Below are 60948 nucleotides of genomic sequence, written 5' to 3' on the forward strand. Positions count from 1 at the left end.
TAAAATTCTAATGATTTGCATAACTGTACTAAAATTGTGTTTATTTCCCCCAAATAAACGATTATGTGTCAATAACAAAACAATGATGTCACCACTAAAACAGTCACAACCGAAACATGTTCAAGTTTCGTTAGTGACAACTTCAGACACTTTTGAGTCGGTTAAAGCGGATAATCAGCACATGGTTAGCTAGCACAGTCCTGAACAGTTGTGCACAGAAAAAACAAAAACTAAATTTGAATCAAATAACCACCAAAAAAACGATGTCACAACCGAAACTTCACCACATGTTTTTGTCATGACTGAGTGAAATTTTAGATACTTTTGAGCCACTCAAAGATGCTAATGAGCACATGGTTATCTAGCACAGATCTGAACAGTTGTACACATAAAAACTAAATTTTATTGAATAACAGCCAAAACAGTTTGCTTAATTGCAGAAAAAAATTACATTCCTTAAAGTTGCACACAGATTTTCAGACTTTTGAACACATTTAACTCAGAATGATGATCTATCTGCTGTGAAAGAGAGGCTGTGAGAGGAGGAACACAGGAATATTTCCTGATCAGAAATGTAGAAGTGTGTTAAAATCAGTCTCAGACAATGACTCAAACACACACTGTTTCGGTAGTGACATGAAAATGCGGGACACATTTTACAAATGACTTGATTTACAAAAAAAAAAAAAAATTTTTTTACTTGTTTTAAAAAAACAAAGATATTAAAAAAACAACAAAGGAACATTTTTTTAAAAAATATTTCAATATAATTTTCACAAGTTGAAATTTAAGGGGTTAGGGTTCGGGACAGCCACCTCCCAATTGAAAGGACCCAATAAATGATGATTTTATATATATTAAGCTTTTTAAATATTGTGGGATTCAATAATAGAAGGATCTTAGTAAACATCTAAAATTTGAATGCTTAAATGCTTTAAATGTGTTTTATGGTTGTTGGACAGCAGTTTGCACCACTTCTGTAGAACGGCCCATATATATGCATACATATATTACATGCATATACACACACACACACACACACATACATACATACATACATACATACATACATACATATATATATATATATTAGTGCAAAGAAACCGTTTTAGTCAATGGTTCAGTTACAGTTTTGGTCATTTGAACTTCAGTATTTTTAAACTTGCAAAAATGTCCTTGTTTCTATAAATCACATGTCTGTATATAATAAATCTATAAATAAGTTTGTTTAGATCTCTATCTGTAAGTGTTCTCGTTAATCTCAGTGACAGTTTCTCAGCTAATGACCCTGCTGAAGTACATGACCTGTTCTTTGCTTCACTTAGTTTCACCCAAAAATGAAAATTCTGTCATCATTTACTCAAAGTTAAGTTGTTCCAAACCTGTATGAATTTCTTTGTTCTGCTGAACACAAAAGAAAATATTAGTAACCAAGCAGATCTTGCCCCCAATTGACTACCAGAGTATTTTTGTCCTACTATGGTAGTCAATGTGGTGCGAGATCTGTTTACTTCCAAACATTCTTCCAAATATCTTGTCATAAATGACTCTAGTTACCAGCAAGGACTCGCCAACCTATGCTAACTAGCCGAACCTGACACCAAACACTTCAGAAAACAGTCATCATTTGTGGAGTTCTGTTTGGTGACGCTAGAAATGACGCAGATTACCTTAAAGAAATGCTGCAAAAGACGACGGGATGGAGAATTAAGTCCTTTCTCAGACAGTCAATAGACTTAAAATCTCTAATATTCTGCCTGAAGTATTACACCACATGTGCGTAATACAGCATTAAACCAACACTCTGCCGTTACAGAAGGATCATGGGGCTTCGCTGAAGAGAGCCGGTGTGAGCGACAGTATCTAGCAGAGGTTTTCTTCATTACAACAGGAACATGTTTCCTGGACGTGTGATTGAGAACAGACTCGCAGAGACATTCGGTCCAGTCCAAACCAAATCCAGCTCCATCTGGACTAAACATCAGTGCGCTCAGGCCTGGAACTCATTCAGCTCAAGCAAACATTCATCATGCTGATAAACAATGTGACAGAAGAGGGAAAAAAAGAAACACCAGTCCGGCTCGACCGGACCATCTTGAAAACACAATCCAACAGAAACGGCGCACAACATCCGACTGAAGGAGGACGAACAGACCCCTCGACGCACGTGCTTTCAAGGTTACAGGATTTTAATACTAACAGAAAACTTTGAAATGCAACGAGGAACGTCTTAAACAAATAAATGCCAGTTAAAACAATATTTGGAGAGAATAAATTCATAAACACGTGTGCAAGAGAAACTGGTGCGAGTAATTCTGTTCAGATAGTTTGTGGTGAAAGAGTTTATTGTTCAGAGTCATTGTAATAACGTGTTCTAACCAGATGCGAAGCCTGTTTGAAAACAGCCATTATTGCAATAGCGCTAGGGTTAAAACACTGTAATACTTTAAAACAATCATGCTATAGAACAGTAATGTGAAAAATGAACCATACTAGAGTCATATGCAGTCATAAATGTAAGATTTTGAATTGTAAATTTCTATGCATTTGGATTACACAGTTTTAACAAACTAATGAACTTAGGGTGATGCATATTTGCCAGTCATATATAATGTACTCAAAAATACAAACCCGATTCCAAAAAAGTACAAATTGTGAATAAAAACAGAATGCAATGATGTGGAAGTTTCAAATTTCAATATTTTATTCAGAATACAACATAGATGACATATCAAATGTTTAAACTGAGAAAATGTATCATTTTAAGGGGAAAAAAAGTTGATTTTAAATTTCATGGCATCAACACATCTCAAAAAAGGCCATGTTTACCACTGTGTGGCATCCCCTCTTCTTTTTATAACAGTCTGCAAACGTCTGGGGACTGAGGAGACAAGTTGCTCAAGTTTAGGAATAGGACAACAAAGAAGACCTAAGACAGTTGAGCTTAGGTCCTCTTTGTCGCATCTTCCTCTTTATGATGCGCCAAATGTTTTCTATGGGTGAAAGATCTGGACTGCAGGCTGGCCATTTCAGTACCCGGATCCTTCTTCTACGCAGCCATGATGTTGTAATTGATGCAGTATGTGGTCTGGCATTGTCATGTTGGAAAATGCAAGGTCTTCCCTGAAAGAGACGACGTCTGGATGGGAGCATATGTTGTTCTAGAACTTGGATATACCTTTCAGCATTGATGGTGCCTTTCCAGATGTGTAAGCTGCCCATGCCACACGCACTCATGCAACCCCATACCATCAGAGACGCAGGCTTCTGAACTGAGCGCTGATAACAACTTGGGTTGTCCTTGTCCTCTTTAGTCTGGATGACATGGTGTCCCAGTTTTCCAAAAAGAACTTCAAATTTTGATTTGTCTGACCACAGAACAGTTTTCCACTTTGCCACAGTCCATTTTAAATGAGCCTTGGCCCAGAGAAAACGCCTGTGCTTCTGGATCATGTTTAGATATGGCTTATTTTTTGACCTATAGAGTTTTAGCCGGCAACGGCGAATTACATGATGGATTGTTTTCATGACAATGTTTTCTGGAAGTATTCCTGAGCCCATGTTGTGATTTCCATTACAGTAGCATTCCTGTATGTGATGCAGTGCCGTTTAAGGGCCCGAAGATCACGGGCATCCAGTATGGTTTTCCGGCCTTGACCCTTACGCACAGAGATTGTTCCAGATTCTCTGAATCTTTGGATGATATTATGCACTGTAGATAATGATAACTTCAAACTCTTTGCAATTTTTCCCTGAGAAACTCCTTTCTGATATTGCTCCACTATTTTTGGCCACAGCATTGGGGGAATTGGTGATCCTCTGCCCATCTTGACTTCTGAAAGACACTGCCACTCTGAGAGGCTCTTTTTATACCCAATCATGTTGCCAATTGACCTAATAAGTTGCAAATTGGTCCTCCAGCTGTTCCTTATAGGTACATTTACCTTTTCCGGCTACCTTTCCCAACTTTTTTGGAATGTGTAGCTCTCATGAAATCCAAAATGAGCCAATATTTGGTATGACATTTCAAAATGTCTCACTTACAACATTTGATATGTTATCTATATTCTATTGTGAATAAAATATAAGTTCATGAGATTTGTAAATTATTGCATTCCTTTTTTATTCACAATTTGTACAGTGTCCCAACTTTATTGGAATCGGGTTTATATATATGGCACAGTTTATTAATTATTTCTACCTATTTGATTTTATTTAAATACTCATATTTTCAAATGTATTTATTCAAATTGCTTCAAATCTGTTTATTGTGAAAACAATCAAATTTAGTTACAAAGTATGAAGAAATATGGCTAGCTGTGGAACAAGCAATATTCAGTTTTAGATTAAGATATTATATTTACTGATGATAAATATATTAAAACACCGAGTTATAACAGTGCTATAACAGAAATCGTACCAGTTTCATTTATGCATGACTGACAAATATGCATCACATTACGTTTTAAAATGGCGTAAAACAAATGGATGGAAATTTTATATGCAATTCAAATATATAAAACTTAAATTTAGGCCTAAATGATCAAATCAAACCAGGCACATTCTCTCCACATCACTAACCAGAGACAAGTTTAATTGAGTTAAATGTATTAAATCACTGAAGCATAAAACATCAAATTCATTATTGCAATGTATACAAAAAAAATAAAATAAAATTGCACTGCATAAAATCCTGCTATTTTCCTAATATTAACTGCTCTTTGCAGTGGATGATGTTTTAAAAATGCCAAAAACACCATTTAAGTATCATAACAGCATCCATACATAGATCCATAATCCTCACTGATTATTATTCACTGATAGTCTTCCTCTCCAGAAGACTTGAAACACAGTGCAACGTTCTTTTTGGAGCTTGATAGTATAAAATCATCCAGTTCGGTGTGAAAAACAGCAGCTCGGACATTCTGCACAACCCAGAGGTGTGATGAATAATGACGATCTGAGTGTGTTATGAGAGCTTTGAGCATTATGAGTGTTATGAGCATGTAATGAGTGTGTAATGAGCACGTCATGAGCATTTTGAGCATTATGACCATGTAACCGTGTAATGAGCACGTTATGAGCACATTATGAGCATGTTATGAGCGTGTAATGAGCGTGTTAGTGTTATAAGCGTGTTATGAGTGTTGAGTGTGTAATTTGCGTGTTAATAGCGTTATTAGTGTGTTATGAGCATGTTATGAGCGTGTTATTAGCGTGTTAGCATTATAAGCGTGCTATGAGCGTTATGAATGTTATGAGTGTGTTATTAGCATTATTAGCGTGTTATGAGTGTCATGAACATGTAATTAGCGTGTAATGAGCACATGTAATGAGCATGTTATGAACGTTATGAGCGTTATGATCGTGCTATGAGCGTTATGAATGTTATGAGTGTGTTATTAGCATTATTAGCGTGTTATGAGTGTCATGAACATGTAATTAGCGTGTAATGAGCACATGTAATGAGCATGTTATGAATGTTATGAGCGTTATGATCGTGTTATGAATGTTATGAGTGTGTTATTAGCATGTTATGAATGTTGTAGGCGCGTTATGAGCGTTATGATCGTGTTATGAGTGTTGTGAGTGCATTATGACCATGTTATGAGCGTGTTATGAGCTTGTTATGAATGTTGTGAGCGCGTTATGAGCGTTATGATCGTGTTATGAGTGTGTTATGAGTGTTGTGATCGTGTTATGAGCTTGTTATGAACATTATGAGCGTATGTTATGAGCTTGTTATGAGTGGGTTATGAGCGTTATGAGTGTGTTATGAGCGTGTGAGCAGGCCCAGGTTGAGCAGGATGGAGCTGAGGTTGATGTTGAGGAAGGCTTGAGAGCGGTCAGCGGTTCTGTGCATCTCCTGCAGCAACAAATGCAGCGACGACACTTCAAACAGACGCTTGTTCTTCCTGCACCCAAAAACACACACAACAGAATCACAGCTGAACCTCCAGATACACACATGACCTACAGCTGATCCCACTTTAACTGGACCGACAGGAAGGTTTTCCAGTGAAGTCACTGCACTCTAGAGATCTTCTGACACTGTTTAGAAAAACCAAACTAAACTAATGAGCCGCTTTTCCCTTGTAGAAACAACCAATATGATGATGGCTGATTGGATCAGGGGTTTCTTGTCGCTGTCACTCTGTTGCACTGTGGAGCTTCTGTCACTAAAACAAATTCCTAGTATGTGTAAACAACATACCTGGCAATAAAGCTTTTTCTGATTCTGATTCAATATTTTTTATTTACTATATATTATTTATATACAGTGGGTACGGAAAGTATTCAGACACCCTTAAATTTTTCACTCTTTGTTATATTGCAGCCATTTGCTAAAATCATTTAAGTTCATTTTTTTCCCTCATTAATGTACACACAGCACCCCATATTAATAGAAAAACAGAATTGTTGACATTTTTGCAGATTTATTAAAAAAGAAAAACTTAAATATCACATGGTCCTAAGTATTCAGACCCTTTGCTGTGACACTCATGTATTTAACTCAGGTGCTGTCCATTTCTTCTGATCATCCTTGAGATGGTTCTACACCTTCATTTGAGTCCAGCTGTGTTTGATTATACTGATTGGACTTGATTAGGAAAGCCACACACCTGTCTATATAAGACCTTACAGCTCACAGTGCATGTCAGAGCAAATGAGAATCATGAGGTCAAAGGAACTGCCTGAAGAGCTCAGAGACAGAATTGTGGCAAGGCACAGATCTGGCCAAGGTTACAAAAAAATTCTGCTGCACTTAAGGTTCCTAAGAGCACAGTGGCCTCCATAATCCTGTAATGGAAGACGTTTGGGACGACCAGAACCCTTCCTAGAGCTGCCCGTCCGACCACACTGAGCTATCGGGGGAGAAGAGCCTTGGTGAGAGAGATAAAGAAGAACCCAAAGATCACTGTGGCTGAGCTCCAGAGATGCAGTCGGGAGATGGGAGAAAGTTGTAGAAAGTCACCCATCACTGCAGCCCTCCACCAGTCAGGGCTTTATGGCAGAGTGGCCCGACGGAAGCCTCTCCTCAGTGCAAGACACATGAAAGCCCGCCTGAAGGACTCCATGATGGTGAGAAATAAGATTCTCTGGTCTGATGAGACCAAGATAGAACTTTTTGGCCTTAATTCTAAGCAGTATGTGTGGAGAAAACCAGGCACTGCTCATCACCTGTCCAATACAGTCCCAACAGTGAAGCATGGTGGTGGCAGCATCATGCTGTGGGCGTGTTTTTCAGCTGCAGGGACAGGACGACTGGTTGCAATCGAGGGAAAGATGAATGCGGCCAAGTACAGGGATATCCTGGACGAAAACCTTCTCCAGAGTGCTCAGGACCTCAGACTGGGCCGAAGGTTTGCCTTCCAACAAGACAATGACCCTAAACACACAGCTAAAATAACGAAGGAGTGGCTTCACAACAACTCCGTGACTGTTCTTGAATGGCCCAGCCAGAGCCCTGACTTAAACCCAATTGAGCATCTCTGGAGAGACCTAAAAATGGCTGTCCACCAACGTTTACCATCCAACCTGACAGAACTGGAGAGGATCTGCAAGGAGGAATGGCAGAGGATCCCCAAATCCAGGTGTGAAAAACTTGTTGCATCTTTCCCAAAAAGACTCATGGCTGTATTAGATCAAAAGGGTGCTTCTACTAAATACTGAGCAAAGGGTCTGAATACTTAGAACCATGTGATATTTCAGTTTTTCTTTTTTAATAAATCTGCAAAAATGTCAACAATTCTGTGTTTTTCTGTGTGTACATTAATGAGGAAAAATGATTTTAGCAAATGGCTGCAATATAACAAAGAGTGAAAAATTTAAGGGGGTCTGAATACTTTCCGTACCCACTGTATATATATGTATTTTTTATTTTATTAAAATATACATTTATTAGTTATTTGAATCAAATATGATTTATTTTAATTTTTATCAAACATATAATCAAACATATTTGTTTAGTTAATTGGCTATTTATTTAAATTTATTTGATTCAAATATATTAATTACTTGAATCTAATGTGATTTATTTAAATATTTTAATCAAATTTGTTTATTTATTTAGTCAGGTAATTAGTTATTTGTATTATTTATTTATTGCTATAATATATTTATCGCTATAATTTTTCTCTGAACGTTTGTCCCTTGTGGCCTCCTGCGGGCCCCTGGATCCCCTGAGTTAGATGAGGGAAGTGTGAGAGACTAACCGGACACTGGAGAGCTTCTGCAGGAGCATGAGCATCTTCTCCATCAGCGGCGGCTCCAGACGAGGGTTGCGGAGGAACGTCGAGGCGCAGCGGAAGAAATCTTCAGTGCTGCACTGATCCAGAAAAGCCGACAGCATCCCTGATGGACAGAGGAACAGTCTGTGATTCTCATTGTGGAAAAGTGATTCTCGAGTGGATTTATGGCTTTAAATCGTGTGCGTGAAACGCTGCTGTATAGTTTATATCCAGTATAGGTTAAAAATTGACCAATGCATGAAAATGCAAGACATTTCTTCTGGTCTTCTGGTTATTTCCACAACTTCTGCTGGCTGTTAGTTTCTGTCCAAGCTCCACTTCCGCTGTCTCTTACAGGTCTAACGTGAGTCTGTTAAAGTCTTTTGTCTGAGCTGATTTAGGAGCTGCACATGGACACATGGAGCGCATTAAAGCGGACGGCAGAGCTTCGACCAGACAACCGCAGCTGACCTCAGACGTGACCTCCCGCTCCACCCTTCACACGTTCCCATAATTATCCTCCTGTAAAGCTCCCTAATTGCCAGACCAGCTCACTGTAAAGCGCTTGGCGCTGCGCTGCTCACGTCTGTTCAGTGTCACCGCGCAAGAAAGTGAGCGGCACATTCCTGGCCCGTCTCGTAAACGCGCTCGCTTTAACGACTCACGAGTGTTTCTCACCAACTCACAGTCCAGCGGGGCTGAGAATGTGCAACGCCCCATCAAAATCACATCAGTGACCTGATACGTGTACAGCGCCATTACTGTGATGGGAATTTAATTCAACCCATTATTGAACCACAAAAACCATGATTGAATTAAAGAAAGCATGCGCTGGTTTACTGACCCGCAGGATCACTTGAGGGTCAATGGAGGAGTTTAAGAAATAAGATTAAACTAAAATAAATTTGATTAAATAAAAAAAAAAAAAACTATATAAAAAATGATCAAATATCATTATTTAAATAAATAAAAACATTTTATTAAGATTATTTAAATAATTAAAAAAAAATTGTATAATATATTTTATAAATAATAGATAATAAAAATATAACTAAAAATATACATATAGTTTAATATATATATATATATATATATATATATATATATATATATAAAAACAATAAAAAACAAATAAATAAATAAAATAAATGATAAAAACTACAATCAATAATTTTAAAACAGACTGACACAAATGTATTTGTTTTCAATAAATAATAAATAAATAAACAGTTATTTAAATAAATAAAATACTTAAATGCATAAAAGCATTTTTTAAAAATAAATAAAATAAATATTTAGATTAAACTAAATTTGATTAAATTAAAAAATATTTAAATAAATTAATTGATCAAATAATAAATAAATTAAATATTATAAAGTTAATAAAATTAATATTTTAAATAATTAATTGAAAAATAAACAGACTGAAAGAAATTAACATTTTGTTTTCAATAAATAAATAAATAAACATTTAAATAAATAAAAATACTTAAATATATAAATGGATTTGATTAAAATAAATTAAAATAAATACAATTTGATTTAAATAAGTAATAAATTAACAAATATGATTAAAATAAATAAAATTGAAAATATATAAATAAATTAACTGATAAAATAACAAATAATTAAGTAATTATTTATTATAAAGATAATTAAGAGAAATAATTTCAAAATAAATAGACAAACAAATAAATTATCTTTGTTTTTAATAAATAAAAGAATTATTTAAATAAAAATAAACAAATGGATTTGATTGAAATAAATTAAAATAAATACATTTTATTTAAATAAGTAATAAATCAATAAATTGGATTAAAATAAATTAAAAATATATAAATAAATTAATTGATTTAAAATGAACAATAAAATTAATAAAACAACACATCTAATAGTACAGTACAGTGAGTAAAAACATTATTTTTTCACAGTATTAACTGGGTCTTTATACATACAAATATTTAATTGTGTTTTAAATTTTAGGATGTAGGATTATACCCTCGCTTAAGGATGATGATCATATTTTGGGGTCCGTGGCATGTAAAAGACTGAAAACCCTGTTTCTGGACTAAAGGATCATCGGCAGATTCACATGACACACATCACATGATGCTGAGCAACAAGAAGGGTTCCTCACGTGATTCTGAGCTCATCTGTAGCAGGACGTCTACGGACGGAGCCAGCAGGCCGGGACTGCCACCTCTCAGCAGAGCCAGAACCGCCGGCAGAGCCCGGTACTCCAGGAAGAGCGTCTGTCCTTCATCGGTCCGCACCGCACAGGACACAACCTCCACAGCCTGAGCCAGAACGTCCACTACAGGACGGAGAGAAGAAGAAAAACAACAGTTCAGGACATCGACACCGTTACTGAACCAAACTGAATCAACGCTGAACAGACTCGAGCTGAACAAAACTACTGTCTTCTGTAGAGCGGCTTACAGCTGAATTCAACTCGTTTCTGATGAAGTTTGAATCATTGATTCTGTTATTTTCATGTTTATCACTGTAAAGCTGCTCTGAAACGATCTGTAATGTATAAAGCGCTGTAGAAATAAAGCTGACTTGAAACTATATGCTACATGCAAACAATAAAATACAAATAAACACAGAATAGTTCATATTTGGCACTGCAATTACAAGGAATCTTCATTTACTTTTGTATGATAAACCATATTATACTAAACTGAATCAACACTGAACTGAATTAGGCTGTATAAAGAAACTGGCTTAATAAATACATTTGATTAAATAAAAAATTTAAAAATTAATTAAAAAAAAAAAATTATATATATATATATATATATGATAAAAGTTGATTTAAATAACTATTATTAAATTATTTAAATACATAAAATTAACCAAAAAGTTGTATTTAATTTTTTTAAATAAATTAATTCAATTTGATTTAAATAAACATTTATTTAAAATTATTTAAATAAAAAGGAATACATGTTTTATTTAAATGATTTAAATAAATAAATTCAATTTGATTTAAATACATAACTAAAGACATTTAATTAAAATTATTTAAATAAATAAATAAAATGAATAAATACATGTTTTTATTTAATTTATTTAAATAAATAAATGAAATTTGATTTAAATAACTGAACACATTTAATTAAAATTATTGAAATAAAAATGAATAAATACATGTTTTATTTAAACTAAAAACATTTAATTAAAATTATTAAATAAATAAAATGAATAAATACGTTTATTTAAATTATGTAAATAAATTAAATTAGATTTAAATAAATAACTAAAAACATTTAAAACTATTTAAATAAATAAAAATAAATTCAAGTTATTTAAATTATTTAAATAAATAAATTCATTTTTTTAAATAACTTAACACATTTAAGTAAATTATTTAAATAAACAGAAATGAATATATACAGGTTTTTATTTTAATGATTTAAATAAATTCAGTTTGATTTAAATAACTACATTTAAATAAATAAAAATAAATAAGTTTACTTCAATAAATAGATTCAATTTGATTTAAATAAGTAATACATTTTATTAAAATAAATAGATTGAAACAAATGAACAAAATTGAATTTCAATAAATAAATAACTAAATAATATTTGATTTAAATAAATAAATAAACACTTAAGTTTAAAATTGTCTTTTTAGAGCTGCTGTACAGCAGAATTTGAATTCATCTGTTATTTGATGTAGTTTGCATCATTGATTCTGTTATTTCATGTTTATCACTGTAAAGCTGCTCTGAAACGATCTGTACTGTATAAAGTGCTGTAGAAATAAAGCTGACATGACTTGATTTGACTCGTCGCCACTTGATGTCATCCCAGAAGTCAGTGAAGGAGTGTGTTGATCTCAGTGAGCCGACAGATCTGCTCAGCTTCACTCGCAGCACAACAAACAACGGCTCGAACTCGTCATGGGTGTAAAGAGCAGAGCCGTGAGACACACACTCATCCTCACTCAACACAAACTGCTCCATCACGCACTTCTCCGTCACACTCTGATTCCTGTAGGATTACCGGATTCTTAACTTAATAACTAATAATAGTGGATTAGTGATTCATGTAATACAGGGATTCTGCAACATCCTACATACATTTATTGGAGATGCAAAATGACTTCACCCTGGTGCGGTCTTCCTTTGGGAAGTACACTCAGGGTCTTTGGAGTCTCCAGACAGGCAACAAAATGTAATTTTGTAACAAAATATATTTTTTTTAAACAAATGTAATTTTACTCTGTTTATTAATGTTTTTACTTCACATTTGTGCAGTTTTTTTATGTAAAATTCACTTTATAAAAGACCCACATTTCTGACTTTCATTCATGGGGCTCACATGGATAATTTGACATGGTTTACTGTGAGATTTTTGCCCATCTTTTGGAAAATGCAGTTTTAAAAGTAAAAAAATGATCACTTTATCCAGTAGATGGCAGCAGAGCTCCACTATTTGCTGTTTGACTGACAGAAAGACTCTTTTCACAAGTATTTTCAGCTGGATTCATGTCTAAATATTATGAAATCACAATTATGACAATAAAACCTACTTTTTGTCAAAGTTTAGTATTTTTTTGTACTGAAAAAATATTTATTTAATTTATTCTCAAATTTTTATCTCGACTTTTTTCTCAAAATTTTAAATTTTTCTCATAATTTTACAAATTTGTTCTCGTAATTTAACGACTTTTTTCTCATAATATAATGACTTTATTCTCAACATTTTATCTCGACTTTTTTCTCGAAATGTAAAAACTTTAATCTTGAGATGGTTTTATTTTTTTATTATTGCTTGGCCCTAATCCTCTTCCGTAAAAAGCTGTTTTTGTATAAAAACTTATTTAAAAAAATATTGTTTAATTTATTTATATAGATTTAAAAAAAAAAGATAAATCCTCCAAAAACTCCACAAATGTCGAGTAAAAACATTAATAAACAAAGTAAAATTACATTTGTTTTTTTTAAAAAACAATTATTTTGTTACAAAATTACATTTTGTTGCCTGTCTGGAGACCCCAAAGACCCTGAGTGTGTGTTTTTTTTCTACACTAACATAAAAACAAGATATCACTCCAATTTTTTTTTTTTTTAAATAATTTGTAGATCTAGAAAGTGTTAACCATTGTACAAAGTTTCATGTCATTTGGACAAAGAGAACATTTGTTTTTTATTTCAGCAAACGTCGTTTGCAAGACCCCAAAGACCCTATAAGGGTTAAGAAGACTTAAGATGATGTAAGGTCTTGTTTTCTGAGTTTATTCTTAAAACAAGAACAAATATCTGCCAATGCAGTCTGAAAAATCAACTGGATCCAAAGGGGAAAGTTTTTGTGCCCCACTGACAAATACTTGTTCTTGTTTTAAGACCTTAATTTATGGAATGGTGAATTTAAGACCCACAGAAACGCTGTAATAGAGATCAGATTAATGTTATTGAGATGTTTTAGACATCAGTTTATACTGACTAAAGGAATGTTCATGACTGTTATTGATTTCCATGAAGTATCCTCAGGTTTTCCATGACTTTCTGTGTCAGGAATAAACTATTTATTAATGGGAAACTGACTTTCTGTGGCTTTTTAAGCATATAAAAGCAAAGCAAATAAAGTATGAGACACATGAGATACTCGTGTACAACACTGCCACCTGCCGCAGACACCGTGAAAGGGCAGAAAGTGAATGTGAGCAGACCTCATTTATAGACATGCACAGAAAGATCCTAAATGTGAACCTACAATTCCTGCATGAATCATTTATAAAACGTCCATACACAAAAAAGGCCACTTCATAAATTCTTGTTTGCTTTTTCATGTCAGCTTTTTGTTTTTTATGCATTTGTTCTGCATAGTAAAATAAAACCTGTAGCCTGTAGACTTTTTCTTCACAAATAATTTTGTAGGACAAATACCTTAACCAAGTTTAGTGTTTTGTTATTCTCTCATATGTTAAATATTTAGAAGAAAAATCAAATATTTCTCTCATATTTTGATGGTTTAATTGAACTTGTAGGCTCATTAAAAACAAATATCCCCTCTGGACTTTTGGCCACTACTGTGTGTGTATATATACACATAATAATCACAAATATTAATATTAATGCATATAGTGATTGTCTATTTATCTTAACATTGTAATAAACAATGTTCAATTTTTTAATTACTGGTATATATGAGCACAAAAAGAACTTTTGGTTTTAATAATGCACTACTAAAATGTTGAAAATAACATTAACTAAGATGAATAACTGCTTTAGAAGTATTTTTCATTGTTAGTTCAAGTTAACTAAAGCTAACAAATGAAATCTTACTGTAAAGTGTAAACAGAAAACAGATCTTTTAGCACAATATGAAAACTACAGATACTGCATGATAATTCTGAGTGATTCTTGACCATTAGACTCATTTCAGGACAAAATAACACATTTGCTCAGACATGGATGACCTTGACTGATGGTTTTGATGATGATGAGGCTGCACAGGAAGCGCGTGTGGAGACAGGAGCTCTTAAACAGCGGACAGGCCCGCGGGCGAGCCGGGTCACATGATCCACGAGACACCTCCTCACCTAACCTCCTCAGCGTGGAGGTCAGGACAGAGTGCTGGAAGAGAGAGAGAGAGAGAGATGTGGCATCAAAACACACACTACAGCCCAAATGAAATAAAACAGCTAGCAAATTAGGAAACGTGTCCATTTTTTGTGCAAAACTTCAGACAAAGTTAGTTCTTGGACATGCAGCAGACGAAAAAAATGTAAAACTTGCAATTTAAGCAGCTCCCTTCGAACTAAAGCATATGGAAAAACACTGAACTGTGAGAGATGAAGTGCAGCTAGACACAATTTTTAATGAGATCCCATTAATTTGGCCATTTGTTGATAACGTAAGATGCTATGGTACTGTGATGAGACGCGGGGTGTGTCTGGTACCTGTGAGCTGCGCTCCAGAAGCAGCAGGCAGCAGTAGACGCAGCGGAGCAGAGACAGCAGCAGTGACGGTTCCGTCGCAGGGGTCTGATGAAGATGCTCCACCAGCACAGGCAACACCTGACAACACATGAGAATGATGACAGCCGCTTCAAAATCGCCTGCAAAATAAAAAACTGTGAAATGTGATCTGGACATGTTTTCATGAAGTTTTTTAACAGCAAAGCTCAGTGAAAGTCTGTAATAAAACACGTCAGACGAACCTTGGCACATCTCTCATGCAGTGAAGGGCGCAGTGTGGCGTACGGCTCGCTGCCGGTGAGGTTCGACCCGTCTCTGACCTCTACCAGCTGACCGTCCACAACCCAATCCAACAGAAGCGCCAGCAGCTTCACCGAGGGGCCGTGAACGCCGGCCTGATGTCAGACAAAAACATGATTAAGTTATGGAAATGTTATTCTGAATGTTTTTAAAATGTTTAAGCGAAGGTTATCAAAAACATACGTTTCATTTTATAATTTTACAAACATTATGGGAACATTAGGTTTTGAATATTGTTGATGTCTTGCTCTGTATCTGCCCATGTGACGTCACAGATCCTGCAACCAACCGTTTTTGGAGCTTGATTAAATGAACGCCTTGTTTATAATGAGGACGTTGTTTTAAGCTCTGAAACTTGCAGGATGTTTTAATGGTACTTCTTGAATGTCAAAAGATCAAGGCAAGTTTACGCTGCGTCACACTTTCATTAAATCAAACCCATGACTGTGAACTGAGAACAGAGCTTGTGCTCGATTTACCTTGCCTGCTGCTTTATTTGATGGAGGATTTTCAGGTTTGCAGGCTTTGGGAACTGCAGGTTCTCGGCCCCAGTGTGTCGTGAAGGACTCGTACTTTCTCTGTGAGCACAAAAACACAGATTTATATTAGTGATGCATGAGCTCAAAGCAGAGGAATGTCCCAGAGGTGCTTTCTAGAGTTCAACTGTGCTGAAGTTTGAAATAATTAAGATTTTTACGTTTTTGAAAGAGTCTCTTCTGCTCATCAAGGCTGCATTTATTCATCAAAAATACAGTAAAAATAGTGAAATATTATTCCAATGTAAAACAGCTGTTTTCTATGTGAATATATAGTAAAGTGTAATTTATTCCTGCGATCAAAGCTGAAATTTTCATCAGTCTTCACTGTCACATGGTCCTTCAGAAATCATTCTAATATGATGATTTGCTGCTCAAGAAACATTCATGATTATTATCAATGTTGAAAACAGTTAATTTCTTTGTGGAAATTGTGATAATTTGTTATTTTCAGGATTTTTTGATTAATAGAAAGTTAAATAGAACAGAATTTATTTTAAAGGTGCCCAAGAATACTTTTTCACAAGATGTAATATAAGTCTAAAGTGTCTCCTGAATGTGTCTGTGAAGTGTCAGCTCAAAATACCCCATAGATTTTTTTTAATAAATTTTTTTAACTGCCTATTTTTGGGGCATCATTAACTATACACTGATTTTGGCAGCGCGCCGCCCCTTTAATTCGCCTGCTCCCCGCCCCCGAGCTTTCGACTATAATACAGTGCATTTACAAAGTTCACACAGCTAATATAACCCTCAAATGGATCTTTACAAGATGTTCGTCATGCATACTGCATGCATGCTTCGGATCATGTGAGTATAGTATTTATTTGGATGTTTACATTTGATTCTGAATGAGTTTGATAGTGCTCCTTGGCTAAAGCTAACATTACACACTGTTGGAGAGATTTATAAAGAATTAAGTTGTGTTTATGAATTACACAGACTGCAAGTGTTTAAAAATGAAAATATCGATGACTCTCTTGTCTCTGAATACAGTGAGAAATGATGGTAACTTTAACCACATTTAACAGTACATTAGCAACATGCTAACAAAACATTTAGAAAGACAATTTACAAATATCACTAAAAATATCATGTAATCATGGATCATGTCAGTTATTATTGCTCCATCTGCCATTTTTCGCTATTGTTCTTGCTTGCTTACCTAGTCTGATGATTCAGCTGTGCACAGATCCAGACGTTAATACTGGCTGCCCTTGTCTAATGCCTTGAACATGGGCTGGTTTATATTGGGGGCGTATATATTAATGATCGTGTTATGTTGAGATCCGCGTGTTTTCCAGAAGTCTTTTAAACAAATGAGATTTACACAAGAAGGAGGAAACAATGGAGTTTGAGACTCACTGTATGTCATTTCCATGTATTGAACTCTTGTTATTCAACTATGCCGAGGTAAATTCAATTTTTGATTCTAGGGCACCTTTAAGTCCTCCTGCAGTCAATAATTGTATCCATTAAAACTCATGTTTGATCACCAAGATGAGATATTTAAACGTTTTTTTCCAGTGAAAAAAAGTTCTTCATGCCTTAAAATAGTAACTCTACATTTAATATATGCGGATCTATGAATATGCTAATTAGCCCCACCTCCACTCACTCTCACAAGCTCAGACGAGATCCACTCGGTCAACTTACTGAGGTAAACACTTCACGATGGTATCGCTTTTTACAATATTGGACACATAACGGTAATTAATATGATTAGTCTTTTGCTTGACTATGTTATATATACAGCTAATAATGCGTCATAGTTAATGATATGCTAAAGCCCGCCGGCATGTAGATTTAATTGGTTACAAGGTAGTTTGTGACATAAGAAACACTAACGATTACAGGTTTGAGTCTTTGGTTTACAGCAGTTTTAAAGTGTTGACTTATTAATTTGCACATGGTTTGTCTTAAAGCATATTAAAAACACCACATAGACATATAAACAACATTAAAAACTTGATTTTCACCACAGGGGAACTTTAAAACAGAAATCTTTTGTAACATGATAAATGTTTTACTGTCATTTTTGATCAATTTTATGTGCCCTTGGTGAATAAAAATATGAATTTCTCTTTTTTTATATCTTATTTACCCTAAACTTTTGAATGGTAATGTATCATAGTTTGAAGCAGCAAAAACTGCATTAATAATCATAAAAACGTGCAAGTGCTTGTCACGTACCTGCAGGTTCTCCAGCCGAGCTTGAACTTTCCGAGACTGACATTCCAACTTCCTGTTCTGCTCACTGACCTCATTAAGCTGCACAAACACACTCTTGTTACTCATCAGGAGAGACAGAAACAAACACATGTGCAGCAATGCAACTGAGCGAAATATACAGTGTGATGACGACTGACACCAGATTTATCTCATACTACAAAAGATTTATAATGTTACAAAAGATATATATATATATATATATTTATCACACACCTGTTTCTTCATAGAATCATTTAATTCCTTCATGGAATCAAAACTGGACTTCATCCTCTTGTTCTCTTTGGTCTTCTGCTTCAGAGCAGCTTCCAGCTCATTTGTCTCTTGCTGATATTGCTGTAGAAAAAAGCATATTTGCGATTAGCCTCATATTTGATGAAGTTTGCTGTTATTTGTTGTGGAATGTTACTGTGAAGCTGCACTGACACGATCTGTATTGTATAAAGCGCTATAGAAATAAATGTTGCTTGGCTTGACTGTGATGCGAGACCTGCTGCAGCGACTGGACGCGTCTGAGCACTTCCTCCTCCACTGCTTTGAGTCTGTGAACGCTGCGCTGGTGCTGCAGTAGTGTGTTCTCTCTCTGCTGGAGCTCACGCTCGCGCTCACACAGTTCTGCCGCCCACACCTGCTGACTGAGCCGCTCCGCCTCCACACACACACACACACACACACACACACACACACACACACACACACACACACACACACACACACACACACACACACACAATAACCATTAACAATATGATAACTAGAGGCTGATAAACAAGTGATATTTTTAACCGATATGCAGACTTTTTTACTGTATCTTTAATATCTGGACCACTGATAAATGTCATTTTTTAAGAGTATTAAGAGTCATTTTTTTATTATAGCTGAAGTTTCAGCATTTTGTTGTGTTTTTGTCATTTTTATTATTATTATGTTAAATATGTCTATATATTTGATATTTTTAAATCGGTTTTCAGTATTAGCTATTTTAATACATCAATTTAAACTAAATAAAATATTGCATTGGCAACTAGGTGTAATAAAATAAGTTTAAAGGGTTAGTTCACCCAAAAATTCTGTCATTAATTACTCACCATCATGTCGTTCCACACCTGTAAGACCTTCGATAATCTTCAGAACACAAATTTAGATATTTTTGATGACATCTGATGGCTCAGTGAGGCCTGAGCAATGATATTTCCTCTCTCAAGATCCATTAATGCACTAAAAACATATTTAAATCAGTTCATGTGAGTAAAGTGGTTCAATATTAATATTATAAAGCAACGAGAATATTTTTGGTGCGCCAAAAAACTAAAATAATGACTTATATAGAGATGGCTGATTTCAAAACACTGCTTCAGGAAGCTTCGGAGCGTTATGAATCTTTTGTGTCGAATCGTGATTCAGATCACGTGTAAAACTGCTGAAATCACCTGACTTTGGCGCTCCGAATAGCTGATTCGATACACTGATTCATAACGCTCCGAAGCTTCCGGAAGAAGTGTTTTGAAATCGTCCATCACTAAATAAGTCGTTATTTTGTTTTTTTGGCGCACCAAAAATATTCTCGTGGCTTTATTATATTAATATTGAACCACTGTACTCACATGACCTGATTTAAATATGTTTTTAGTACATTAATTAGGACCCTATGAATTCCGTTCTATTTTTTTTTCCAAATTCCGTTTTTTTCCATTTAAATTTTTTTGGACTCGATTTTAATGGTTAAATTAAATTTTAATAATCAAAAAGAATGTCTAATTAACTGAATTCTTAAAAACATCAAATGTATTTATTAAAAAAATGTATTTTTGTTTTTTCCGAAATTCCGTTGCGTATTTGAATTTTTCTGGCAATCAAATGAACAGATAACATTAATTTAACGAAATTAAACTTTTTTTTTTATCAAACAAAGTGCTGCATTACTGTTAAAATTAAAACATGGAAGAAAAACTGAGATTGTTCCTTAAAAATATAGTTTTAATAATTTATTATTATTTTTAAGTCTATTAGTGTTAGCATTATGATTACATTGAAACGTATCTAAATTCTACTGTAATATGTTTCTCTCAAGTTAAATCAAACTTTTATTTTGACAGGTTGCCAAGAGCTTTGAGTTTCTGTGTGTTTATGGTATGACGATAGATTTTCTCAAATAAAGCGATAAAATGCTGATGAAGTGACTTTTGAAGATGAATTTTGTGCGTTCATGAGGCGACAGAGGATGAAAACACAGCGAGCGTCACACGTGCTTCAGTGTGTGTGTGTGTGTTAAATGAAACCTCAGTTCTGCAGCATTAATTTCAGAGACACATTATTCATATTTAAATAGTCTTTTTGCGGCTTAATATTCACAGAACCTAGTCTATATCGCAATTTAATTGAAGTGTATTGACCTGCTTTTAATTCTTTTATCAAAAATTTGACAAATTCCGTGACATTCCGCGTTATATAGTAAATTCCGTTTTTATGAATGGATTCCGCGATTCCGTCCGCGTTTTCTGCATCTCGGAAATTATAGGGTCCTAATTAATGGATCTTGAGAGAGGAAATGTCATTGCTGGCTATGCAGGCCTCACTGAGCCATCGGATTTCAACTAAAATATCTTAATTTGTGTTCTGAAGATGAACGAAGGTCTTACGGGTGTGGAACGACATGAGGGTGAGTAATAAATGACATTATTTTCATTTTTGGTTGAACTAACCCTTTAATTACAATAACCCAGACTGACACACAGGTCATTTCACACTTCTTCTTCATGCAGATATGAATGAACATTACCTGCAGCTTCTCATAAATGTGCAGCATCTCCTGATAGACGTGAACGGCTGCCGCTGCGCCGCTGCTCGGGCTCGGGGTTTCATCCATGACGTCCTTCCCTCTGCCGTTCAACACAGAGGAACTTGATGAACGGGCCAGATTTGATGGCAAGGTCACATCTGGAAAGGCACAAATGAACATGATTCAGTATTAGATGAAGATGACTCTCTGAGCTCTGTCAGATTTGATTCTTTATGCCGTGTGACCTGTCTCTGTGCATAATAGGTTCGTTTCTTCGGGAGAATCATCTTCTGCACTGTCAGGTCTCCTGGAACATAAGAAGACAGGTAAATTCATTGCAATAATAATAATAATAATAATAATAATTCAAGCAGATGATATTTGACCCCTGACCTTCGAGTCCTATAGATCTCTCTGAGGGCTTTCTTATAATCTCTCATGTCTCTGCGCATCTGACTCCTCACTGCAGAAACACATGAAACACACACTGCTGAGGGACTCATCAGGTAAGATGTGTGAGATCCACTTCATCATTACACTCACCTCGACCTCCATCATCAGCTGACGGCAGGGCAAATGTGTCTGGAACCTGCTGAGACACGTCAGTTTGAGTTATTTTTAAGATAAAATAATAGCAATAATAGAGGAATAATTATCAAGGATCCTAACGAGAAAAACTATAAAAACACAAAGTTCCTAATAACACTATCATGACTCTCAACTGAATAAAACACTCATTTAAGGATTGTAAACTTTAATATCTCATCTGTATGGAAGCCCATTTCTGCCAAATTAGAAAAAAAAAAAACAAGCTTTTGTAAATCATAATTAATTATGACATAAAATGTTGATATGACATACTGAGACCAAATCATATTTATGAGATGAAAAGTCATAAAAAGCTGAAATTATGACATATTAAGTAATTTACGAGTTGAAAATCAAAAGTATGACTTAAAAAGTCATATTTATAACATAAGTCCAAATTATAACTTGAAAAGTCATAATTAAGCAAAAAAGTAGAAATTATGACATATTTATGAAATAAAGTCGTAATAATGACGAAAAAAGTAAATTATTTCTTAATAAGTCTTATGATAATGACATAAAAGTCGAAATTATCACATATTAAGTCGAAACTTTGAGAAAATCTCATAATTTGGACTGTTTGTCATAATTATGATGTAAATAGATGAAAATTACTTATGCTATAACATAATTTTGATTTTTTTTTCTCAGTTATGACGTAAAAGTCAAAATTAAAACTTAAAAAGTCATAACTATGCAAAAAAGCAGAAATTATGAAATACAAAGACATTTATGAAATAAAGTTGTAATTATGATGAAAAAAGTAAATTATTACTTAAGTCATAATTATGACATAAAAGTCGACATTATGACATACAAAGTCATATTAATGAAATAAAGTAGTAATTATGACGAAAAAAGTAAATTATGATTATACTAGGTCATATTTAAGGGGAAAAATTCATAATTATGATGTAAAAATCTAAATTATAACTTAAGAAGTCATAATTATAACATAAATGCAGACATCACATATTAAGTCGAAACTTTGACAAAATATATCATAATTTGGACTTTTTGTTATAATTATGATTTAAAAAGATAAAAATATGACTTGTGTCGATAATTGTCATGACTTATGCAATAAGTATATCATAATTTTGAATTTTTTTGTCAGTTATGATGTAAAAGTCAAAATTAAAACTTAAAAAGTCATAATTATGCAAAAAAAAGTAGAAATTATGAAATACAAAGTTGTATTTAAGAAATAAAGTAGTAATTATGACGAAAAAAGTAAATTATGATCATACTAGGTCATATTTAAGGGGGAAAAGTCTATTATTATGTGTAAAAAAAAAATTAAAAAAAAATCTAAATTATAACTTAAGAAGTCATAATTATAACAAGTAGACATTTTCACATGTTAAGCCAAAACTTCAACAAAATATCTCATAGTTTGGACTTTTTGTCAAAATTACGATGTAAAAAGATAAAAATTATGACTTGTGTCTTGATTATTGTCATGACTTATGCTATAAGTATATCATAATTTAGATTTTTTATTGTCAGTTACGATGTAAAAGTCAAAATTAAAACTTAAAAAAAATCATATTTATGCAAAAAAAGTAGAAATTATGAAATACAAAGTCATATTTATGAAATAAAGTCGTAATTTAGACGAAAAAGACATTACTCATGTCTTAATTATGATTTAGCAGAGCTTCTCGTGATCTGTGATGTCATTCGCTGTTCTGTCAACACAAGTTCTGACATAAACACACACAACATCCAACAGAAAGTGAACCTTGAGCGAATACACGCTTTTAATTCACCGGATCTCACCTGATTCCTCCTCTGCAAATATTTCTGTTTTAATAACTCGATTCTTTCATCGAGATCAGAATCAGATTCGTTACTCATGTTCTTTCAAAACAGCCGCCGCTCGTCTCCAAAACACTCACAGCAGGCACCGGAAGTGAACGCGCCACAGAGTGTCAAAATAAAAGTCACGAGTTCCTGTATTTACACAACTACGCTAAAAAAAATTAGTAAACTATGATTTGAGATATATATATATATATATATATATATATATATATATATATATATATATATATATATATATATATATATATATATATATATATATATATATATATATATATATACACTGAATAACAACCTTGATACACACAAAAAAAAGAAACAGTAAATGTGTTTATATTCTTATTTATTCAAAGATAACATAATCTCGTTTCTCCAGAAGCATATTCTGAAACAACCCAAGACCTTTACATATATTTAACAAAAATAAATTTGTCATTGCACAAATGATTTCAACAAGTTTACTAGTGTTCAACAAATAGTGGTGTTGTTTACATCACTGTTTACATTCAAACCAAGAAAAATACATAGAAAAATAATGGCTTTAGCTCTCATCTTCAAACATATCATTGTTCTAACATTAATATTCTTTCAGTGTGACCTCTGACACAGGTCATTACCAGCTTTACTTTTTCAAGGGTTGCATGAACTCTGACATGTGTCTTTGACAGTCTGTAAAGGTTTTTGTGAAGGAAACAGCCAGTTCTGGAGTCTTAAACTTGACAGCAATCCGCCGTAACACAACATCTCCCTCTGTGGGAAATACAAACACACGTGTCAGTGCAGTCAAATCAATAATACACTGAATATTAAGTGTCTTTAAACTTTTAAAGAACTAACAAAAAAGAACAACTTTTCTTTAAAGATGTTATTGTAAATATTTAGTAGTTTGTATACCTGAGGAGTCAGCAGCTGTCCACGTCACTGCGCTTGTGGAGGTGTTCAGCCGTTTCAGACGAATGGCTCTGGTGATACAGTGATTTACACACACCTTTTTATCCCCTTCTTGCCACATAAACACACGGTAGAGCTTCCTCGAGGGATGGAAAAGGATCTTAATGTCTCCTTCACTGCGGGCTTTCCACTTCTTAATATCACAGTCCCAGCGGTAAAGTTTGGTCCACTCCTTGAACAGCATCTCCTCTTCATTCTCCTCAACCGATGGTAGTTCCACCTTGAAAGAAGCAATGACATAATAAACCAATAAACCCCAAGAAGCTGTGGTTTACAGTGAATTTAGAACAGCTAAGAGGCAGAGTCAACCAATCAGAATCAATGAACGGAACTATCCGTTTTATAATGAAAATACAAATGTGTGTTAAGAAAAACTATACGCTGGCTTGACAGAGGTTCAAGCAGGGTTATTATTGTTAACTAAAATAAAAACTATCAAAACATTTTTGTTAAATGAAAAAAAATTCAGTACACTTCAATATTACTTCAATACACCTTTACACAGGCAAAACTAAAAGGGAAGTGATATCTACATGTACAGGTGCTTCATCATCATCATCATCCTCTTCCTCTCCATCACTTTGCGTCTCTGTTGCAGCTCCAGCATTGTCCTGGGAAAGATTTGCATCTATAGAAATAAACAAGACTTTATTTTTAACACAAAGACAAGACTGGAAGCAGCCGATGACAGAGCCTTAATGATGATGATTGATGGTCTTGTTTTCAGCGCACACTGCTGTCAGATTTATATCTGCTGTGTGACGTAGAGATGTGCATTTTTGGCAATATTTAAGTAAACTGCAACTAGAACAACCTACCATGACCTGCAGATGCATCTCCTTGGACGGACAGCCCAGGATACAACTTTCCTTTCAAAGATTTGACTGCCTCCTCAAAATCTTCATCTGAATAAGAAAAAGTAATTCAATCAAGAAAATAGGTCCTTCAAATAACAGTTGCCGGTTGAGGGAGTTAAATGTAAGAGCAATAACAATAGTGATGCTTGCCTTAGCAATGCAACTAAGAATGTAGAAATGGTTCCAGCAGTTTATATTTCTTACCGTCATCCTCATCGCTTAAGTATCCCAGCTGGTTTCTGTAACAGAAGAACGTGTGAGGAAGCATCAGTCTGGTTGCCAGTTCAGCTTGTTCTGCTGTCGGCTTACGCTCAAACACGATCTCAACATCAGCGTCACACTGGTCCTGGGTGCTCTTTCCTTCTCATTGAGAAAACAAATGACACATTTAAATGAGAGTAATGATATTATGTTTTATCAATATAATGATTTAAATAACCATAAACAACAATAGGTCAATGTGCTGCTTACTGAACCAGACTTTAACAGAACAGTCGATCTATACATTTAGAAATTAAAGCATTTCTGTTTGGCATGGTAATGAGTATGATAATGTTAATATGTTTGGTCTTGGCGGAATACATCTGCTACGCTGCTACTGTTTTTGCTGCTGCTGCTGTTATTCCTGCTGCTGCTATTGCTGCTGCGGTTAATGTTTGTTGCCTACTGCTACTGTTTTTGCTGCTGCTGCTGTTATTGCTGCTGCTGTTATTGCTGCTGCGGTTAATGTTTGTTGCCTACTGCTACTGTTTTTGCTGCTGCTACTGTTATTGCTGCTGCTGCTATTGCTGCTACTGTAATTGCTGCTGATGTTATTGCTGCTGCGGTTAATGTTTGTTGCCTACTGCTACTGTTTTTGCTGCTGCTGCTGTTATTGCTGCTGCTGTTATTGCTGCTACTGTAATTGCTGCTGCTGTTATTGCTGCTGCGGTTAATGTTTGTTGCCTACTGCTACTGTTTTTGCTGCTGCTGCTGTTATTGCTGCTGCTGTTATTGCTGCTGCGGTTAATGTTTGTTGCCTACTGCTACTGTTTTTGCTGCTGCTACTGTAATTGCTGCTGCTGTTATTGCTGCTGATGTTAATGTTTGTTGCCTACTGCTACTGTTTTTGCTGCTGCTGCTGTTATTGCTGCTGCTGTTATTGCTGCTGTTGTTAATGTTTGTTGCCTACTGCTACTGTTTTTGCTGCTGCTGCTGTTATTGCTGCTGCTGTTATTGCTGCTGCGGTTAATGTTTGTTGCCTACTGCTACTGTTTTTGCTGCTGCTACTGTTATTGCTGCTGCTGCTATTGCTGCTACTGTAATTGCTGCTGATGTTATTGTTGCTGCTGCTGCTACTGTTTTTGCTGCTCCTACTATTATTGCTGCTGCTGTTATTGTTGCTTCTGTTAATGTTTGTTGCCGCTGCTGTTATTGCTGTCACCGTTAATGCTGCTGCTATTGCTGCTGATGTTAATGTTTGTTGCCTACTGCTACTATTTTTGCTGCTCCTAATGTTATTGCTGCTGCTGTTATTTCTGCTGCAGTTTTTGCTGCTGCTGCCGTTATTACTGTTATTGCTGCTGCCGTTATTGCTGCTGCAGTTTTTGCTGCTGCTGCTGTTATTTCTGCTGCTGTTATTTCTGCTGCCGCTATTGCTGCAGCCGTTATTGCTGCTGCCGTTATTGCTACTGTTATTGCTGCTACTGTTATTGCTGCTGCTGTTATTGTTGCTACTGTTTTTGCTGCTGCTGCTGCTGTTATTGCTGCTGCTGTTAATGTTTGTTGCCGCTGCTACTGTTTTTGCTGCTGCTGCTGCTGTTATTGTTGCTGCTGCTACTACTGTTTTTGCTGCTTCTATTATTGCAGCTGCTGTTATTGCTGTCGCCGTTAATGCTGCTGCCGTTATTGCTGCTGTAATTGCTGCTACTGTTATTGCTGCTGCCGTTATTGCAACTGTTATTGCTGCTACTGTTATTGCTGCTGCTGTTATTGTTGCTACTGTTTTTGCTGCTGCTGCTGCTGTTATTGCTGCTGCTGTTAATGTTTGTTGCCGCTGCTACTGTTTTTGCTGCTGCTGCTGCTGTTATTGTTGCTGCTGCTACTACTGTTTTTGCTGCTTCTATTATTGCAGCTGCTGTTATTGCTGTCGCCGTTAATGCTGCTGCCGTTATTGCTGCTGTAATTGCTGCTACTGTTATTGCTGCTGCCGTTATTGCAACTGTTATTGCTGCTACTGTTATTGCTGCTGCCATTATTGCTGCTGCCGTTATTGCTGCTGTTGTTATTGTTGCTGCTGTTATTGTTGCTACTGTTTTTGCTGCTGCAGCTGCTGTTATTGCTGCTACGGTTATTGCTGCTGCTGTTAATGCTGCTGCTGTTATTGCTGCTGCTGTTATTGCTGCTGCCGTTATTGCTGCTGCTGTTATTGTTGCTACTGTTTTTGCAGCTGCAGCTGCTGTTATTGCTGCTACGGTTATTGCTGCTGCTGTTATCGCTGCTGCTGTTATTTCTGCTGCCGCTATTGCTGCAGCCGTTATTGCTGCTGCCGTTATTGCTGCTGTTATTGCTGCTACTGTTATTGCTGCTACTGTTATTGCTGCTGCTGTTATTGCTGCTGCTGTTATTGTTGCTACTGTTTTTGCTGCTGCTGCTGCTGTTATTGCTGCTGCTGTTAATGTTTGTTGCCGCTGCTACTGTTTTTGCTGCTGCTGCTGCTGTTATTGTTGCTGCTGCTACTACTGTTTTTGCTGCTGCTGCTGCTGTTATTGTTGCTGCTGCTACTACTGTTTTTGCTGCTGCTATTATTGCTGCTGCTGTTATTGCTGTCGCCGTTAATGCTGCTGCCGTTATTGCTGCTGTTATTGCTGCTGTTATTGCTACTACTGTTATTGCTGCTGCCGTTATTGCTGCTGCCGTTATTGTTGCTGCTGTTTTTGCTGCTGCAGCTGCTGTTATTGCTGCTACGGTTATTGCTGCTGCTGTTATTGTTGCTGCTGTTTTTGCTGCTGCAGCAGCTGTTATTGCTGCTACGGTTATTGCTGCTGCTGTTAATGTTTGTTGCCGCTGCTACTGTTTTTGTTGCTGCTGCTGCTGCTATTGTTGCTGCTGCTACTACTGTTTTTGCTGCTGCTATTATTGCAGCTGCTGTTATTGCTGTCGCCGTTATTGCTGCTGTTATTGCTGCTACTGTTATTGCTGCTGCCGCTGCTGTTGTTAATGTTTGTTGCCTACTGCTACTATTTTTGCTGCTCCTACTGTTATTGCAGCTGCTGTTATTGCTGCTACTGTTATTGCTGTTGCCGTTATTGCTGCTGTTGATATTGCTGCTGCTGTTAATGCTGCTACTGTTATTTCTGCTGCAGTTTTTGCTGCTGCTGCTACTGTTATTGCTGCTGCCGTTATTGCTGCTGCTGCTATTGCTGCTACTGTTTTTGCTGCTACTGTTTTTGCTGCTACTGTTATTGCTGCTGCTGTTATTGCTGCTGTTGTTAATGTTTGTTGCCTACTGCTACTATTTTTGCTGCTCCTACTGTTATTGCAGCTGCTGTTAATGCTGCTACTGTTATTGCTGCTGCTGTTATTGCTGCTGCTGTTTTTGCTGCTACTGTTTTGCTGCTACTGTTTTTGCTGCTACTGTTATTGCTGCTACTGTTATTGCTGCTACTGTTATTGCTGCTGTCGTTATTGCTGCTGCTGTTATTGCTGCTGTTGTTAATGTTTGTTGCCTACTGCTACTATTTTTGCTGCTCCTACTGTTATTGCAGCTGCTGCTATTGCTGCTACTGTAATTGCTGCTGATGTTATTGTTGCTGCTGCTGCTACTGTTTTTGCTGCTCCTACTATTATTGCTGCTGCAGTTATTGTTGCTTCTGTTAATGTTTGTTGCCGCTGCTGTTATTGCTGTCACCGTTAATGCTGCTGCTATTGCTGCTGATGTTAATGTTTGTTGCCTACTGCTACTATTTTTGCTGCTCCTAATGTTATTGCTGCTGCTGTTAATGCTGCTACTGTTATTGCTGCTGTTGATATTGCTGCTGCTGTTATTGCTGCTACTGTTTTTGCTGCTACTGTTATTGCTGTTGCTGCTAAGGACCTGTCAGCCTGTGCCATCTAGAGTTTCATGACAGAACTTTGAAAATAATTCATAACACAGAATGTTGAGAAACAAATTCTGCTGATTTGCAAAAAAGTCATAATATTACCTAATCTGATGATACTGAGTTCAAAAATATCAATAAACCTGTCCATAAAGTTCTTTATCAGCATCAATGGTTAAATGAAGATCCTTTAATATCCATCAATCTTTCTATTGCACTAAAGGTTATTTATAGTGTGAAAATGTTGAGAGTCTGAGAGCTGAACGAATAATTGTAACCTGGCTCACAGTAAGACAGGAATCACCAGTTTGTCTGGTGATTCAGGGATCACACAAGACTTCTTCACCTTACAAATAGTTGTCAAAAACAAAAATGCTAGGAAATGCACAACATACACTAATAAAAAAAAATTGTTCAACAGAGTTCTATATAGAACTCTGGGTTTCTTGACACAATGTTAAAGAACCCTTTGTCAAAAAGAAGAAATGTCTTAAATGATTGCATAATACCATTACAAGGGACATAACAAGTCCCTTTAAGGCAAGTCATTTGACTCGACAGCCATCTTTGAAACGCCTCTCGGGCAGCTATTTCAGTCATCCAAGCTTCTATCTCTCTGAATGAGGAAACATCAAATTCTCCAAAGCTGTCCATCAAGCTTATGATTAAATTGAGATTCTAACAGCAGCTGCAGTGACGCAATGACTTTATCAACTGGCGATTGGTTCTTTTATTTAGAAGGCCGAACTTATTTCGTCATATGCTTTCTCCAATTTATAGTGCATCGTCTTTGTATATATGACTTAATATAACAATTACTGACTTTGTATTTTTTTTCTAAATCCATAAAATGATCCCATGATGGGAACCCCTGAAAGTTTCCATATATGAGGCGCCTGACGGAACCATTTACAGTAGGATTCTATATAGTACCTTCTCTTCTAAAGGTCATTGCACACTGAGTCCGAAATTCGCATGCGAAACTTTCGCACGTTAAAAAATAAATTCGACCTCACGTTATGTCAATCGCGTTTGCACACTGCCTCCGAAACTTTCGTCCGTCAAAAAAATATTCGGATCAGGTTCGATTTTCTGCGTTTTTCGCATCCGTGGCACGCATTTTGAGAGACGTTTTGACAATTCAGAGCCACCGTACGCGAACGCAAAAATCCAGAATGCCATCTGACAAGTTGATCCACGTCGTCTACAGCACAAAACAGCAGCACTGAATGACTAACAACGTGAGGAACACAAAGAGACCGAATATAAAGACAGATTGTGCCAGTAGTAAAGCATCAAACAGAGCCACTGACATCCTGAAATAAACTTTGAAATGCTCGGATAATCCCGCAGCTCCTTGATGAGGTGAATTCTTCTTTCTCTCTATGCAATCTCGGGATTGAGTAGACTCAATATTTTCTCTTTCTTTTTCTAGAGGAGACAACTAATCGTGCTCACTGCTTGAAGACTTCATTTTGTATTGTTTTGCGATTTGTTTTGCGATTTTTTCGCAACGCATTCATTAATACGCATCGGACTCAGTGTGCTCAGTGTGCGTGACGAATTTTTAGGATTGCGAATACGAAAAAACGCATGCGAAAATTTCGGACTCAGTGTGCAAAGGCCTTAAGAGTGTATTTTTTGGAGAAAGTGATGTGCTAGAACAAAACAGGCACTATTTTTGGAATCAGCACCCCAAAATGATTAAGAAACATGTAGCCTGCTTTATTTAGCAAATATGATGGATTACAGACGCTCACCTCTCTCTGGTAAACTAGAGGCAGTGGCCACTGCTTCTTCAAAGATTTTCCTGAAAGCATCCGCAGACTCCTGTAGTTTAAACCGCACGGCTAACGTCTGATCCCTGCCTTCTCCATCAGCAAAATCAAAGGCGTTCCACGTCCACGCATTCTCGGTCGCTTTCATTGGCTCGAGCTTCATATTTGGAGTAATCCAGTGGTTTGCACATAACTTCAGAACCTGCTCTCTCCTCATCACGAGTCTTGCCCGTCTGGGTTTATCATTTTGAAGTATTTTGAGTTCACCTATGCCTCTTTCCTTCCACTGGAGTAATTCTTTGTCAAAGCGGAATAGTTTGGCTTTGTGACTAAAAACTACTTGCTCATTTTCCTCTCCAGTCGAAATCTCAATAACATCAGGTAATGGTACAGCTGGCTCGTACAGCACAGATGATGATTTAGAGGAAACATACTGAAAACTGAATCCCCCAAATCCTGTAACTGATTCCCCAAAATGGAAAATATCCTTCTGGAGATCTGGAGTTGCAGACAGATTCACAGTTCCACCAACAGGAGGCAAAACAGAGGAGGAAAGCACAAAGCATGTTTACTACCTACACAGAATAATTTTATTACATGAAATGTAGGATTTCTCATTTTATGAGAAACCATTAACCATCTTGACACATCTGAAATATAAACACTTATAGTAGGCTTACCATAGTGAATCGGAGTAAGAGAAAAACACATTTTGGAAGACGGATTGATGATGTATTGACTCACTATAAGTTTGGTCTCTTTTTAAAGGAGACACTTCAGAGATTATTGCAGAAGGAAAAAAAAAAGTTAGAATTTTAAGTTTATGAAAATGTAAAAATCTACCTTTTTATAGTTTATGTAAAATAGTTTTTAATAACCTTCTTTTAATAATCAACCTATTTTGATGAGTTAAAGTAATGTAAAATCACATGTTGTCATGACTCATTGAGCATATCAGATTTTTTACAGTGTAATACGTGGAAAGAACTCGAACGTACGTTATACTTTGGCGTTGCAAAAAAAAGAAAAAGAAAAAATAATCTCTTCCAACCTTTTATAGACTGGATCTTGATCTCGATCTCTGTCGTTCTGGTGACATCCAACAAACGCTCTTGCATTTTAGAAACCAGCATCGTCACGTTGTGAAAAAAAGCATCTGGATGTTCAGAAATGCTGGAAAGAGCTTCAAATTCTATAGACATGGATTCTTCACAGTCAGGCGGGTAATTCTACAGACACATAACAAATAATGCAGAATGTTTTGATGCAGAATCAATACAAAAATCTGTATATATTCTTTAGAAACTTTGTCAATAGCCTAAATTTAAGCTAGCGGTTTTCTCATCAAACAATGAGGAAGTGCTGTTCTTTTATAAACTTAAGAAATTAGAGTTTTATTAATGTCAATCTCTTGATCAGCAGCATATGATTGTGGTTTTAGAGGATGTTTACAAACCTGCAGGAAATGAATGTGATCTTCAGTGGTCATAAACTGATTGAGCTCAGACACCTTCATCTTCATGTCAGCGATCTTCTGCAGGACTTTCTCCTGAAGTCCTTCAATATGATTGAGTTCAGCTCTCTGTTGATCTGCAATCAGTTCTTTTACGCGGCAGCTTGTTTTCTGAAGAGACTGCAGCACCTCGCTGAAGATTCGTTCGCTTTCTGTGACTGCTGTCTGTGCTGAACGCTGGTCCAGGAAGAACAATTAAAAACTAAATATACTGTATTTAGTTAAATTTATTTATTTAGCCATATACAGGTGCTGGTCATATAATTAGAATATCATCAAAAAGTTGATTTATTTCACTAATTCCATTCAAATAGTTGTATATTATATTCATTCATTACACACAGACTGATATATTTCAAATGTTTATTTCTTTTCATTTTGATGATTATAACTAAGGAAAATCCCAAATTCAGTATCTCAGAAAATTAGAATATTGTGAAAAGGTTCAATATTGAAGACACCTGGTGCCACACTCTAATCCGCTAATTAACTCAAAACACCTGCAAAGGCCTTTAAATGGTCTCAGTCTAGTTCTGTAGGCTACACAATCATGGAGAAGACTGCTGACTTGACAGTTGTCCAAAAGACGACCACTGACACCTTGCACAAGGAGGGCAAGACACAAAAGGTCATTGCAAAAGAGGCTGGCTGTTCACAGAGCTCTGTGTCCAAGCACATTAATAGAGAGGCGAAGGGAAGGAAAAGATGTGGTAGAAAAAAGTGTACAAGCAATAGGGATAACCGCACCCTGGAGACGATTGTGAAACAAAACCCATTCAAAAATGTGGGGGAGATTCACAAAGAGTGGACTACAGCTGGAGTCAGTGCTTCAAGAACCACCACGCACAGATGTATGCAAGACATGGGTTTCAGCTGTCGCATTCCTTGTGTCAAACCACTCTTGAACAACAAACGGCGTCAGAAGCGGCTAAAGACAAAAAGGACTGGACTGCTGCTGAGTGGTCCAAAGTTATGTTCTCTGATGAAAGTAAATTTGGCATTTCCTTTGGAAATCAGGATCCCAGAGTCTGGAGGAAGAGAGGAGAGGCACACAATCCACGTTGCTTGAGGTCCAGTGTAAAGTTTCCACAGTCAGTGATGGTTTGGGGTGCCATGTCATCTGCTGGTGTTGGTCCACTGTGTTTTCTGAGGTCCAAGGTCAACGCAGCCGTATACCAGGAAGTTTTAGAGCACTTCATGCTTCCTGCTGCTGACCAACTTTATGGAGATGCAGATTTCATTTTCCAACAGGACTTGGCACCTGCACACAGTGTCAAAGCTACCAGTACCTTGGTTTAGGGACCATGGTGTCCCTGTTCTTAATTGGCCAGCAAACTCGGCTGACCTTAACCCCATAGAAAATCTATGGGGTATTGTGATGAGGAAGATGCGATATGCCAGACCCAACAATGCAGAAGAGTTGAAGGCCACTATCAGAGCAACCTGGGCTCTCATATCACCTGAGCAGTGCCACAGACTGATCGACTCCATGCCACGCCGCATTGCTGCAGTAATTCAGGCAAAAGGAGCCCCAACTAAGCATTGAGTGCTGTACATGTTCATACTTTCCATGTTCATACTTTTCAGTTGGCCAAGATTTCTAAAAATCCTTTCTTTGGATTAGTCTTAAGTTATATTCTAATTTTCTGAGATACTGAATTTGGGATTTTCCTTAGTTGTCAGTTATAATCATCAAAATTAAAAGAAATAAACATTTGAAATATATCAGTCTGTGTGTAATGAATGAATATAATATACAAGTTTCACTTTTTGAATGGAATCAATGAAATAAATCAACTTTTTGATGATATTCTAATTATATGACCAGCACCTGTATTTCTGTTTAATGTGAATAGAATTGAACAAACTAGAGTTTAATTAACAAATTAGATGTTTCTCCTAGACTAAAGTGAGTCTGTGGCCAGCTAACAGGGAACATTCTCAGAACGTTCTGGAAAGGTTCTCTCAAAGTTATGAACAAAAAGTTTTTCCAGTAACATTAATAGAATGTTAGTATAAACGTATCTTTTTAATAATGTTCTAAAATAGTGAGCATGAAAACCTTATCTATACATCACTGATGGAACATTTTAGTTGGATGTTTGTCTAACATTTTTTAAATGTTGCAACTTGTTTCGGAACGTTCAGAGAACATTCAAAGGTAACATTCCCCTAATGTTTGCAAAATGGAATGTTCACTTAATGTTTACATAACCATGTAACAACATTTAAAAAACTTGACTTAATGGGAAAGTTAGCAAAATAAAAAATAAAAAAACATATTGTAGTGTATTTGCTTCTCAAGATGTTTCTTCTGAAAAAAACAAAGGTCCAAGATCTGTCTCTAGTTTCAGAGGAGTTCGATTTCTCAAACTATGCTCAGATTTGCCAACATACGGGACATTCTAAAACGCTTCACGTGAAAAACACTTACCATGGATTAATGTTCTAAGACAACAACCAGTGAAGCCAACTTTATCTCAAATTTCTGCTAAAATAACAAAACCGCAATCCAAATGGAAAGACAACATTTTTACATTAAGTCCCATATAGAAAGGTGTTAAAAGAAATTTTTAATGTATTAAGACAGTGATAATAAAAGATCAAATTCAATATTTTGGAGCCCCGCACATGACACGCAGGGAAAAAAAGTAAGTCGTTCCCACGATTTACTAAATCGTGCGCATAATTTATTATTTCACTCCCTCAATTTGCTAAATCTATTTTTTTTTACAATTTTTTTTTCCTGCACGTCATGTGCAGGGCTCCGTACAATATATACTGTACCTTATTAATAAAGCAGAGCTTGTGCTAACATTCCCATGATGTTATGATCAAACGCTTTTTTTATGCTTTCTATAATAAATGCTTACTGTTTTCTCATTTTTGTTGTGTTTATTTTGTTACTGAGAAGAAAGTGCGTGGCACATATTTACATATTCATCTAAACGTCGATCTCAGCAGTGTGGGCGGCGTCAGATGTTCGTTTACAGTATATCGCTGGTCACGCATTTCGAACTTCGTTTTACTCCTAAACGAAGAACGAAAAAGAAGTTAGTTTGAAGTATACCGGCGCCTTTACGAAGCTTTTGTTTCGAATCAGTGGTTCAGAGTGTGTATCAAACTGCCTGTGAGCCTTTGAAATTTCAAAACACTTATGACGTAACAAAGCCTTGTTTACTGAAATCACGTGACTTTCATTCTCCAAACCACTGACTCAAAACAAAAGATTCGTAAAGCTTGATGAAGCAGTGTTTTGAAATCACCCATCACTAGATATTGTTGAATAAAGTCGATATTTGTTTTTTTTTTGGCTCACAAAAAGTATTCTCGTCACTTCATAACATTAGGGTTGAACCACTGTAGTCACATAAACTGTTTTAAATATGTCTTTAGTAGCTTTCTGGGCATTGAAATTGCAAATTATCTTGTTGTCAATAGAGGCCTCACTGAGCCATCGTATTTTATCAAAAATATCTTAATTTGTGTTCTGAAGATGAACGAAGGTCTTACGGGTGTGGAACGACATGAGGGTGAGTAATAAATGACAGAATTTTAATTTTTGGGTGAACTAACCCTTTAATGTAGAGTTTAGTGCATTGTGTTCATATTCCGTGCTCATCTGCTTAACTGTACGTAGTTCAGATCATCAATAAGGGATGTACCAAATTTGATCTTTTAATATGACTGCCTTAGTACATTACGTCACATTAATCGTTTTTTTAATGTTAAGAGTTTTAGATTGCTCTCCTGTATACCAAAGTCTGCAATCAAAAGTCAGAAATCTCAATATGAACTCAAACATTCTGCAAAGAGAAAATGATTTGAGCTGCTTTCCACTTTAATATCCACAATAATACATACTCTTACTGTACAAACCCGATTCCAAAAAAGTTGGGACACTTTGTGAATAAAAAAGGAATGCAATAATTTATACATCTCATAAACTTATATTTTATTCACAATAGAATATAGATAACATATCAAATGTTGAAAGTGAAGCATTTTGAACTGCCAAATATTGGCTCATTTTGGATTTCATGAGAGCTACACATTCCAAAAAAGTTGGGACAGGTAGCGATAAGAGGCCGGAAAAGGTAAATGTACCTATAAGGAACAGCTGGAGGGCCAATTTGCAACTTATTAGGTCAAAAAAGCAGCCATATCTAAACATGATCCAGAAGTGCAGGCGTTTTCTCTGGGCCAAGGCTCATTTAAAATGGACTGTGGCAAAGTGGAAAACTGTTCTGTGGTCAGACGAATCAAAATTTGAAGTTCTTTTTGGAAAACTGGGACGCCATGTCATCCGGACTAAAGAGGACAAGGACAACCCAAGTTGTTATCAGCGCTCAGTTCAGAAGCCTGCATCTCTGATGGTATGGGGTTGCATGAGTGCGTGTGGCATGGGCAGCTTACACATCTGGAAAGGCACCATCAATGCTGAAAGGTATATCCAAGTTCTAGAACAACATATGCTCCCATCCAGACGTCGTCTCTTTCAGGGAAGACCTTGCATTTTCCAACATGACAATGCCAGACCACATACTGCATCAATTACAACATCATGGCTGCGTAGAAGAAGGATCCGGGTACTGAAATGGTCAGCCTGCAGTCCAGATCTTTCACCCATAGAAAACATTTGGCGCATCATAAAGAGGAAGATGCGACAAAGAAGATCTAAGACAGCTGAGCAACTAGAAGCCTGTATTAGACAAGAATGGGACAACATTCCTATTCCTAAACTTGAGCAACTTGTCTCCTCAGTCCCCAGACGTTTGCAGACTGTTATAAAAAGAAGAGGGGATGCCACACAGTGGTAAACATGGCCTTGTCCCAACTTTTTTGAGATGTGTTGATGGCATGAAATTTAAATCAACTTATTTTTCCCTTAAAATTATACATTTTCTCAGTTTAAACATTTGATATGTCATCTATGTTGTATTCTGAATAAAATATTGAAATTTGAAACTTCCACATCATTGCATTCTGTTTTTATCCACAATTTGTACAGTGTCCCAACTTTTTTGGAATCTTTTTGGTATGTCAGAGGAGAAACACATGAGGCAAAGAGGGTACATGATTGAATTATATTAGAGAACTCAATTATATCTTCTGAGCAATGAAAGATCAATCTCTGTGCAAGATTTTCTTTTGGGGCTGCAAGACACAGACAGATGACATGAGATCTGTGATCAATACTCACCCGGATCGACTCCTCAGTCTGTGTTAGCTCTTTATAATCCTTCTCTCTGTCTTGGATGTTCTGTAGAAACTTCACACGTGTTTCCATCAACTTCCTCTGGCAACAGAAAATTTAGTTTTTAACCACAGATAGAACCTGTAAATGCACATTACGTTAACTTTTAGAAACCAGGATTGAGATATTCAATTTAATGAAATAAAAGTCCAAAGCACACTCTTAAAAATAAAGGTTCTATCTGCATCAATAGTTCCAATGAGGAACTTTTAACATCCATTAACAGATAAAGGCTCTTGGTAAAACTTTTCAAACGAGATCTCATTTGTTAACATTAGTTAATGCATTAACTAGAATTAACTAACAATGAACAATATATTTTTAACATATTTATTAACCTTTTGTAATGTTAGTTAATATAAAAATGTTCAAGAAGAAATTAACATTAGCTAAGATTATTAATAAATGCTTTAGACCTACTGTATTTTTCATTGTTAGTTCATGTTGACTAATGTTAACAAATGTCATCTTATTGAAAAGTGGGGAAAGGTTCTTCAGATTATTAAATGGGTCCTTTGATAATGTTTTCACATTTTAAACTTTAGTTAGTGTGTAATGTTGCTGTTTGATCATAAACAACATCTGCAAAGTTACGACACTCAAAGTTCAATGCAAAGGGAAATATTTTCTTTTACAGAAATCACTTTTTAAGAACTACAACAAACGGCTGGTAGGGACTACAATGAGCTTCTTCCTGGGTTGGTGACATCACTAACCCTACAATTTACATAAACTCCGCCCCCGAGAACACGCCACAAATGGGGCGGGGCCATGTTGGGCTGCTTTAGAGAAGAGGAAGAGTTGTTGTAGTCGAGTGTTGTTGACATGCCGTCATTTTACGCCGGACTGCTTCACAAACGACACAAATTCAACACAAAAGATGAACATGACGACACATGCTAGTGGATGAGTTGAATCAACTCCACAGCAACTACATCAATTTATCCACTAACCATTCAGAAACGTCTAAAAGTTGTAACTTCTTCCTGAGTCTCTCCATCAGTGTCGACTCCGGTTTGAACAATGTAAGGCTGAACACTTTCCTCATTTTGGCTGCGTGAGATTCTCCAGCTTTGTTGTTGTTGAGCTGTTAAAGCTCCGCCTTCTTCTGGAAAGCGGCAGCTCATTTGCATTTAAAGGGACACACACAACGGCGTGTTTTTGCTCACACCCAAATAGGGGCAAATTTGACAAGCTATAATAAATGATCTGTGGGGGATTTTGAGCTGAAACTTCACAGACATATTCTGGAGACACCGGAGACTGATATTACATCTTGTGAAAATAGGTCTCCTTTAACGTGACGGGGAAAGTTAGCGAAATCCTCACAAAGTATTTTTGTTAATTGGGTAGCTATCTGACACATAGCCTTTAAGCCACTATCAATCTGCCAGGACCTACCTGTCTGTCTGCTCTTTCATCAGAAGCTGAGATGGTGTCGTGACTCTTGTGTTCATGTATTGCACACAGCACACAGACACACTGCTGATCAGTACGGCAGAAAATATCGATGAGTTTCCCGTGCTGAGAGCAGATTTTACTCTGGAGATCCATGGCGTCAGTCAGCTGGTGTTTTCTCCGCGCGTGAAGCTCATCGTGTTGCTCCAGGTGAGAGCTGCAGTAAGAGGCGAGACAGGTGAGGCAGGATCGGATGGCTTTGGTTGTTGTGGAGTTGCAGGAGTCACAGCTCACATCTTCGGCTTTCTCCTCAGCCCGTGTTCTCATCTTCATCAGCTTCTCAGAAAGTTCCTTCGCGTGTAGCCAGTCTTTGAGAGCAGGTTTGTTGTTAAAGGTCTGTTTGCATTGAGGGCATCTGCTCACATCCTGTTTCCACAGACGTGTAATGCAGTCCTTACAGAAGCTGTGTCCGCAGGGAATAATCACTGGATTTCTGAAGAGATCCTGACAAATGTAGCATCTGAGAGATTCCCGATCGAGGAAAGCTTCATCTGCCATTTTGCTGCATTAAAATGAAACTTGGAAGCGTAAGTTTCGTTTGTTTGGAAACTAGTGACTCAGCAGGCAATTCCCGAAGGAAGGAATTTCTTTTTATTACTCAGTTTTTCTTACATTTTATGCACCCACTGTAGCTAATACAGTCAGAAAACATTATTTTTTTTCCCATGCAGGAGAATATTAGACGAATATCAAACGCGAAACTAAGGTGTTTTGCTGTGCCACTCTTTGGATTTTCAACTGTGTATTTACCTGCTGTAGTACCGCGTGTTTCCAGTAGATGGACTCAGTGTCGCAGCTGAACTCAGGTTTATTAACCTTCAGATAAGAGCAACTATGCTTTTGAACAAAAAAAAAAAAAAAAATTCTGTTAAAAGGATTTAATATAGGCGATGTTAGTGATGATGTATCCTTATTTGGATTTGTTAAATCATGTCTTGAAAACCTAATAGACCCTTTTGAGACTGCGATGACGCGATTTAACGGTCATCAAAATCGTAAATCCTGCCAAGTTTTTATATATATATATATATATATATATATATATATATATATATATATATATATATATATATATATATATATATATATGAAGAGTTTATTTGCAAAAACAGTTAACTCCTTTTTTATGAATTCTCACAAATCATGTTTTTTTTTTTATTGTGCATTCCAATTAATAACAATCAAACTGCAGTTGGGCTGTTTTGATTAAGTAATGATAACTCTAAAAAATACAGGTAAATTAAAAAATTAAAATTCATTGAAAGTATGTTTTATATATATATATTAAAACTTTGTTTTTTAGCAAAAGCAGATAACTCCACAATTCATGTTTCATAGTTAAACAAAACCCAAGTAATTGCATTTAAAACACTCTCAAACACACATGTGCACACAAATGCGCACACACACACACACACACACACACACACACACACACGCTTTCTCTCTCTCAAACACACACACACACACACACACACACACACACACACACAGATCGGCACACAAGTACACACACACGCACTCATCCACACACGCACGTGCGCGCGCGCGCACACACACACACAAGCAAAAGGACAACCATTTTTTCAGCATGTAAGTCGTGTATGGTGTACAAGGACTTACAGGAGTCGAAATCATAAATCCTCGATCACTTTTAGTGAGCTTTGATAAAACTTCCCTCAGCTAGCGCGTCTTTTTGAAGTGACTAGAAGCCTTGTCACCTGACCTGAATACTGCGCGCTGATTCGCTAAAATGGACTTATCGGTTTCTGTCTGTACACAAACAAGGGCGCTTGTCGGCTTCTGCTGTAAAACGTGAACTTGCGATGCCTGAAAGTGGGCAAAACCGGCTCTTCTGACAAAATGGATTTAGGGTACAGAACTTGCTATATATGGAGAATAATGCAAAGCACTTAGTTCATTTTTTTTAAAAAAATGGCGTTTATCGGTTTTTGCAAATGAACTCTTCATATATATATATATTTTATACATTTTTTTTTAAATATATGTACATTTATAACACTATACTTAGTATATTACCGTTACATCAAAATACAAAAAAAAATAGTTAACGCTGCTGTGACGGTGTTTCAATGGACCCTTTTCACAGACTGTGATGACGCGATTTAACGGTCATCCATATCCTAAATCCTGTGTGTGTGTATATATATATATATATATATATATATATATAAAAAATATATATATATAATTAAAAAAATATATAAAAAGTCAATAAAAGTATGAAAAAGTCCTTTATAGTCAGATGCTCAGAAAAATGTTTTTATTAGAAATTATGTGAAGCACCACTGTAGTCATAATTTTTCCAAGGGGAACAAATAAAGCTCCAAATTACAAACAATTTTTTTTTAAATATTTTAAATGTATTAATGTTAAATGCAAAATAAATATGGCATGATGGAAAATGATGTGATGAAGTAGCCTACAAGATTCTTAGACAATCTACACTCTAAAAAATGGGTTGTTTCAACACAAATGTGGGTCAAAAATGAACAAAACACAGTTTTTAAACTCTAAATTTTTAACACAATTGTTGGGTTTGAAACAACCCAGCATTTTTCCATACACCAGTTTTAATGCAAATTTTGTGATATTGCAAAAAAAAAAAAAAAAATGGAAACACCAAGATGCACATCAATTCTCAAAATGCACAAAAAACATCTCATACACTCAATTGACCCTTCGCAAAGCCCCGCCCCCCTTAGTTACTGTTGCTTTGTCTGACAAGCCGTGGCGCTGTCACGCCACACAGAGTGAAAAATGACACTGACACGGCGACAGAGCAGGTTACTTATGATATGAAACAAAGTCCCAGCTTTCAAACTGTAGTTTTTTAAGAAATTTGAACAATAAAAATCGTTTTGTGGCTCTTTAATGTGCGTGACAGATCGCTGTCGTGATCTCGCGAACCAATCATCTCTTCCTACTAATTCATTTATAGCATCAAATAAACATGAATGAACATCAGAAGGAACGTTGTTTCAAATGCTGAAATACGTAAATACCATTTTTCAAATTAAAGTCCACCGAGGTTAATCTTCTAACTCCTGACTGACAAAATGGCAGATTCGGTGTTATCATTGGTTAGATCGCTTGTCAATCAAACTCCTGGCGAAGGGTCAATTGAGGCAGATAATGTTTTATCTGACAAGACGTGTTCATAAACTTCAATGGAGCTGCGTTCACGCCATATCGTAATTACCGTAACAACTCTGAATTGTAAAAAGTCTTTATGCGCTTGTAGTACTTGTAATCACAACATGCAAACTCGTAATTTCCTACGACTTGTACCACCTGACCACGGCACATTTAGCGTCGCTGTGCATGAGGTGTATGAAAATAAATACAGTGAGAGTGATTCAAAAGCATACAGAGCATTATTTACGGTAATTACGACATGGCGCAAATGCAGCAACATCTACCAAATAAATCCCTCGATGTGCAACAATGAACTCAAGTGACTTTGCCTCAGCAGAGACTGTGATTGGATAACTGAACTAACCAGCGGACCAATCACATCATCTCAAATGTTGGTTTGGTGGTTCTGAAACACCTGAGTCAAAGTCTGTCATCAGAATGATTTGGGTTAATTCCCTCCAGAAGCGTCTCACACGATTGTGTTCCCAAACACCAGCATCCGAACGCAAGAGAACACGACGGCGTTTTATTGTGTTTCGTCTGACGCTCTGAGATGAACTCATTTATGATGGAGGAAAAAATAGTCAGATTGCAGCAACTTCCATTTTTATTTAAGATATTTTACACCAATTTTCCAGGACGTGACGATTTTGTTCTCTTGAACACATGGGATGGAATCGCTGCTTTTTCGCACAAGTTAAATTGTGCAACTTTTGATTAAAACATAACTACACTGTAAGAAAGAATTGTTGGTTTAACTTAAAAAAGTAAGTTACCTGGTTGTCTTAAAATTTTGAGTTAACTGAAATTAAAAATTTAAATTCACACAATGAAGGCGATTGGTTTATTCAACAGAAACTTAAAATATTATGTTATCTGAACCACATTAATTATTAAAGTTTATTTGACAAAAGAAAAAATGTTGTGATAAATCATGAAAATATTTTTTTACAGTGTAGTCTAAAGCAATTTGGGGATCATCCTATTGTATCAAGTGAATCTCTCTATTCATCAAACCAACATTAGAAAGTCAAAGCTAAATATGTCTTTTCTCATGGACATGTGTGCCTGGCTGATTAAGAACACAGTGGTTCAGACGTCTCACCTCCATGTGCCCCGTCTGACGTCCGATTGGCTCATTATGATGGCCTGTCATCCAGCAGAACAACATGACATCGTTAAACCTGTCAAGACCAGAGACTTTCGCACCTCTTGTTTGATTGTTCTTGCACATTTCTCCTGACAGCTGGTAACAATGCAGGAAACTTTTCTTTCCAGTCACTGGAGTGGCTTTCGCACAAATTGGCTTCCAGTAAATTAATTCATCTGTTTTGGAAATACGATCTAAGCGAGAAGTGTGGAGAGCTCTTGGTGGTCCGATAGTTGATCTCTCTCTTGGCATTACAAACTACATCATGCACATTCTAGTTTGAGAATAACAATCACTTTGACCATAAAAGCACTTACAAACTTCTCTGGTCCCTGGTCTTTCTTTAAGCCATCTGTGGCCTGGACCACGTCAGCTCCTCTGACGATAATATGCTCCACTACCACTGTTATTTCCAATCAATAAGATGACATGAAGAGCGTCTAACTGTTTCCAGGCGGACGAGTATCTATCTGCAATAAAAAAGCACATGGAGGTCCACAGACTACGGGAGTCAATCTGCCTGCACTTTGATAGGCCAACTGGGAGAACATGACATTTTGTGATGCAATTGTTTTGCAGTTATTGGCTGCATGATGTGTTTATTCATTTCAGAAGAAATGAGAAGAGATTGTCTCTTAAAAGCCCTTCAGATGCTCACAGCAGAGTCATGCTTGAGGAAAAAATCAGTGATCAAAATCTATGGTAAAAAATGGCAGCTGTGGTTGCCAGAACTTTACTTTACCCTAAAAAAAAAAGGTACATTCTTGAAAATAAATGTTCTAAGAGGTTTTTGTTGTTGTTGCACCAAAAGCCATAGAAGAACTAGTGGTTGGGTTAAATGTTCTGCTGGGTAGTTTTATTTAACTCAACTATTGTTTAAAAATGACTATGACTCATGACTATGTTAAAACAACCCAATCGCCAGGTTAAAGCAACCCAATCAACGGGTTAAAACAACCCATTTGCTGGGTTAAAACAACCCAATCACCAGGTTAAAACAACCCAATTACTGATTTAAAACAACCCATTCCCTGGGTTAAAACAGCCCAATCGCTGGGTTAAAATAGCCCATTCGCTGGGTTAAAACAACCCAATCGCCGGGATAAAACAACCCAATTGCCGGGTTAAAACATCCCAACCACTGGGTTAAAACAACCCATTTGTTGGGTTAAAACAGCCCAATCGCTGGGTTAAAACAGCCCAATCACTGGATTAAAACAACCCAATCGCTGGGTTAAAATAGCCCAATCGCTGGGTTAAAACAACTCAATCGCCAGTTTAAAACAACCCAATTACTGGGTTAAAACAACCCATTTGCTCTGTTAAAAACAACCCAATCACCGGGTTAAAACAACCCATTTTCTGGGTTAAAACAGCCCAATCACCGGGTTAAAACAACCCAATTACTGGGTTAAAACAACCCATTCACTAGATTAAAACAGCCCAATCGCTGGGTTAAAACAGCCCAATCGCCGGGATAAAACAACCCATTCGCCGGGTTAAAACATCCCAACCACTGAGTTAAAACAACCCATTTGTTGGGTTAGAACAGCCCAATCGCCGGGATAAAAACAACCCAATCGCCGGGTTAAAACAACCCAACCACTGGGTTAAAACGACCCATTTGTTGGGTTAAAACAGTCCAATCCCTGGGTTAAAACAACAATTGCCGAGTTAAAACAACCCATTCACTCATTTTTTTAGAGTGAATCATTGATCTCAGTAAACAACTGTTGTTGTTTTCTTTTCTTTTCTAAAGTAACAAGATTTTAGGTTTTACCATGGTGTCTTACCATGATGGTGTTTTGTGTTTGTGTGTTAGGAAAAATGCAATAAACATTCATTTAACAACATAAGATGTAACATATATAATTTATAACAAAAAACTAAGAAAAAGTGTGAGAATTCTGGGAATATCAATTTACGGTTTTTCACTGTAAATTATAAGATGACTTCTTTCCCAAAAACTGTAAAATTACATGAAATGTACCATTAGATTTATAAGTTTTTCACCATAAGTGAACTTACCATTAACCAATTAACAGGTTTTCCCGCAGCATTTTGTACCATAAAATGGATAATTTTTACAGTGAAGACACTCTTCTTTGACTTCTTCAACTTCTTTGAGAACTTTTCCTTTGTTTAATTCTGTTAGACCAATATATGTCACACCAACATAATATCTGCTAAAACATTCCAGTTATTGTACACATCATCGATCCCTTTAACCCACTACAACTTGTTTAATGTACAAGTTATTAACTATATAAATCTCTTTTGCCACCTTGAAAGCAATTGACCGTCTACACATGTGAAAAATTATGCTTTCAGGTCGGTGCCGGGTATACGTCTTGTAATCCAATTAGATTTGAACTAATAAAACCCAATTATGAGTGCACCCACAATCCTCTGCCTCGATGATGACGATAACCTGAAGGTCCCCCGTGCACGGGAGGTGAGAGATAGACTAAATGAGTGAAAGCCCTGCGTAAATGGAAAAGGTAAATGTCACATGGGTCTCGTCTCTGCTCAGCTGTCCGTGTAAAGCTGCCGTAACATGTCGTTAACTACACCTCCATCCACTGTGTAATTCCTTATTGATGCATCAAAGACGACACACTGGAAACACGATCAACAGCGGAACCGGTGGCGTCACCGTTTATGGAAAAAACGGCTTGATCCAATCTGGAATAAATTAACTAGCTCCAGTTGTGAGATGAGCCCACATGTTATTCTAATCTTGTGATTTTTTTTTTTTTTTTTTCACTGGTAAAAACATCAACATCCATTGCGGTGATTGTATTATATTTTTCTTTCAATCTGAAGAGGTTAAATGAATAAGAATTGGTTATATATATATATAGTCTCAGCTATTTCCTTAGCTCCTTCTTTGAATATTTTTCAATTCCCATTAATTTTATCAGTGCAGAACACAGATGAATGATGTGCTTTTATATTTATTTATAACACTGAACTACAATTTAGCAGATGAGTAAACATAGTAAATAACAGAAGTGTAGTGGATTCTGAATGTGACCTCCTAAAAAAAGTCAAATAAATAAATAAAAAGAGCAGCTGCCACTGCAGATCACTTTATAAAATATAGGACTCTTGTTTCAAGTTGTTTCTGTCCCTGTATGAACTACAAGTTTTTAAGGTTTGACAGCACAGGTGAGCACACAGTAAAAAAAAATTGTAATTTTAAAAAATTGTGGAAACATATTGGCTCAATAAATGACTTCCAAATAATTATCCTCATTCAAAAAGACGAATTGTAGTAATATTAGCTTAAGGTGAACAGTTAAAATAAAAAAATATATATTTCACCGAACAAATTTGATTGTTTTCAGTAAATCTATCAAGTCGAAGTTAAATTGTGTTGGCTAACTGTATGGGAAAATGTATACGCATGCGCAAAATGCGCCTGAGCATTTGAATTCTGCAAACCGTTGGTATGGAGAATTCAAATGCGAATGCGCGGGAGTCGGATTCGGGAGAGGAGAGCGAGAGCGTATATCTAATTAAATATGTGTTCATTTGCATACAGCATTGGATAAATCCAGGTTCAAAACTCTCTCTTTTTTTGACACATTAAAATTAAAGTTTTTACAATGTTTTTTTTTTTTTTTTTTTTTTTTTTTGTTTTTTGTTTTTCACTCCAGAAATCAGAAAATATTGTCAAATTCTGCCTGTTTCTTTTTCACCGTGCTTTTAGGAGTAAAATGTTGTATTAATCAGGTGTATGACATATGAACAAACCAGAATATAGTTAGGAATAAAACGGTGTATATGTACATATGCTCAAACTCACCGCCTTTAAAAAAAATGGATTAAAATTTACACGCAAACAGATAAAGTGCAATAAAATAAACAATTAAATGTGTACTAGTGTGAAAAGTCAAATAGCCCAAAATCTCAAAACTGAGCAGAAAAAAATCTCCAATGTTTTTGTCTGAAGTGATTAATAATGACATAACTAGGTAAGGCCTACCGTTAAGAAATATAATCAAAAATGAAAATTCTGTCATTTATTACTCACCCTCATGTCGTCCCACAAGACCTTCTTCGTTCATCTTTTGAACACAAATTAAGATATTTTAGTTGAAATACGATGGCTCAGTGAGGCATCCAGAGCCAGCAATGACATTTCCTCTCTCAAGATCCATTAATGTACTAAAAACATATTTAAATCAGTTCATGTGAGTACAGTGGTTCAATATTAATGTTATAAAGCCACGAGAATATTTTTGGTGCGCCAAAAAAAACAAAATAATTGACTAGTGATGGCCGATTTCAAAACACTGCTTCAGGAAGCTTCGGAATCAACGTGTCGAATCATGATTCAGATCGCGTTTTAAACCGACAAAATGCTGAAATCACGTGACTTTGGCGCTCCGAACAGATGATTCGACGCGCTGATTCATAAGCTTCATGAAGCAGTGTTTTGAAATCGGCCATCACTATATAAGTCGTTATTTTGTTTTTTTGGCGCACCGAAAATATTCTCATGGCTTTATAATATTAATATTGAACCACTGTACTCACATAACCTGATTTAAATATGTTTTTAGTACATTAATGGATCTTGAGAGAGGAAATGTCATTGCTGGCTATGAAGGACTCACGGAGCCATCGGATTTCAACTAAAATATCTTAATTTGCCCTGGAACGGCATGAGGGTGAGTAATTAATGACATTATTTTCATTTTTGGGTGAACTAACTATTTAACTAACTTTTGTGGCTACTATTTCTAACACCACCAACCTTGTGTTTTGACGTCTTTTCGAGTCCTCATTAAGAAGGTCGAATCCCGCATAATTGAATTCGGTGTCCCTGACACGTGACTTTCGATCCGTGTTTATTTCCACAGTGTGTGTGTGGCGCGCGCGCAGGTCGAGAGCGCGCTCTGGTAATGATGCGCGCGGGGACTGGATCTCGGTGTTGATTGGTCACCCGCTATGAGAGACTTTATCTCGTCTGCATCAGCATGACTTCAGTTCTCCACACAGCAGAACCAGCACCATCACACGGATATGGGGAGCGCGTGTTATCAGCACTTTTCGGTGATTTGCTGTTTAGTTTGGGCTATCGGCAGCTTTTATTCAGCTGTTGGTGAGTAACTTCAGCAATTAATTTCAGCTGACTTTAGATTCTGTAAATATTATTTAGACTTAAATGTATTTAAATTTCATTAAAAAAAATATTGTTGTGTGTGTGTCAACAGATGACAAGATGCATAAAGTTAGTTTATCAGCTTTAGACTATTGAGTGTTTACCCTGTAGGGTGAATTCAGGTTGATTCACTTTTTGCCATTGAGATGACTTGGAAAAAGTGTCTCAATCACTCTGAATTCACGCTAATTTATACAAGATTGCTGTTGGAATTTCGATAATTTGGAAATTGGAATCAATTTTAAGGATCCTAAGGGAATCAAATTGAAATTCATATTTGCTTCTCTGTTGAATATTTTTTAGAAACTGCATGTGGAGTTTCAAAGAAGCAATACAATATTATATTATTTATTAATCTTTGTAAATGTTGATTACTAAAAATACAGCCATTCTTCATGTTTGCTCAGGTTCATTAATTATATTAACAGATATAACCTTTGATTTTAATAATGAAGCCTATTAGTAAATGTTGAAATTAACATGAAATGAGATTAATAAATGTTGTAGAAGTATTGTTAGTTCATGTTAACTTTATATATATATATATATATATATATATATATATATATATATATATATATATATATATATATATATATACATATATACATATAAGGGGGATTCAGGGTGATTTTGCCATTGAGATGAATTGGAAAAATTGTCCCAATCAACCTGTGTGTATATATATATATATATATATATATATTTATTTATGTATATATATATATATATATATATATATATATATATATATATATATATATATATATATGTATATATGTATGTAATATATTTATTTATTTTTATATTTATAGTACATTTTATTGAAATCCTGTTGTAATAATTCCCATAAGAATTATTTAGAATCATTTACTGTTTTCAAATATGATTAAAAAAAATCTTTGGGATTTTAGAGTGGGATACCTCTGTGTCTGATAAATATTGGATTTTAGTAAAATTAAATTAACAAATGAGCAAAATTAGTTAATCAATAAAAAATATATTTGTATGATTGCAGAAAGCTATCCAAGTCCACTGACAGATTGTGACGATTATGGAGATTATGTTCAGGTATGAATTAATTATTTTATTTTTGGCATTATTTTTTTTATTTATTATCTATCTATCTATCTATCTATCTATCTATCTATCTATCTATCTATCTATCTATCTATCTATCTATCTATCTATCTATCTATCTATCTATCTATCTATCTATCTATCTATCTATCTATCTATCTATCTATCTATCTAAATAGATTCTAGTACAACATTCCTGCTCTTAAATGTGAAGTTAATTTCCAGTCATGATAACGTATGGCTGATCATAATGTTTTTAGGGCTCGGCGTTGCTAAGTTCTCTGTGTGGTGTGGAGTGGAGGAACCAGGACCAGGTGAGTGACGTTTTCCCACACATGTGAGTTCATTGTGACCGTGTGTCTGAACCTCTCGTGTGTTTCTACAGGAGCAGATTCAGAATGTTTTTAAGAGGGTAAGTTCATACAGAGCAGCTCTCTGATGATGTCAGACTGATGCCCTGTTTGTTTCTATAACAAGTTTTTATTTTGCTCTTCAGTTCCTGTTTCATTATTCCAAAGCACACAACTCAGTCGGCTCAGTAGAGAGAGAGGTATGAGTATCTCATGTTACTGTATTCTGATGTTTAATCAAACTTGGGTCATTAACATCACTTTTGGCCACTGCTGTATATGAATATGTTGTTTTCTCCTTGTCTTCAGTCTCATTCGGTTCATCCGTTGATGCGTCTCTCGCCGAAACTCTCTCTGCGCAGGAAGAAACAGGTGTGGAGGCAATTTTCTTTGGGTTCCTGTTATTGTCTGTGAGACGCTCGGTTAAAGGTGTTAGGCTGGAGATCAAGCTCGCATTGTGATCATGAAAGCACTGTTTAATATGATCATCACTTCAGCAGGCTGGTGAAAATATCTCCCAGTGTCTTTTTGAGTAACGTGTGTCTTTCTCTTAGAGAAGCTGAAGAACGTTTGCGGCACTCCTGGAAGAAACATTCGAGGTGCGTGAAAACAAAACCACAGCTTAAAAACTGAAGTAAAATCAGCGTTCTTGACCAGTGAATTTGCATAATTTTTCAATTTTCAATAATTCTGATAATTGTCAGTTATGATTACAGGATTTTTACAATTGATAGGACATTTTCTCTTTACACAGTTCTCATAACCAACTTTCAGTTTGGCACAGCAGTAAATTTCTCATTCAAAATTCACTAAAACGCTTCATTTATGTCTCAAATCGACTCATTTTTCCATTTCACTTGCAAAGGCTTGACCCAACAAACACACTTTCTCACTCATAACAACAGGAGCATTATATAATGTTTTCTTGTATAAAATTTCTTTATAAAACACAAATCAGAATTCACTGCAGTTTATGTTTACGTTACAGTACAAAATTATTCAGAAGTTTCCTCTTTTGTCGAGATAATAATGAAATTGAAAGTGCAACACACATCTAATTTATTTTTTTTAGATTCAAAATAGACTTCAGTATGGTATTACTGTAGAAATAGTAACTAATTGTAGTAAATTGCTGTTATTCAGTTTTGTATTATGTTTTGAAAAGAGTACACTAAAAAAATGCTGGGGTAAAAATAACCCAAGTTAGGTTAAATATGGACAAACCCAGCATTTGGAAAGTTTCAGCTCAAAATCCCCCACAGATCATTTATTCAACTTTGCCCCTATTTGGGTGTGAGCAAAAACACACTGTTTTTGTGTGTGTCCCTTTAAATGCAAATGAGCTGCTGCTCCCGCCTCCTTTACAGAAGAGGGCGGAGCTTTAACAGCTCAACGACAACAAAGCTGGAGAATCTCACGCAGCCAAAATGAGGAAAGTGTTCAGCCTTACATTGTTCAAACCGGAGTCGACACTGATGGAGAGACTCAGGAAGAAGTTACAACTTTTAGACGTTTCTGAATGGTTAGTGGATAAATTGATGTAGTTGCTGTGGAGTTGATGTGCAATGATTAATCGCGATTAATTGTTAGCAAAATAAAAGTCTGTGTTTACGCAATATATGTTTGTGGTCTGTGTATAATAGTTATGTATATATAAATACAGACACATACATGTATAAATTTAAGAAATATATGCATGTTTTTTTATATATACTTTATAGTACATGTAAATATAAATATTTTATATATAAATCTAACATTTTTCTTAAATATATACATGTGTCTGTATTTATATATACATAACTATTATACACAGACCACAAACATATATTACGTAAACACAGACTTTTATTTTGCTAACAATCATGATTAATCGGTTCACATCCCTTGATTCAACTCATCCACTAGCATCAAAGTCAACTAAAATCTAATTTAGTTAAATTGTAATGCATTAAGCATTTCTCTAACAATACACAGATCCAATACACTGATATACATCTGATATTCTCCAAACTGTTTATGTTCACTTAAGACAACCAACTGTACTTTACTCGCCATAGCAAGTTAAGTTAAGTTTTAGTAATTTTTGGTGTTTGTTTTTTTAGTTTTTGCTTTTAAATGTCTATATAGTTTTTTGTTGTTGTTGTTTTGTTATTATTTTTATTTTTGTTAGTGTAATACATGAGGTTAAGCTAAAGCTTGGAAACTAGATGAAAGGAAAAAAGTTTACATTTTTATATATAGGCTATATTTTTTTTATTTCAGTTAACGTTTATTTCAAGTAAGGAATATTTTTTATGGTTTTAGTTTACTATAATAACCCTTATACTTGTAAAATAAAATAATGTGTCAAATAATGTTCTTAGTCTTTCCTTCCTGTGACAAGATACAGTAGTTTACTGTGAATTAAATAGAAATTAAATTAAATACAGTTTATTATGTAAACAAAATGACAATAATGACCAGGAAAAAAATAATAATTTTAAACCATACTGAAATACACCGTGACTCTTATTCTGAAATGTCTGCACTGTAGCAGGCTGCTCATGAGGGAGATAAAATATGCATTCTTACCACCGTCTAAAACATACTATAATATAAACATTGTGTAGTAAACATTGTCATAATTCATCAACATTAGCTGACAAGCAATCGCTTGGCATAAACGTGCGTTATTCATTAATTGTGTAGCAGTCAGATGTGCTGCTGCACGAGCCTGTAGAGCGCGCAATAGCGCCGCTTTTACCGCGGTTAGATCAGCACGTGACGTTACACTTCAAATGTGAGCATCTTCCACACAGGACAGCAGTCTTGACTGGATATCTTCTCAAATTGTCCCTCTCTTTCATTTTCGTCTCGTTTTTATCCGCTGACGAAAATTAGAGTAGATTTTAGTTATAGTTTTAGTCATTCAAATTCAAAACGTATTTTTATTTAGTCATCGTCTCGTTTTCGTCCGTGAAAAAATGTTGTTGACGAAAATTATTAACACTGCTCTAGATAAGACTCTTCCTCGTCTGGTATCGTTTAAAGCCCTTTGAAGCTGCACTGAAACTGACATTTGGACCTTCAACCCGTTGAACCCCAGTGAAGTCCACTATATGGAGAAAAATCCTGGAATATTTTCATGAAAAACCTTAATTTCTTTTCAACTGAAGAAAGAAAGACATGAACATCTTGGATGACATGGAGGTGAGTAAATTAACAGGAGAATTTTATTTGAAAGTGAACTAATTCTTTAAGTGTATTTCTCACCGTGTACCCCAAAGCATAAACACCGCATCCATAGGGGCTGCCATTGTTGTTTTTCGCGGGCTATGTGACGTCAGAGCGCAGAACTGGGAGCACATCGATCTAGTACGAGTTCACGAGTGGGAAGTCACGGGTTTGACTGCCGTCCCGTGCACTTTCATGCATAGAAGGTTGGAAAAACATGGGTTACGGGTTGCATAAGAAGCTCCGGTTCAAATAGAAACAGTCGGACACGTGCTTAGGACTATTTAACCCAGCATTTTTTAGTGTGTATGTAAATGTGCAAATTGATCTGTATGTACATTGAGTATTGGTGGTGTTTGAGTGAGCATTTAAATTGAAAGATGTTGTCAATGAATGCATTTTGTGCAGTAAAAGTGTTGAGAAATGTGTCCTAGCGATTGCAAAAAAACTGTAAAAGACAGCACTAACAAAAAGCAAATCATAGCAGATGATTTACTTTCAAGCTTGGAGATAAACATATACAAATTGAATTTTTTGCTGTTATTTATGGGACTATAGAGTGACAGAGATGGAAATAACAAGCATGAGCAATTGTTTAAAGCTTTGATTCATTTCCATGTAAACTGGTGGATATAACGCAGTGTGTTTCTCCTCCTACAGACGTCCTCTGTTCTTATCTGGGATTCTCTCTGACACCGTAATGCCTGAAATGTGTTAAAGCTGCATTAGTGTGGCTGTCAAACTACAAAACACGACCAGATTTCATTAAAACCTCTTTTAATAAATGTAACCTCATGCTTGCTGACGGTTTCTGTATTATTGCTAAAACACGAACCAGAGGCGAAGCCTTTTCAGTATGTGGGTGCTAATCACAATGTTAAAGGAAATTGATGGGAAATAGCCTGAAATTGTTTGTGACATATCCCTAAATATCACATAATAATATCTCAGCCTGTTTAGAGGGCCATGGGTGAGTGGAAACATCATTAACGCACAAACAAAAGAAGTAAAATGCACTCAAATCAATATGTTTTTATATAATAAATGATGACAAGCAATGAACTCACAAAGGCTGTGTTATTAGAAATCTTATATAAAACACAATGCAAATTTCCGGTGAATAATCCATTAAATGATGGCTGGTTTCAAAATGTTTCCGAGTGCAAGACAAGCAGGAGTCCTTGTCCTCCAGAAGAGCGCGCGTCTTTTTAATATGGCAAATAGTAAAAGTTTAAATTACAGTCTTCTCGGCAACAGTCTTTCTCATGTGTTTGAGTCGCAGCAAACGACTCTATGGCGGTCGAGCTGTTGTTGCAGGTGAAGTCCAGCTGTGATTCTGATATAATGTTAGCGTGCCGCTTCAGTCCTCGTCAGAGTCCTCATCACCGGCTCTGCGGTTGGGCGCCGAGCAGCGAATGGACGTCATCAGCTGATCCTGGATCTGTTTCCTGGGGTTTTCCTCCAGGTCGGTCTTTATAGCACCGGACTCAGATAAACGCCACTCCAGCTCTGGAACAAAACAAACAACTTTTCATTTACATATGTCTGGAAAGGAAATGTGTATTTAATATTTCTTGTGCAGGACAGTACGTATGAACTCATGTATGGAGAAAAATTATTTTTTGTTTATTTTATAGATATGGATACACAATTTTACACATTTTAAAACAAAAAGCTGCATGACAATTCACTTATAGATAATAAATGTAATAATTTAATATTACTAAATTCCTTATTTATAAATGGGCATCACAAAACCCTACTTTTACTCATACCAATTAAAAAAAAATGCATTCAAATAATTGAAATAAAATGTTGAATAAACTTGTTAAATTACGAGAAAAAAGTCGTTAAATTGAGAACTCATAATGAGTTATTTAATAAAACAAAATATATAATGTCCAAATGAGAATCACAAAACCTATTTTTACTCATTTTAAAAAATTGCATGCGTATATATACACACACTACACAAATTTAATATTTAACTATTTTTTATTAAAATATATTTTAACATTTAATATATATATAATTATATAATATAATATATATAATATTTATATATATTTTAATTAAATATATTTGTATTCATTTTAAAATATAGAAATAATTAAATTATTTAATAAAATTTTTTATATATTCAAATTTAATAAAATATAACAATTATCCACAAATCCAAATGAGAATCACAAAACCTATTTTTACTCATTTTAAAATAAATAGTAAGCTATATAATTATATATATATATATATATATATATATATATATATATATATATATATATATATATATATATATATATATATATATATATATTTTTTATATTATATTTATATTTATTTTAAAATGAGTAAAAATAGGTTTTGTGATTCTCATTTGGATTTGTGGATAATTGTTATATATTTTATTAAATTTGAATATATAATATGTGTGTGTATGTATATATTTTTACTATATTCAAATAATTTTTTTTTTTTTTTTTTTTTTGTGATGCCCATTTAGATTTGTGGATAAATTGTAATATGTATTTTGTTATTAAAATATTAACAAAATACATATTACAATTTGTTATCCACAAATCTAAATGGGCATCACAAAAAAAAAAAAAAAAAAAGTATTTTACTCATTTTAAAATAAATAATAATAATAATAATATGGCTGCATGAAGATGTATTTTACGGAAGAGGATTAGGGCCAAGCAATAATAAAAACAAATAAAACCATCTCCAGATTAAAGTTGTTAAATTGAGAAAAAAGTCAAGATAAAATGTTGAAAATAAACTTGTTAAATTACGAGAACAAATTTGTTAAATTATGAGAAAAAAAATCATAAATTAATGAGTTTATTCTCAACATTTTATCTCCACTTTTTTCTCAAGATTTAATGAGTTTCTCAAAATTTAACAACTTTAATCTCGAGATGGTTTCATCTTTCTATTACTGCTTGGCCCTAATCCTTTTCCGTAGTATTTAGATTCTGTTAAATGAATAAAATGTAAGATTCTTGAATCCTATTTAAAAGTATTATTTGTACGATAATCAGACTGTCAATTCATATTATAGATCAATAAATGGCATTTGTGTTCATAAGTGTTTAATAAGACAAAGGATTGAAACAGTGACTAAGCAAGAAAATCCTTCTCACCGTCACACTTCAGGTTCATGCCACCAAAAACCAGAGGGCCGATGTACTGGGCCTTCATCTCGCCCTCGTGGTAGACGAACACCGTGGGCAGGTTGCGGTCGGGGTAGTTGGGAATGCAGGTGTTGGAAATAGATTTGAGGAACTTGGTTTGAGGAAACTTGTTGGCCAGATGTGACAGATGCTGGTTTATCAGCGTGCACAACGGGATTCTGTGGGATAACAACCAGATTTGATAGTCAAGGTACTGTATGACTCATTTCATTTAGGCAAGTAATTACACAGCCCACATAAATTTAAAGGATTAGTTCACTTCAGTATTAAAATTCTCACCCCCATGTCATCCAAGATGTTCATGTCTTTCTTTCTTCAGTGGAAAAGAAATTAAGGTTTTTGAGGAAAACATTTCTCTAGATAAGACTCTTATTCCTCGTCTGGGATCATGTAGAGCTCTTTGAAGCTGCACTGAAACTGACATTTGGACCCGTTGAACCCCAGTGAAGTCCACTATATGGAGAAAAATCCTGGAATGTTTTCCTCAAAAACCTTCATTTCTTTTCCACTGAAGAAAGAAAGACATGAACATCTTAGATGACATGGAGGTGAGTAAATTATCAGGACATTTTAATTTTAAACTGAACTAATCCTTTACTAATACATGCACATATATAAATCACTGTCTGAGAAGTGATCTGAGTGCAAAGGTCAATGTAAAATCACCCCGGTTTGTAGAGATGCAGCACCACCCAGATTCCAGCTCCAGCTTTGTTCACCTCCTGCACATAATCCTGACCAGAGATCTCATTCAACTCCCCGAACGCGTTCTTGATCTGGTTCGCTTTCCACTCCGCAAGCCTCTTCTGTCTGCCAGAGAGACGATACACGATTATTAACTGCACTTTCATCACCTGAATAGTGTTTGTGCAGCAGCTGTAGTGTAATAGTTTGCGTTTTGAGTCTTTTACTCTTATTGTGAAATGTTTTTTTCAGTTGACAATCAGCATAATTCAACACCGTCTCTGAAGTGTAAAGGTGACTATAGAGAGTTAAACAGATTCAAGAACAAAAAGGCCAAATTACAGTCAGTATTCATATATTTTCATTCTATGAATGTGCAAAGACTGAAATGAGCCACAATATTCTTCTGAATTAGAGATATTACTTGCTACACAACACTTCTTTATTTGTTACTCACTGTGACAAAAAAAAAAAAAAAAATGCCATAGGACTAAAACATAATGAAATGGATTTCATCAGTAAGGCACACATATGTACCTGTACATCTCTATGGCGAGTTCATCCTCCTCATCATTAAACTCATCTTCATTTTCCTCCAGCTCCTCTAGAGTCATGCTCTCATAAGTCTTCACTGCAAAAGAACAGAATATGAGGTCACATATTTATGCTTCAGGATAAACAAAACTGATCATCTGATGACAAGGAGGAACAAAATCCATATTTAACCCTTATAGGGTCTTCTTAGACCCCAAACGAGGTTTGCTAAAATTAAAAAAAAGTTCTCTTTGTCCAAATGACATTAAACTTTGTACAGTTGTTAACACTTTCTAGATATACAAACTAAAAGGAATTGGACTGATCTTGTTTTTATGTTAGTGCAGAAGAAAAACAAAAACAAAAAACACACACTCAGGGTCTTTGGAGTCTCCAGACAGGCAACAAAATGTAATTTTGTATCAAAATAGTTGTTTTTAAAAAAAATAAAAAATAAAACTAATGTAATTTTACTCTGTTTATTCATGTTTTTACTTCATATTTGTGCAGTTTTTGGAAGATTTATCATATCTTTTAAATTTATATAAATAAAATAAATATTTTGTTGAATAGGGTTTTACAAAAACAGCTTTTTATGCAAAATTCACTTTATAAAAGACCCACATTTCTAACTTTCATTCATGGGGATCACATGGATAATTTGACATGGTTTAGTGTGAGATTTTTGCCCATCTTTTGGAAAATGCAGTTTTAAAAGTAAAAAATGATCACTTTATCCAGTAGATGGCAGCAGAGCTCCACTATTTGCTGTTTGACTGACTGAAAGACTCTTTTCACAAGTATTTTCAGCTGGATTCATGTCTAAATATTATGAAATAATTATGACAATAAAAATTACTTTTTGTCAAAGTTTAGTATTTTTTGCACTGAAAAAAATACGTTTTTCAAAAATTGTTGATTTTGAGGATGAATGTTGTCCATTTTCTAAGCGGGGTCTCATCATAATGTAACATTGATAAAACTGATTTTTTTTTTTTTTTTCATTACGAAAAATGCTAAACTTTGACAAAGTAATTTTTATTGTCGTAATTGTGATTTCATAATATTTCATTGATTTATCATAATACTTGTGAAAAGATGTCTTTCAGTCAGTCAAATAGCAAATAGTGGAGCTCTGCTGCCATCTACTGGATAAAGTGATCATTTTTTACTTTTAAAACTTTATTTTCCAAAAGATGGGCAAAAATCTCACACTAAACCATGTCAAATTATCCATGTGATCCCCATGAAAGTTAGAAATGTGGGTCTTTTATAAAGTGAATTTTACATAAAAAGCTGTTTTTGTACAAAAACCTATTTAAAAAAATATTTTTAATTTATTTATATAAATTTAAAAAATATAATAAATCCTCCAAAAACTGCACAAATGTTGAATAAAAACATTAATAAACAGAGTAAAATTACATTTGTTTAAAATGAAAACAATTTTGTTACTAAATTACATTTTGTTGCCTGGGGTCCCCAAAGACCCTCAGTGTGACTTCCCAAACGAAGACCGCACATGGGTTAAACTATTGGAAACCGTGTAAAAACTCACTTACCAACAGACTGAGGCTGATGAAGCTGCTCGTCCTCTTCTTCCTCCGCCGGAGCTTCTTTAGGAGGCAGAATGCCCTTCTTCCTGAGGATGTCATTCCACTCAGTGTCTGCGTTTGGGTCCTGCATTCACAAAAAAACACATTCAGACATGATGATATTGCAGTGAAAATCACAACTTCAGAGTTTCCATGACTTCGAGAATAATATTAATGCCTTAATTTATTAAAATAAATAAGTTTGTCTGTGTCTCTTAATAAGGTCCACAGTGTTACTTTGTATCATATAGTTTAATACTTTTTCATTTGTTACATTTGAACCATTTTGTTGTTTTTGCCATTTTTAATTCTTAAAAAAAAAAAAAAGTGTCTATATAGTTTACTAACTTTTATTTCAGATAGTTTTAGTTATTTTAGTACATCGATATAAACTAAAAAAAATGAGACGTTGCTTTGGCAACTAGCTGAAATAAAATAAGTTTTATTGCTTTTTGTATATTATTTCAATTAATTAAAAAAAAAATGTTCTTAGTTTAGTTTACTATAGTTTAGTATACTTTAGTTTACTATAATAACTCAGACAAGTTTTTTTGCAAGTTTTAATCTACTAATAATTGATTCCGGCCTGGAAATGGCATTTTTAATCTTCCTTGATCATATTCCACAACTACAATGAAGAAAAACGTTTATTTTAGATCAATTTTCACTCAGAAATCGCTATTAAATTTCACGAACAGTTGAATTAAACGTGACATAACTGAATGTAAAACATACCATTTTCTCGTCAAACACACTCGAAAAATCTTTTTTCAGCATAATATTAACCCAAGAATAATATATATATACAATGTAAACATACAGATGACTTTTCTCAGGCTGTAGGTGTAGATTAAACCAGTTACTAGTCAAAAGATCTTAACTAAACCATCATCCTCATCACCATAAGCAGCATCAATAAATCAACGACCATTTCAAGTCCAATATAACGTGAAATAAACAACAAATTTCGTTAAAAACACACAAACCTGCATCTTTGTGCTGTTTGTTCTGCTGTGTGAATCACACCTCTGCTCTCACAGCGCCGGAAACAGAAGGAGCGCTCCTCATTCTCCTCCGGCCGAACACAAGCTGCGTCCGTTACACGAAATATAAAACATCCGCCTTTTCATCCTTTTTATGAACAAAAGTCGGCTGTTAAATCAAAATAAATACTTTAACCTTACGATAATAATATACATATTTACACGAGACGATTAATGCGAACATTTAAACCCGTGCGGAACAAAAGTGTGCAGGACAATAATTAGGGTCGCACCGTTTTCCGCCTTGTTTCTGAATGCCCATATATGGCGTTGTAGTGCGGCGCACCTAATGTCCAGATAGCGCTGTCAATCAAACCACGTGACAGGCGTGACAGACATGCGTTCACTGTCCATTTACTTTGATTTTAAAAATGTAAGTTCTTTTATTTTAGCCCTACAGAAGAAAATCACTCATTTGTTCTCAATGATATTTTTTATTATGAAAACCCTAAT

The 60948-nt window shown here is 35.4% G+C and overlaps 4 protein-coding genes across 7 annotated transcripts; 1 reads left to right on the forward strand and 3 right to left on the reverse strand.

Moving 5' to 3' along the window:
* Window positions 1-2336: 2336 nt before the first annotated feature.
* Window positions 2337-23516, reverse strand: LOC137036334 (coiled-coil domain-containing protein 138-like). 2 transcript variants are annotated; one of them, XM_067410443.1, is made up of 15 exons: window positions 23377-23516; window positions 21550-21598; window positions 21400-21469; window positions 21252-21313; window positions 21007-21164; window positions 18718-18876; window positions 18444-18563; window positions 18192-18269; window positions 15942-16040; window positions 15405-15557; window positions 15145-15261; window positions 14662-14818; window positions 10369-10545; window positions 8217-8355; window positions 2337-5915 (listed from the first exon to the last, which is right to left on the reverse strand). In XM_067410443.1, the coding sequence occupies exons 1-15, from the start codon at window positions 23452-23454 to the stop codon at window positions 5774-5776; spliced, it is 1758 nt and encodes a 585-aa protein (XP_067266544.1). In that variant the 5' UTR covers window positions 23455-23516; the 3' UTR covers window positions 2337-5773. The 2 variants fall into 2 exon arrangements, with proteins under 2 accessions (XP_067266544.1, XP_067266545.1); XM_067410444.1 differs by having other exon boundaries at window positions 21550-21595; window positions 23377-23515.
* A 242-nt stretch (window positions 23517-23758) lies between these two features.
* Window positions 23759-39812, reverse strand: LOC137036214 (E3 SUMO-protein ligase RanBP2-like). The gene is made up of 10 exons (XM_067410249.1): window positions 39258-39812; window positions 37803-37898; window positions 32543-32776; window positions 32138-32315; window positions 31069-31584; window positions 25434-25589; window positions 25191-25277; window positions 24906-25000; window positions 24316-24592; window positions 23759-24171 (listed from the first exon to the last, which is right to left on the reverse strand). Exons 1-10 carry the CDS (start codon window positions 39810-39812, stop codon window positions 24044-24046), a joined length of 2322 nt encoding a protein of 773 aa, XP_067266350.1. The 3' UTR covers window positions 23759-24043.
* An 8823-nt stretch (window positions 39813-48635) lies between these two features.
* Window positions 48636-54570, forward strand: nms (neuromedin S). 2 transcript variants are annotated; one of them, XM_067409709.1, is made up of 8 exons: window positions 48636-48736; window positions 49815-49867; window positions 50137-50190; window positions 50262-50288; window positions 50373-50426; window positions 50536-50598; window positions 50786-50825; window positions 54103-54570. In XM_067409709.1, exons 1-8 carry the CDS (start codon window positions 48658-48660, stop codon window positions 54141-54143), a joined length of 411 nt encoding a protein of 136 aa, XP_067265810.1. In that variant the 5' UTR covers window positions 48636-48657; the 3' UTR covers window positions 54144-54570. The 2 variants fall into 2 exon arrangements, with proteins under 2 accessions (XP_067265810.1, XP_067265811.1); XM_067409710.1 differs by having other exon boundaries at window positions 50781-50825; window positions 54103-54193.
* A 142-nt stretch (window positions 54571-54712) lies between these two features.
* On the reverse strand, window positions 54713-60598 carry pdcl3 (phosducin-like 3). Of its 2 annotated transcripts, XM_067409707.1 has the most exons (6): window positions 60439-60598; window positions 59420-59537; window positions 57861-57954; window positions 57306-57449; window positions 56589-56797; window positions 54713-54951 (listed from the first exon to the last, which is right to left on the reverse strand). In XM_067409707.1, exons 1-6 carry the CDS (start codon window positions 60442-60444, stop codon window positions 54803-54805), a joined length of 720 nt encoding a protein of 239 aa, XP_067265808.1. In that variant the 5' UTR covers window positions 60445-60598; the 3' UTR covers window positions 54713-54802. The 2 variants fall into 2 exon arrangements, with proteins under 2 accessions (XP_067265808.1, XP_067265809.1); XM_067409708.1 differs by lacking the exon at window positions 60439-60598 and having other exon boundaries at window positions 59420-59543.
* Between the last annotated feature and the right edge of the window lie 350 nt (window positions 60599-60948).

Source organism: Chanodichthys erythropterus, chromosome 14 (assembly GCF_024489055.1).
Source record: "Chanodichthys erythropterus isolate Z2021 chromosome 14, ASM2448905v1, whole genome shotgun sequence".
NCBI lineage: Eukaryota > Metazoa > Chordata > Actinopteri > Cypriniformes > Xenocyprididae > Chanodichthys > Chanodichthys erythropterus.

Bases quoted from the DNA above. Each gene is read 5' to 3' on its own strand.
- LOC137036334 (XM_067410443.1), bottom strand. From the start codon at position 23,454: ATGAGTAACGAATCTGATTCTGATCTCGATGAAAGAATCGAGTTATTA. The intron at 18,564-18,717 runs GTCTCGCATCAC...TTTTTTCTACAG, and splicing joins GCGTCCAGTCGCTGCAGCAG to CAATATCAGCAAGAGACAAA. The intron at 10,546-14,661 runs GTCATCCATGTC...TCCGTCCTGTAG, and splicing joins CATCAAAACCATCAGTCAAG to TGGACGTTCTGGCTCAGGCT.
- LOC137036214 (XM_067410249.1), bottom strand. From the start codon at position 39,812: ATGGCAGATGAAGCTTTCCTCGATCGGGAATCTCTCAGATGCTACATT. The intron at 32,316-32,542 runs GTTTGTAAACAT...ATGTGTCTGTAG, and splicing joins ATCACATTCATTTCCTGCAG to AATTACCCGCCTGACTGTGA. The intron at 25,590-31,068 runs GTGAGCGTCTGT...CTCAATGAGAAG, and splicing joins CTCTAGTTTACCAGAGAGAG to GAAAGAGCACCCAGGACCAG.
- nms (XM_067409709.1), top strand. From the start codon at position 48,658: ATGGGGAGCGCGTGTTATCAGCACTTTTCGGTGATTTGCTGTTTAGTT. The intron at 50,191-50,261 runs GTGAGTGACGTT...GTGTTTCTACAG, and splicing joins AGTGGAGGAACCAGGACCAG to GAGCAGATTCAGAATGTTTT. The intron at 50,826-54,102 runs GTGCGTGAAAAC...CTCCTCCTACAG, and splicing joins TCCTGGAAGAAACATTCGAG to ACGTCCTCTGTTCTTATCTG.
- pdcl3 (XM_067409707.1), bottom strand. The intron at 57,955-59,419 runs GTAAGTGAGTTT...GTTCTTTTGCAG, and splicing joins TCATCAGCCTCAGTCTGTTG to TGAAGACTTATGAGAGCATG. The intron at 56,798-57,305 runs GTGATTTTACAT...GTTATCCCACAG, and splicing joins CTGCATCTCTACAAACCGGG to AATCCCGTTGTGCACGCTGA.